This window comes from Podarcis filfolensis, assembly GCF_964270895.1.
Source record: "Podarcis filfolensis genome assembly, chromosome: 6".
In the NCBI taxonomy this organism is placed as follows: Eukaryota; Metazoa; Chordata; class Lepidosauria; order Squamata; family Lacertidae; genus Podarcis; species Podarcis filfolensis.
In genome coordinates this window covers 93,685,859-93,746,806 of record NC_139609.1, presented here as the reverse complement: position 1 = coordinate 93,746,806, position 60,948 = coordinate 93,685,859, and the positions used below count along the sequence as shown (strand labels likewise).

Below are 60,948 nucleotides of genomic sequence, written 5' to 3'. Positions count from 1 at the left end.
CTTAGCACGTTTCTCCCTTGCGTCCTGAGTTCGAGTGTCTCCAAAGCCCATGACACCTTTGGTAAAGGCTGTTCTCCAACTGAAGCGCTCGCAGGCCAGTGTTTCCCAGTTGTCAGTGTTTATACTACATTTTTTAAGATTTGCCTTGAGACAGACTTTAAACCTCTTTTGTTGACCACCAGTATTACGCTTTCCATATCCTAAAGACACCACCGTCTCTGCTGGCCTTCATTCCTAAGGAAACCAAGTGCTGAAACCCCTGGAATCTCTCGCTGCTTGGAGACTGGGGTGGCACGTAACAGTATCTTCAATGCACGACGCCTGTGTCTGAGCAGGGATGCTGAGGCAGAATAAAAAGGCAAACTGTTCCCTGATGGCGGGAGCAAGAGAGTCTCCACCATCACATTCCTGGAGCATTCGAGCCGAGCTTTTGCGGACCTCGGGGAAATCAGAGCAAACAGCTGCCTCCTACATGGAGGCGTTGGCAGTCATGAGCCGTTCCCTTTGCCCTTTCTCACCGCCGCACTCCAGGACTGGCGCGAGGGCACACGGGGAGCCCCGTCCAGTTCGGCACTTGCCTCTTCCCTTGTCATGTCGACCCACATGGACTACAACTCCTGCCCTAGAGATTGCCCCACCATGGATAGCCTGGAAAGGCAGCTGATTTGCCCCATCTGTTTGGAGATGTTTACCAAGCCGGTGGTCATCCTGCCCTGCCAGCACAACCTGTGCAGGAAATGCGCCAACGACATCTTTCAGGTGAGCCGTGAACATGCCTGGGTTTGCAGCTTGGCTTGGTTTTCATTTTAGGGCTAAGCGCATAAGTGTTCAAAGAGAGAAGTTGGCACCAGGGATATGGAATCGCTAGCAAAATGCCCGTTGTCATTGCAGGTGGCATGAGCTTTGGGGAAGGGCCTGTGTCTTGCAAGATCACTGGGTGAATCTGTGTGGACTGACGGACACATGCTATAAGCGACCCCTGTATGGTGGCGAGGGGAAACGCCTGGTTCGCTGTTTGGATTTTAAAAAAATAATTATGGAGTTACAAGAGGGCTGGGGAAGCTTTTGCCGACTGAGGGTTGCTTTTCCTTCTGGGGGGGCCACAGGCTAGACACAGGGCAAAGGTGGGCAGAACAAATAATGCCAATTTTACCTTTGTTAGTTACTTTTACCTGCACATCCCTCTGTATCCTACAGCAAGACTAGTAACAGGTACATCGGAGGACAAGGACACATTGAGCGCAGGCAAAAACACTCAAGGAGGGTGTCAAAGTGTTGAGGGGTGTGGCCTGGGAGTAATGGGCGTGGCCTGTGGAAGAAGGGGTGTGGCCTAGGGAGAGCTCGGGGTCCCAGTAATAATAATAATAATAATAATAATAATAATAATAATAATAATAATAATAATTTTATTATTTGTACCCCCGCCCATCTGTCTGGGTTTCCCCAGCTACTCTGGGCGGCTTCCAACAAAGATTAAAAAACATTAAAATGTCACACATTAAAAACTTCCCTGAACAGGGCTGCCTCCAGATGTCTTTTAAATGTTAGGTAGTTGTTTATTGCCTTGTCATCTGCTGGGAGGGCGTTCCACAGGGCGGGTGCCACTACCGAGAAGGCCCTCTGCCTGGTTCCCTGTAGCTTTGCTTCTTGCAATGAGGGAACCGCCAGAAGGCCCTTGGAGCTGGACCTCAGCATCCGGGCAGAACAATGCGGGTGGAGACGGTAGTGAGGCCTGAAGGGCTGCATTTGGCCCCCACCCCTGAGGTTCCCCACCCCTGTGCTATAAGATGGCTAAGGACATGGTACCTATTTATAGAACGGAATGGTTTGCAAAAAGCAGAGAGGGAGAAATACTTATCCATAGCTCTAGAACTGGGGGGGGGGGGTCAGCTGATGAAACTGAATGTACTTCAGCCACAGTATCCGCTGCCTCGTGGGACATATTCGGGAGAAGAAAAGGCTAAAGAGTTAACCCTGCACAAATTTGGTGTGGAGTCCCTAAGACTGTTGGGTGGCGCCTTGTACACCTCCTTCAGCCAAGCTGGTGCCAAACGTCTTGCTCTGCTTTCCTTAGGACCCCATCAGTGAGGCCGAGAGGGTGGTCTTGTCATCTGGGCAGCGCAAGACCTCCAGCCACACTGCCCAGGCTTGCCCCCCACCCCCCCCAGAGGTATCCTTGGTTGCTGCTAATGCACCAAAAACAATGCTGGAGGCAGCAGTTACGAGTTCCCAATCTATTCAGCCACAGCAGGTGCTGTCATTCTCCAGCAGTTGGACTTCACCCCCAGAGGTGCACTACCTTGTCTCTCGAGATAGACAGATGACGACGACTTCAGCTGCCATTCTCCACCCAGTGTGTGTGATTTCCTTGTCGGAATCCAGTCATTTGTTTAAAACCAAATGTCAGCGCCAAACACTAGAAAATTCAGTTGCCGATATAAAACACCACATGGGACAAATCGAGAAACATTTGCTTAAGGTGTGTTTTCATCCTGGTGTAATGCAGTGCTAGCACTGTGCAACTGCCGCAGGCCTTGTAGTCGCAAAGAGCACATGATTGTTTGAACTGGCCCAAAATCAAAAATAAGAACCGCTGTTTTATCAGAAGGGGATTCCCCAAGGAATCTTTCCCCCTTGGAACTTTATAGAGTGCTGCAAAGCATAAGGACCTGCGGCTTGCATCCAACTAAATTTTACTCAAGAGCTGAGCCACTGAAATGAGTGTATTTAAGGTACTTCATTCATTCCAGTGGCTCTGAGAAGGCTTAGCATTCTCACCCTATGTCTTCCACTGTGGGCCCCTCCCTACAGATGGGGATTTTTTTTGGGGGGGGGAGGGTTGTGAGTGCATTCTGCAACATGTCGCTGACACAAGAATAGCCCATTAGTGGTGGATTTATAATGGACTGTCCACAAATCATTCTGCTTTGCTACTTGTTCTGTGATGCTTGCCCCAAAGTTATTGCATTATTGCCATCTGGAAGGGCACAATGAAAATGTGCCAACCCCTTGCCCCACGAAACACTTGTTTATTTATTCTATTTATATACCCAGGGCAGTGTACAGCATTAAATACATAATTTACATAGCATAATAATAAAAGACAATAAAACCGCTGGAGAGAGAAAAAATCATAGTAACAGTCCTGTCCCCCTTTTCAAAAGGCTGTGGATTGCTTAATGGCTGAAGGTCTAGATAAATAGGAATGTTTTTGTCTGGTGCCTAAAGACATTTAATGATGGTGCCAGGCAAGTCTCTCTGGGGAGAGCACTGGACAAGTGGGGAGTCACCACGGAAAAGGCCCGTCCTCGTGTTGTCACCCTCCAAACCACAAGGTCTGGGTCGGCTTGTATGGGAGAGGTGGTCCTTAAGTTATTGAGGTCCTGAGTCGTGTATGGTATAAAGTTATAGGATTGCAGCAGGAAGTTAATGGGGCTTGCACCGATTGGAAAGGAAGTGGCATGTCCCACCTGCAACTTTTGCAAATACAGAGAGTATTGAAAGCAGGGTAACTGCCCTGATACCATCATGAATGCACAGCTGAAAGGACGTTTGGAGGGGTCCTTTATTTTGGCTGCAGCTACAGGCATGTCATTGTCATGATATCCTGTATCGCAGATCCAGTCTTCAGGGGAGAGCAGCTCTGTTTATGCAGCCGAAACAACAGCCATGTACAATAGGGAGGTGTGGGTTCATTTGGGGGAACTGGATGCTAGATCAGGTGGGTCATTCACCTGATCCGGCAGGCTCTTCTGAACTTGCAGTTAAGACTACCCAAAGGAGGAGCAGAAATGACCAAAGGATGAGTTGGGCAAGTAACCTCATCATCATCCCAGGGCCGCTGCTGTTGCCAGTGATGACTCATTCCTGCAACACTCCCCTTGGGCACGTCACATGGGGAGCAACACTGTTCAAGCCAAATAGCAGAGGAGGGGGGCCACCTGTGGCATCTGAGTCAACAGAAGAGGCACAGGACAGGGACGGAGGAAGCCCCTAGGACACCTGGGGCGAAGTGCCCAGAGGCAGGGCACTCGGTGCCCATATGGACAGAATGGGGCGCTCGGCGTTCCATGCCATCCCTATGGGCAGCGTGGCGCACCCCATCTCTAAGGGCGCTGTGCGCTCCGTGTTGTCCCATGCCATCCCTATGGGTGCCACATGCCACGGGGCATGCGGTGCCCATAGGGATGAGACACAGCGCCCATAGGGACAAGACGTGGCACTGGTGCACGGTGCCCATACGGGATGGGGTGTGCAGCAGGGCCTCAGAGAGCCAGTGTGGTGTAGTGGCTAAGAGCGTGGACTCGTAATCTGGTGAACCGGGTTCGCTTCCCCGCTCCTCCACATGCAGCTGCTGGGTGACCTTGGGCTAGTCACACTTCTTTGAAGTCTCTCAGCCCCACTCACCTCACAGAGTGTTTGTTGCGGGGGAGGAAGGGAAAGGAGATTGTGAGCTGTTTTGAGACTCCTTTGGGTAGTGATAAAGCGGGATATCAAATCCAAACTACTACTACTACTATTCTTCTTCTTCTTCTTCTTCTTCTTCTTCTTCTTCTTCTTCTTCTTCTTCTTCTTCTTCTTCTTCGCAGCCGCCCTACAGCTGGGGGTGGGGAGGCAGTGGGCGGACAGCGCGGAGCCTGCGGGAGCCGAGACATGTGGCTCATGTGCCCTGCAGGCCCCACTGTGACGAGTGCCACCCGCCATTTTGTCACCCCCTTCAGGGTGACACTCGGGGCGGACCGCACCCCCCTTCATATGTCCCTTGCACAGGATAAAGGTAAAGGGACCCCTGAGTTGTGACTGACTGGGGTTGCGGCGCTCATCTCACTTTATTGGCCGAAGCAGCTGGCGTACAGCTTCCGGGTCATGTGGCCAGCATGACTAAGCCGCTTCTGGCGAACCATAGCAGCGCATGGAAATGCCGTTTACCTTTCCACTGGAGCGGTACCTATTTATCTACTTGCACTTTGACGTGCTTTCGAACTGCTAGGTTGGCAGGAGCAGGGACCGGGCAACAGGAGCTCACCCCGTGACAGGGATTTGAACCACCAACCTTCTGATCGGCAAGTCCTAGGCTCTGTGGTTTAACCCACAGTCCCACCCGTGTCCCTCTTCCACAGGATACTGTGCCCTAAATGGGGAGGTGCCTCCAAACTCTCTGCAATGGACAGCAGTGTTCTCGTACTGAGATGCCAGCGCCCCAGCCCTACTGGTACGCAATGGACAGATGGACCAGGAACCCAACGCACTATCTCTCTGTTCTACACAGGGATTGCCAGCTCAGAAGTGGCCCTTATCCTGCTTCTGACCCTGCAGCTGTTGTGGGACTGGGTGCAAACATAGCGTGGTACTAATCCAAACTGTGCACGTGCAGATTCATCATCATCATCATTATTCCATTAAGAGGAAAGCATGAGGAAAAACCCAGTGCAGAAGTGCTTAGAGGTAATGATATTGAAAAGAATGATTGCTGACCTATAGTTATCACATTGCCTGGAATCAATCCAGGGCACTTGGATAGCAGCCGAGTTTAAACAATGCTGCTGTCAGCATAAAAAATGCTTTGCCTTTAAGGCTTCAACTAAATGACTTGCTTATGAAGCACAGAATTGTAGGGTTGGAAAGGGACCTTAAGAGTCATCTAGTCCAACCCCCTACAACATGCTGCTCTGAGGGTGCATTTCAGGGGGAGATGATGATGATGATGATGATGATGATGATGATGATAATAATAGAATTATTTATACCCCGCCCATCTGGCTGGGTTTCCCCAGCCACTCTGGGCGGCTTCCAACACAATATTAAAATACAGTAATGCACCAAACATTAAAAGCTTCCCTAAACAGGGCTGCCTTCAGATGTCTTCTAAAAGTCAGATAGTTGTTTATTTCCTTGACATCTAGTGGGAGGGCGTTCCACAGGGCGGGTGCCACTACCGAGAAGGCCCTCTGCCTGGTTCCCTGTAACTTGGCTTCTTGCAGTGAGGGAACCGCCAGAAGGCCCTCGGCACTGGACTTCAGTGTCTGGGCAGAACGATGGGGGTGGACACGCTCCTTCAGGTATACTGGGCCTTTGAGGCTGTTTAGGGCTTTAAAGGTCAGCACCAACACTTTGAATTGTGCTCGGAAACATACTGGAAACCATTGTAGGTCTTTCAAGATTGGTGTTATGTGGTCTCGGCGGCCGCTCCCAGTCACCAGTCTAGCTGCCGCATTCTGGATTAGTTGTTACCTTCAAAGGTAGCCCCACGTAGAGCGCATTGCAGTAATCCAAACGGGAGATAACCAGAGCATGCACCACTCTGGTGAGACAGTCCGGGGGCAGGTAGGGTCTCATCCCGCATACCAGATGGAGCTGGTAAACAGCTGCCCTGGACACAGAATTGACCTGTGCCTCCATGGACAGCTGTGAGTCCAAAATGACTCCCAGGCTGCACACCTGGTCCTTCAGGGGCACAGTTACCCCATTCAGGACCAGATCAGTGTTTGCCAACACTTCAGCAAGCCCAAGAGGCTCAGTGGCTTAGACCACAGCGCCACCCATGTCCCTGACAATGGAGCCTTTGGATCCATTGGGTGGAGAACAGAAAGGGTCTCTTTGTGTAAAAATTAGCCTACTGTACAAAGGTAAAATGTATCTTACTCTGCTCACTTTGGCTTTGACCCTGCTCAAAGCATCTGGCATGTGCCCGCTCCCCAAAAAACTTGCCTAAAAGGGAATGCAACCCCCAGGCTGAAGAAGGTCCCCCACCCCTGATCTAGGCCAGTGTTCTCTACTCTGGCTCGTAGTAACCATTTGGGGCATCCATTCGGTTCCTAAGTTGGGTGGTGTGCTTATAGGGGGCTGCCTCTAGAGGTATAAATGACCATCAGTCTTTGAAAAGCTGGTATCGAGTCCACCCACTTGGTTGTATTAATTTAGCTGAATAGCTATAAGGGAAATTTGAACGAATGTGCAATTAATCATTATTGCTTTTGAATGTTATTGTGCTGTTATCTTCCTTAGCTGGTTGTGCAAATTGCTATTCTGAATAACGCTTTTTATAGGGTAGGGCCGTACGACAAGGCTGTATATTGTCTCCCTGCTTATTTAACTTATATGCAGAATTCATCATGCGAAAGGCTGGGCTGGATGATTCCCAAGCCGGAATTAAGATCGCCGGAAGAAATATCAACAACCTCAGATATGCAGATGACACAACCTTGATGGCAGAAAGTGAGGAGGAATTAAAGAACCTTTTATTGAGGGTGAAAGAGGAGAGCGCAAAATATGGTCTGAAGCTCAACATCAAAAAAACTAAGATCATGGCCACTGGTCCCATCACCTCCTGGCAAATAGAAGGGGAAGAAATGGAGGCAGTGAGAGATTTTACTTTCTTGGGCTCCATGATCACTGCAGATGGTGACAACAGCAACTATAGGGTAGGGCTACCAGCGCTGGGACGAGTTTGTGGAAATAAGGGGGCAGTGGCTTCCCCAAATTTGGGAACCCACTGGGCTAGGGTCTCAGGCGTCTTTTCCTCGCCATCTGATCCTTTTAACCAGAGATGTCCTAAGTCGGACCTGGGATGGTCCGCATGCAAAGTGCCTGCTCTGCGGAACTGAGCTGCGATCCCTTCCCAGAGAGCAATTAGCTATTAGCCGAAGCAATTAGCATTTCTCCTCTGCCTGCAGGTGTTTAACACTGTTGCTGTGTGCATTGTTGTTATTTGTTAGCTGGCTCCTTGAGTTCTTCTTACGCTGCTTTAGGTGCGGTGTCATGCTATTTGCTCTGTGGCACTGGTATGATTATTCTAATTAATCATTTTAGGTGGGGTTTTTGTTAGCCTCCGCTGGAGAGAGAAAGCAGGTTGGAAATCTTAGCATCAGTCAACGAAAACAAACTCTTGAGCATGAAGGCCATGCCTCTATCTAGCTCTGCACTTGCTGCGGCCTTCTCCAAGCCAAAGGCATCCTGATGTCTTGGACTACAATTCCCATCAGCCCATGCTGGCTGGGGCAGATGGGAGATGTAGTCCTGCACATCTAGATGGCCCCAGGTTGGCAAAGACTAGTCTTTGTTGTTGTAGTTTAGTTGTTTAGTCGTGTCCGACTCTTCGTGACCCCCTGGACGAGAGCACGCCAGGCACTCCTGTCTTCCACTGCCTCCCGCAGTTTGGTCAGACTCATGCTGGTAGCTTCGAGAAAACTGTCCCACCATCTCGTCCTCTGTCGTCCCCTTCTCCTTGCGCCCTCCATCTTTCCCAACATCAGGGTCTTTTCCAGGCAGTCTTCTCTTCTCATGAGGGGGCCAAAGTATTGGAGCCTCAGCTTCAGGATCTGTCCTTCCAGTGAGCACTCAGGGCTGATTTCCTTCAGAATGGAGAGGTTTGATCTTCTTGCAATCTCAAGACTAGTGTACTGTGATTTAATTTCAGGGGGGCTGAAGCATTTGGGTGGGAAGATACCAAATCCTGACATTTTCCCCCAAGACATTTGCTTGCTTTGCAGGGCTTAGATTCCTTCCTCAGGCTACGTCCAGACAGATTTGGATAACTAGGGGATTGCGACTGTTCTAATTTCCAGCTCCTTCCGTTCTCCTGAGAGATGCCTGACACCTGCCTTCACACGATTAAATGTCTTGCGTTTTGCTCTTGGCTTCTGGCCTTTGGTTTCTTGTAAAAATATCATCAGTCCTTCTTGAGCAGCCCACGTAACTTGTCTGCTTCCTGGCAGCCTCTCTGGAGGTTTCCACGATGACTTTCATTATAACACCTGTTCTGAGCCGAAGTTGTGATATATTTCAATAGCTGTGTTTTTGAAGACTCACTGGGACAATTTAGTCACCTTTTATGAAGCTCAACATGGCCTCAGTCAGAATAAAGGCAACTCAATAAAATAATAGTAATAGTAATAATAATAATAATAATAATAATAATAATAATAATAATAATAATAATTTGTACTCCGCCCATCTGTCTCGGTTTCCCCAGCCACTCTGGGCAGCTTCCAACAAACATTAAAAATACATTGAAATGTCGCACATTAAAAACCTCCCTGAACAGGGCTGCCTTAAGATGTCTTCTGAATGTCAGGTAGTTGTTTATCGCTTTGACATCTGATGGGAGGGCGTTCCACAGGGCGGGCGCCACCACCAAGAAGGCCCTCTGCCTGGTTCCCTGTAGCTTTGCTTCTCGCAGGGAGGGAACCACCAGAAGGCCCTTGCGCTGGATCTCAGTGTCCGGGCAGAACGATGGGGATGGAGACGCTGCTTCAGGTATACTGGACTGAGGCCGTTTAGGGCTTTAAAGGTCAACACCAGCACTTTGAATTGTGCTTGGAAACGTACTGGGAGCCAATGCAGTGGCTTATTATTGTTCTAGAATGATTAGAGATGAATTTAAAGATCGGTCCAAATACAAAAATGTAAATTTGGTCCCTTGTAAACTCTGGCTCATTTATATTTCACTTTCTCAACCCTCCCCATTGCCTGAGAGGGACATCATGCCTGGATTACCCGAATGTTTTAAAACTGCGATTGACAACATATATATAATTATGAGGTTTTTTGTGGGGGAAGTGGGCTGTATGCTGGGACCCTTCTAACCCCTGGATCCAGCAAGTGTTAAAATAGAAGCAAGGATTCAAATTCCTGGTGAGGTGATAGCTTAGTGAATGGGCCATTAAGGAAACAAAGGTAGTGGATCTGTGTCAGATGAGAAATGGGTAGGCACCCCTCCCTCAAATGGCTGATAGTTAGACAGACACAGGCCAGAGTGGAGAGAGGAGTGATGCCAGCTAGATGCTAGGAGTGGAAAAGCAGCAGGTTGAGAAGCCAGAGAGATATCTCTGCCTGATTTCTGTCTGAATACAGTCGTACCTTGGTTCTCGAACGGAATCCGTTCCAGAAGTCCGTTCAAATTCCAAAAACGTTCGAAAACCAAGGCGTGGCTTTCGATTGGCTGTAGGAGCTTCCTGCACTCAATTGGAAGCAGCGTAAGCCGCGTCGGGCGTTCGGCTTCCAAAAAACGTTTGCAAACCAGAACACTCACTGCTGGTGAGTGTTGCAGCATTCGGGAGCCAAAACATTCGAGTTGCAAGGCGTTCGAGAACCAAGGTACAACTGTACAAGGCTGCATCTATGGGCGAAATCAACACCCTTTTTGGGGTGTTAATGCTGTGAACCCCTCCATCACAGGCTCAGGCTGTAGATAGGTGGAAAGAAACCTAATAATAATAATAATAATAATAATAATAATAATAATAAACCAGCACGGGTGGCGCTGTGGTCTAAACCACAGAGCCTAGGGCTTGCTGATCAGAAGGTCGGCAGTTCGAATCCCCACGATGGGGTGAGCTCCCGTTGCTCGGTCCCTGCTCCTGCCAACCTAGCAGTTTGAAAGCACATCAAAGTGCAAGTAGATAAATAGGTACCACTACAGTGGGAAGGTGAATGACGTTTCTGTGCGCTGCTCTGGTTCGCCAGAAGCAGCTTAGTCATGCTGGCCACATGACCCGGAAGCTGGACGCCGGTTCCCTTGGCCAATAAAGCGAGATGAGCGCCGCAACCCCAGAGTCGTTAACGACTGGACCTAACGGTCAGGGGTTCCTTTACCTTAAACCAAGTATCATAAATAATAATAATAATAATAATAATAATAATAATTTTTATTTATATCCCGCCCTCCCCAGCTGAAGCTGGGCTCAGGGCGGCTAACAACAATCAAAATAATCCAACATTCTAAAAACATTCATTATAAAATTAATTAAAATCAAATTGATGGCAACTATTAAGCAAAATTCTGTGCAGATTGCCAGAGGAGGGGGTCAGGCTGCGCCCCGACCAAAGGCCTGGTGGAACAGCTCTGTCTTGCAGGCCCTGTGGAAAGATGTCAGGTCCCGCAGGGCCCTAGTCTCTTGTGACAGAGCGTTCCACCAGATTGGAGCCGCGGCCGAGAAAGCCCTGGCTCTAGTTGAGGCCAGCCTAACCTCTCTGTGGCCTGGGATCTTCAGGATGTTTTTATTTGCAGACCGTAAATTTCTCTGTGGGACATACCAGGAGAGGCGGTCCCGTAGGTACAAGGGTCCTAGGCCGTATAGGGCTTTAAAGGTTAAAACCAGCACCTTAAACCTGATCCTGTACTCCTCCGGGAGCCAGTGCAGCTGGTATAGTACCGGACACTACATTCTCTGATGTGCTTTGTTTCCAAAAGGAAACAGGAACGCTAGGTAAGCGCCTGGAATCCTGCAATAATACACACACACACACACACACACACACACACACACACACACACACAGGTTTTTTTTTAAAGATATTTATTGAAGTTTTACAAAAACATAAGTTTACAAAATGAAAAAAGGTCATATAAAAAGAAAAAGATACAAAAAAAGAACATAGAAAAATACATGAAAAAGAATAAAGAAGAATAAAAATACAAAATACAAAAGACTTTGAACTTTGAAACTTTGAACTCATTAGCTTATTTCCTTGGCTTCCTCACACCTCCCCTTTTTGTATTCCCATTTAAATAATCAAAGCAGCAAATCCTTACCCTCTTTCGTTTATCTTAACTCTATATCTTAACATATTATAACTCTATATTTTCATCCATTATCAATTCATTTTTGCATATTCTTATTAACTTTGTTGCTAATGCCACTTATTTTCAATCCAACATCATTTTAACATTCATTAATTTTACAGTATTTCTGAAGATAGTCTTCAAATTTCTTCCAGTCTTCACATGGGTTTGGGACGTGTCCCTGCCTCCAAAACATCTCTTCTGTGTGTTTCAGTCTCGAGGAACGACCTTGGGCTCTGCAGGGAGGTTTCGCTGCCCGTCCTGCCGCCATGAAGTGGTCCTTGACAGACATGGCATCTACGGACTGCAAAGGAACCTTCTGGTTGAAAACATCATTGATATTTATAAGCAAGCATCAGCCAGGGGGCCAGAGAGGTATGTGATACCCAACAGTCATTGTGTATGTTTGTGGGTGCGTGTGTGTGGGAGCGTCTTGCACACCCCAAAATGTGGGCAAATGTGGACTTGTAAAAGGATAAAAGAGCATTGGGAAATGATTCATAATGAATTGAAAACGTTGTTTAAAAGTACTTTACTAAAAAAAACAAGAGTCCTTTCAGTTGGGGATAATTTAGATTGAAATTCCCAGGTGTCAAAAACGATGATTTATGTATGCTACAACTGCGGTCCGCGTTTCGTTAGCCCCCAAATGGAAAACGAGCGAAGTCTCAACCAAAGAAGAATGGCAACTTAAGTTGACGAAATATGCTCAACTCGCAGACTTAACATATAGAGTAAGAGAACAAGAAGAACATACGTTTAAAGAAGATTGGAAAACGTTTATTGAATGTATGGGAAATAATTGTGTACAGCTGAAAACGTTGGCAGAACGAAGATGAATTAAACAAGTATAAACAAGTTTTGATGGATGTAATAATGGGATGCTGCTTGGTATGGTTTTTTATAAAATATGCAGCGATTTAGGATATGTAAAATGAACCATGGAAAGAGAAGATGGGAAGTCATTGATATGTTAAGGATTTAAAATGAGTGTTTTAAATTGTAAAACAGAAAATTTAACTATATATTGTGGGCAAATATTTCATCCCCCCCCCGATATTTCATAGATTCATATAATTGTAAGGTTTGGAAAGGACCCCAGGGATCTTCTAGTCCTACCCCCTGCAATGCAGGAATCTCCAGCGGTGTAGCGTGGGTTGTCAGCACCCGGGGCAAGGCAAGTAATTTGCGCCCCCTAACCCCTAACCTGCCGCCGCTGCCAGCTTCTTCTTGCTGCTGCCTGGTCTGGTCTGGTGTGGTTCTCTCCCGCGCTCAGCGCTGCGCTGTGCGGCCGCTGCACTGTCCCTCCCCCAGATAGTCCCTTGCCCTCGCTCCGCACCGCACGCCTGGCACCCACCCCCTCCACAGTGGGCGGCGACCCGGCGGCTCGGATCGGATTCGCACAGCCAGCACTGCAGTGAGAGAGAGTGAGTGAGCCAGGTAGGGGCAGAGAGCTGTGAGTGCGAGCGCGCGCCCCCCAGATGTTGCGCCCGGTGCGGCCGGCCCCCCCTGCACCCCCCACGCTACGCCACTGGGAATCTCAACTAAAGCATCCATGACGGATGGCTATCCATCCTCTGTTTAAAAGCCCCCAAGGAAGGACAGTTCACAACCTTCCGAGTCAGTTTGTTCCACTGTCAAATGCCTCTTACCTTTGGAAAGTTCTTGCTAATGTTTCATCGGAGTCGCCTGTTTTGTAATTTGAACCCATCAGTTTGAGCATCAGAGAACAAGTTGGCCCCATCTTGTGTGTGAAAAGCCTTTGAGATATTTGAAGATGGCAACATAATTTTTTTTTGAAATGATTGAATTGGCAAAAATGGCGGCAACAATTAGAATGCAATCTGATCAAAATCTCAAACAGGAATGGAAATGTGTAGAGGAATACATGACCCAAAGATGCTCCAACAAGAATTTATTGATATGTCATAGACTGATTTCACAAAGTTAAGTTAAGCAGATATATAAGATTGAATGTTTAATTATTAAGATACAAAATTACAATCTCAATAATGAAGTTACAAAATAATCACAAGGAAGTCACGCACGGGTGGAGGGAAGACGCAGGGCAAGAAATAAGAAATGGATAAATGTTGGTACATAATGAAATGTGAAAATGTGAATTTACGAATATAATGTATATGTATCATTATTTAAAGATTTCATTTATGTATTGCAACATTAAAAATAAATAAATAAATAAATAAATAAATAAATAAATAAATAGGGGGGGGGGAATAAAATAAAAAAGAGATATTTAAAGATGGCTCTCATATCACACCTCAGTCTTCTCTTACCCAAACTAAACACACCCAGCTCTTTCGTTTTTTATAAATATTTATTAGAATTTTCAATTTTATACAAACAAAAAAGAAAAAGAAAAAAAATATTAAAAACAAATCAATTTCAATATCAATTTTCAATAACATATTTCCTTGACTTCCTCATACCTCCCCTTCTTGTTTTCTAGTTCAAATTGTTTATCCAGCAAATCCTAATCTCTTAACATTCCATTTAACTAACACCTTATTTTCCAATCAACTTCTTAAATTTTGTAACTTGAACAATATTTATACCAATTCTTTTTACCATAACAGCTAGAGACCACATAAATTCAATCCAGCATCTTTCAAAGTTCATTAATTTTGCAATATTTCTGTAAATAGTCCTTAAATTTCTTCCAATCTTCTTCTGCCGACTCTTCTCCCTGGTCGCGGATTCTGCCAGTCATTTCTGCCAGTCCCATACAGTCAATCAACTTCATCTGCCATTCTTCCAGAGTGGGTAGATCTTGCGTCTTCCAGTGCTTTGCTATAAGTATTCTTGCTGCTGTTGTGGCATACATAAAAAAAGTTCTATCCTTCTTTGGCACCAAATGGCCGACTATGCCCAAGAGAAAAGCCTCTGGTTTCTTCAAGAAGGTATACTTAAATACCTTTTTCATTTCATTATAAATCATCTCCCAGAAAGCCTTAATCTTTGGGCACGTCCACCAAAGGTGAAAGAATGTACCTTCAACCTCCTTACATTTCCAACATTTATTATCAGGCAAATGATACATTTTTGCGAGCTTGACTGGTGTCATGTACCACCTGTATATCATTTTCATAATATTCTCTCTTAGGGCATTACATGCCGTAAATTTCATACCGGTGGTCCACAACTGTTCCCAGTCAGCAAACATAATGTTATGTCCAACATCTTGTGCCCATTTAATCATAGCTGACTTAACCGTTTCATCCTGTGTATTCCATTTCAGCAGCAAGTTATACATTTTTGACATGATCTTAGTTTTGGGTTCTAGCACTTCTGTTTCTAATTTAGATTTTTCCACCTGGAAGCCAATTTCTTGTCCAAATTATAAGCCTCCATTATCTGAAAATAATGAAGCCAGTCCTGCACTTTATTTTTTAGTTTCTCAAAGCTCTGCAATTTCAGTCTGTCTCCTTCTTGTTCCAAAATTTCCCAATATTTTGGCCATTTGGCCTCCATATTGAGCTTTTTCTGGGCTTTCGCTTCCATTGGTGACAACCACCTTGGGGTCTTATTTTCCAATAAATCCTTGTATCTAATCCAAAGATCTCCTAACAATATGATTTTTAAATGCTTTATGTGCTTTAACCTTGTCATACCACAAATATGCATGCCATCCAAAAACGTTGTTAAAACCTTCTAGGTCCAAAATGTCTGTGTTTTCAAGAAGCAGCCAGCTCTTTCAACCTCTAGGCACTTATTTGATTAGTCACCTACATCCAATGATCCTGAGTAGCAGAGACTTGACTGGAGAAAACAGAAAGCATGGGAAGAAATTTAGAGAGGGAGAGAGAGCACTCAGTGATTTTTTAAAATAACTTTTTCAAAAATTAACTTTTTCAAATTCTTTTGAACAACCATCCGAATAAATCTCTCATATCCGTTGACTTCCCACCCACCTTTCCATGTTGTTCTTTCCTTATAAAGCTGCTATACTACTTAAATTTTACCCTTTATATACGTTAATTATAAATGATTAAAGTGCAATTCTCATCTACTGCTGTTCTTCAAATCCTGCATACATTTTAAACGCCTGCGTAACATTTTTTTTTAAAAAATCAGGGTCGTGAAATGTTTCAGCTGGCCACTAGAGGTCTCTGTATGCCACAGAAAAAGAGATTTTAATCAACATTTCAGACCCCTTTCCCCCTCCCTTCATGTAGCTGGTGAATTTTGCTATAGGAGGAAAGTAAAAGGACGCCCAGGTGACCAAGGGCAGCCTTGTAGCAGGATGAGACCAAAGGCCTATCAGATGGAGCATCGTTTGTTGCTCACAGTGGACAACCAGACAACCAAATGGGGAACCCACAAGCAAGATAGGAGGGCAATGGGCCACTTTTGCTGCTGGCCCAGCGACTGGTAATTCAGAGGCATGCTGCCTCTGACCATGGACAGAGAGCATATAGCTGTGGTGAGACTAGTAGCCACAAAGAGGGCCTTTAAATCCCCTTTAAAGCCACCACAGTTGAGAGCAGTCAGTTTCCTGCCGTGTGAATAAGAGATCCCTTCGTTTTTGCTGGTTCCGAATCTCCTGCCAGCCAGAAAGGAGACTGAGGGTGTTGAAGGGGGCAGAAATTGAGCCCCACTCCCACCCAAACTGAAATGGAAAGAGTTTAGCCTACACTCGAGTAGGACCCTGGCAGAGACACATGCCCGACTGGCATGTTCTCTCGCTCCTGGTCGATCGTTCGGGAACTTCATAAGCTTTCTTCAGCCCGAACATCACAGTGACCGATGCCAACAGACACCAGCACACTTAGCGTCCAGGTCTGTTTTTCACTGTAGCCACAATATGTAATAATAATAATAATAATAATAATAATAATAATAATAATAATAATTTATTATTTATACCCCGCCCATCTGGCTGGGTTTCCCCAGCCACTATCGGCTGCTTCCAACTGAATATTAAAAACAATACAGCATCAGACATTAAAAACTTCCCTAAACAGGGCCGCCTTCAGTTGTCTTTTAAAATTAAAATAGTTGTTTATTGCCTTGACATTTGCTGGGAGGGCGTTCCACAGGGCAGGCACCACCACCGAGAAGGCCCTCTGCCTGGTTCCCTGCAAGCTCACTTCTGGCAGTGAGGGAACTGCCAGAAGGCCCTCAACGCTGGACCTCAGCCTCCAGGCAGAACGATGGAGGTGGAGACGCTCCTTCAGGTATACTGGACCGAGGCCATTTAGGGCTTTAAAGGTCAGCACCAACACTTTGAATTGTGCTCAGAATGAAGCCAATGAAGATCTTTCAGGACCGGTGTTATATGGTCTCGGTGGCCACTCCCAGTCACCAGTCTAGCTGCTGCATTCTGGATTAATTGCAGTTTCCAAGTCACCTTCAAAGGTAGCCCCACGTAGAGCACATTGCAGTAGTCCAAGCCAGAGATAACTAGAGCATGCACCACTCTGGCAAGACGGTCTGCGGGCAGGTAGCGTCTCAGCCTGAGTACCAGATGGAGCTGGTAGACAGCTGCCCTGGATACAGAATTAACCCACACCTCCATGGACATCTGTGAGTCCAAAATGACTCCCAGGCTGTGCAGCTGGTCCTTCAGGGGCACAGTTGCCCCATTCAGGACCAGGGAGTCCCCCACACCTGCCCCCCTGTCCCCCAAGAACAGCACTTCTGTCTTGTCAGGATTCAACCTCAATTGAAAGCACCCCCCCAAAAAAAAAGAATCACGAGAACTGAGGTTTCCTGCTCACAAAGCTACAAATCCCAGCGCCCTTAGCAAACTACAGTTCCCAGGATTCCTTGCTGGGGAGCGTACTTAAATGTTTAGCGTGCAACTCTGGCTGGTCTCTCCTGGCTGGTGGCTATTTTCCTTGGCTTATGTCCCTTGTCTCTGTCTCTCCTTACCTTATAAGCTCATTTCCCTCTTTTGTTCCCCCCCAAGACCCCCTTTAAAAACCGAACACCCGATTTGCGAAGAGCATGAAGAAGAAAGGATCAACATCTATTGCGTGACCTGCGGGGTCCCCACCTGCTCCCTCTGCAAGGTCTTCGGGGAGCACAAGGACTGCGAAGTGGCGCCTCTCTCTGACATCTACATGCAACAAAAGGTTGGCTTCTCACTGATGGCTCAGATTTCCCAGGGTGCCTCCACTGTTTCCATTTCTGTTCCATGACGTTGGCAGGAGGACCTGTCCTTTAGCTGGAGAGGCTGCTAGGCGGTGCTGGGTTTACCTATAAGCTGAACAAGCTATAGCTTAGGGCAGGGCCTCACTCTCTTGGTGAACCCCCCAAAAAATTTAAAGGGAAAAAAACTGGATGTGCATTTCCAAAATATAAGATAAAAAGGAAATAAAATAAAACCTACATGCAGCAACAGTGTTTTGTAATGGGCCCCACCTGCTAGCCTGCTCACTAAAATATCCCTGGTTTGCTCATTTCTATATATAGGGTGCCTACATTCTGCTATTTATAATTATTAGTGGCTTGCACCCTATATTTACACCTATTATGATTTCATGTTATAGCAAGTTTCTAGACACTAGACTATGAATCTTTGTAAATTGTGTTTCCAAAGGAACTTTTGTCATTGCCAAATGCCAATCTGTTTGCATTATTTAGTTTGTTATGCATGAAAAATCATTTTAAGTTAGAGCTTAATAATTATTTCACTATTAATATACTTCTTCTTAATTGTATTTCAGTTCAACAATTACTTTGATAGAATACATATTTTGTTATTTGCAAATGGCTTGAGATACCTATTCGGTCCATAAATTACCATATAGCATATATTCAGCACACAAAAACAGCAACAATTTGTTGTTGACAAAGGACAGCTGGACATATAAAGGGCCCCATTACCTTCAGTAGCATAGGGCCTCATCAAACCTAAATCCGGCCCTGCTACTAGGGCACAGGTGTGGCATCCTGCAGCCTGGGGCGGGGGGCAACATGCCTCATTTTATCACACCCCCAACACCTCCCCAAACTGTCCCATTCTTCCAGCTCATCAGAGCTCCTTCCTTCCTCTCTATTTCCTCCTCCGTTCAGGAGGAGAGGGCTATTGTAAAGTGCTTTCCCTTCTTCCTACGTAGTTTCAGAACAATGAGAAGGAACAATACATACATACATACATACATACATACATACATACATACATAATCCATCAAACCTCAGACGCTTTATTTGAGAAAAACAAATTGATGGATTATGTATGTATGTATGTATGTATGTATGTATGTATGTATGTATGGGATGCGGGTGGCGCTGTGGTTTAAACCACTGAGCCTCTTGGGCTTGCTGATCAGAAGGTCAGTGGTTCAAATCCCTGCGGTGGGGTGAGCTCCCATTGCTCGGTCCCTGCTCCTGCCAACCTAGCAGTTCAAAAGCACACCAGTGCAAGTAGATAAATAGGTACTGCTCCAGCAGGAAGGTAAACAGCATTTCCATGCGCTGCTCTGGTTTCGGTGTCCTGTTGCGCCAGAAGCGGCTTAGTCATGCTGGCCACATGACCTAGAAAAACTGTCTGCGGACAAACGCCAGCTCCCTCGGCCTGTAAAGCAAGATGAGCGCCGCAACCCCAGAGTCATCTGCGACTGGACTTAACTGTCAGGGGTCCTTTACCTTTATGTATGTATGTATGTATGTATGTATGTATGTATGTATGTATAATGTTTGTTTTGCCCCTCAGCTCTTTGAAGGGGACAAACTGATAGACTTTTGTGTAGCAAGCTGAAATCTTTAAAAATTAATTTCTTTTTAAAACCCAGTTTGGAAAACCTTTAAAGCACACCTGTAACCGTGAAGCTACTGGGGATGGTTAGAATGCTTACTTTTGGCTACAAGGAATAGATTAGGGGACACACACACACACACACACACACACACACACACACACAATCCTCTTCCTTCCGCAACCTTGCTTTTGGACAAATTCCTGGAGAGGAAAATACACCCATGGAGGAGGGGGAAACTGGAGAACTATAGGTCATAGAATCCTAGAACTGTAGAGTTGGAAGGTACCCTGAGGATCATCTAGTCCAACCCCCTGCGTTGCAGAAATATCCAGCTATCCCATGCAGGGATTAAACCGGAAACCTTGGTGTTATCAGCATCGCGCTCTAACCAATGGAGCCATCTTGTCCATTGCTTCAGGCAGTAGAATGTCTTGGGCCACCCCAGGGTGAATCTCACCCTGTGGTAATCTGGCCATCTGTATTATCCAGCCCAAATGGTAAGGAACATTTTGTCACAGATCACAACCATGCCTGTGGTAAAACAGCCATCTGTGTGAGGATAGACTTGCCCCCTGTATCATCAACCACCACCACCATATTTTAAAGCCACCTCTGTAATTTATGTAGCAAGGTGGCGTCCAGGCATAAGATCGAGCACATTAAAATTCCATTTAAAAATCAATAAAGCAACAGACAGGGAATTGCTGAGCCAGAAGAGGATTTAAGATCTAGTAAATGCTTGTGCGAGAAAAAGTGTTTTTAACTGCCATTGAAAACATGTTGCCAAAGATGCTTGGTGCATTTGCACCAGTGTGTGTGTGTGTGACTGTTCCATAATATACTTCTTTGGCGATCACTCGCAGCCGAGTAAGATTGTCTTCCATAAACACGGTTTTAACAGTGAGTCCGTAAGTGACTGTGGAGGCCAATTCTGGATCCACACGTCCTTCCACGGTGGGGACACTGGTTGGCCATCATGATTCTTATTTATCTGGGAGCTGCAGTTAAATGGGAAAGCGCTAAATGTTCTGACAGACACATTGCATAGCCTTCTTTCTGTTTCACAATGTGCTCTATGTTTTGGAGTCCTTCGCTGGCAAACCCTGGAGGAATAGCATCTGGCTACTAGCCATGAAGGCTGTGCTTGCCCTCCCCTGTTGGAGGCAAGATGTCTTGGAATGCCCACTCCAGAGGAATCGGTGGTGGGGAGAGGGATGCTACACTCAGATCCTGCTTGTGGGCTTGCCCATGGGGCATCTGGTGTTAGAATTCCTGCTCCATGATTGCAGTCATGGGATTGTTGTCTATCACATGACGTTATGTGTTTTGACTCCACAGAGTGGGAAGTGATGGAGACAGGATGTTTGTGTTACTGTGTTCCGTGAAGTGGGACTATTGTCCTTTGTTTTTTCTCTCTTTGCTGTCTGATGCTAGAGAGTGAGGGAGCCATGTTGCAGTGCTCTGTGTGTGTTTATATGTAAATAAAGTAGATTAGCCAAAATGCTGAGTTGCTGAGGTCTGTCACGAAGTGTGCCGGTGTTGGTTGGCATCGGTCGCTGTGATGTTCGGGCTGAAGAAAGCTTATGAAGCTCCCGAACAATCGACCAGGAGCAAGAGAACATGCCAGTTGGGCATGTGTTTCTGCCAGGGTCCTACTCGAGTGTAGGCTGAACTCCTGACATCTGGTTGGGCAAGTTGAGAACAGGATGTTGGACAGGGTGGACCATTGGTCTGATCCAGATGCAGGGCTCTTCTGATGCACCAAGACCTCCCCCACCAAGTGGGACCTGCTAGATCTTACAGCACAGGTGACATCGCAAACCACCCTGAGAAAGTTGGTCATTGGATGGTGCGGTCAATCAATAACCAAATGCCTTTGGGGTCTGCATGAATGAAGAGTGTCTCCTTGAAGCCATTTCCTTCTCCATTGCGTGTTACTGGCTGTGCAGCATTTTGTGTTTTGGGTGGCCTGAAGTGCAAGGCATGGAGAGTGATCCTGTGCTCATAAGGAGGATCCCTTCTGTATCTCACTTTGAAATGGACTTGTTTGGGTTGGATGTGGCCGTCTGAAACACTGCCTGCTTCCGGGAGCATTAGGGGAGCAGACTGAGCAGCAGGGCTGTCTTAAGCATATGCGGCGCTGGGGTGCAAAGATCTGCCGGGTGTGCTCCCCCTGGTTGCCCAGTCCCAAGCATGCAGGAGGGCAGAACCGGCTGGCCGCCTCAGTGTCTTGCTGGCTCGGTTGCCCCTGAACTCATGGTGCAGAGCCGCCTGCAGAAGAGCCCACCATGGCGCTCCGACTGATGTGCGTGCTCTTCCCTGGACTCAACTCTCGGGCCCCGGTCTCTCGCCCTGGTGCCCTGAGAGCCCGGTGCCCGGGTGCCCTGCACCCCTAGTGCCTACGGGTAAGACGGCCCTGCTGAGCAGTGTCATTGGCAAATAATCCAATTTGGGTCCTCTCCCTTCCAGGCAGAGCTGACTGGTGGGATTGGTGCCCTTGTGGCTGCGAACGACAGGATCCAAGCCTACGTTGGGGATTTGCAAGGCTCCTGCAGGAACGTTGAGGTAGGACTCCTCAACATTTCGTTCTTTTTTATTTTTGCAATCTCTCCACTTATCTGTGTCAGGTCACAGTGTTCAAAGGACCATTTCCTTTGGTGTCTATGTCACAGTGCTTTCCACATCAGAATGATTGTTGAGATCAGGGGTGGTTTGGTTTATTTAAAAAGTCAATTTCAGTGGAGATGAACGATTTTTTGTTTTGTTTTGTTAATTTGCTCTAAGACTTCAGTAAAAAGTTTCCCTGACAACTAAGCCAGAGGATTTGTCTGATGGAAGTGTACAAACTGGGTGTTCAGATAAGGACTCACCATTTAAGAACTTTTGCTAAGATGGTTGCATTGCGTTAAGATCTATGTCATTAAATACTGTGGGGAGGGGGAGTTAGCTTTGCAATTTCCCCTCCCTCATATCACCTTCTCAACTGACTGTAGGTAAATGCCTTTCTGTCAAAAACCAAGGAAATTAAGCAGAATAGATTCGGGGGAGAAGGTGGGTGAGATTCATATACTTAAAAAAAACAAAAACAATTGCTGGTGCTAATGGATTTTTTATGTATGAAAAAAAAGCAAAGAACAACAAGCTTTTTTCCTGGAGGAAATCTGTCATCGTTTTAAAAGTATCTCACCTATTTCTGCAGGGAGTTTGTTTTTTTTAAAGTCAGTTTTGGAGAGGAGATGAATAAATATTGTTAATTTGCTCAAATGTGATAAATGTAAAAAATGTTGCCCTCATTATAGTTTTTTGCCTTAGAGAAGCTGTGGAGAAATTAACAGTATCAACATTTATTAGACAGGTTGACCTCAGCCTTTATCCAAGTCATAAGCAATTTTGAATTTTTTTCTGTGTATGTATATGACTGTATACATGTGTATATATCTCTAGGTGGGACGCGGGTGGCGCTGTGGTCTAAACCACTGAGCCTCTTGGGCTTCCTGATCAGAAGGTCAGCGGTTCGAATCCCCGTGACGGGGTGAGCTCCCATTGCTCTGTCCCAGCTCCTGCCAACCTGGCAGTTCGAAAGCACGTCAAAGTGCAAGTAGATAAATAGGTACCACTGCGGCGGGAAGGTAAACGGCATTTCCATGCGCTCTGATTTCCGTCACGGTGTCCCGTTGCAACAGCAGTGGTTTAGTCATGCTGGCCACACGACCCAGAAAGCTGTCTGTGGACAAACGCCAGCTCCCTCGGCCTGAAAGCAAGATGAGCGCTGCACCCCAAAGTCGCCTTTGACTAGACTTAACAGCCTAGGGGTCCTTTACCTTTTTATATATCTATATATTGGAGCAGATTTGGTGAGGGCATGGGGTGTGCATAGGGAGAGGAGAAAGGGGTAAAGTTCCATTGCACATGGAGAATTCCTTATGGTGATGGATTGAATGAGTTGGATATGAATATATATAGCCCAGTTTTTTAGTTATTAGAAGTAAAACAGTCAGTTCCCTGCTGTTTGTACAATCAAGGTTTCCAGTGGTTCCTGAGTGAGGCTGATAATTTTGATCGATATTCCTTTTTGTGCCCTCAAGTTCAGACATAACAACAGACCGTGGCTGGCAGTTAGGAGAATGAGGTTTTTCTTCCTGCTCCTCCTCCTCCTCGAGGGGCATAAACTAAACAAATTTCAGTTTTGAACTAGCCATGTTTTCCCTATACGTATGTTCCAACAAAGGGACGTGGGTGGTGCTGTGGGTTAAACCACAGAGCCTAGGACTTGCCGATCAGAAGGTCGACGGTTCGAATCCCCGTGACAGGGTGAGCTCCCGTTGCTCGGTCCCTGCTCCTGCCAACCTAGCAGTTCGAAAGCACGTCAAAGTGCAAGTAGATAAATAGGTACCGCTCCGGCGGGAAGGGAAACAGCGTTTCCGTGCGCTTCTCTGGTTCGCCAGAAGTGGCTTAGTCATGCTGGCCACATGATCCAGAAGCTGTGCGCCGGCTTCCTCGGCCCATAAAGTGAGATGAGCGCCGCAGCCCCAGAGTTGGCCACGACTGGACCTAATGGTCAGGGGTCCCTTTACCCTTTACCTTTATGTTCCAACAAACTGGCGTTAGAACAAATTACCATTCCTTGAGTCTGGACATCCTCTAGAGCAGGGGTGTCCAAAGTTTGAACATGCTTGCTCTAGAGTTTCCATAACATTCTCAGAAACTGTGGTTAGTTCAAACCTGAGAGCGGGAGCTTTGGATCTCAAGCCCATAGGAAGAGGCGGGAGGAAGTGCGGAAGACATGAACCTGTTCTCAGAACGACAAACCACCTTTTGTTAAGTCTGACATGGACCGTTTTAGTACTAAGAGACCAATTTCAGTTTAAGCTTTCTACCCCTCCCCCCCGTTTTTTGAGCAGCACAACTGCAAAGCCCAGAAGCAGGCCCTGTGTGAGAAGTTTGACCGCATGTGCGCCATTTTGGAAGAGAGGCGGAAGATCATGTTGCAGAGGATCACCTACGAGCAGGAGGAAAAGATCCAGCACCTGAAATCCATCTGCAAAACATGTGGCGACCATATTGACTCTTCTTCCAAACTGGTGGACACAGCCTTGCAGTCCATGGAGGAGCCGCAGATGGCTGTATTTGTGCAGGTTAAGTAACCGGAAACCGCTCTGCTTCCACACTCCACCCAACAAACAACGCAGTAGACTCAGGTGGAATCTTCACACATATAAAAAAAATTCTGAAAATGTGTTTTTTTATAAAAAAAATACATTGAATTTTCTATAAGGCTCACCGTCGCCATCTAGTGTCACATTGTATATTGCACTTAAAAAACACTTGAAACGTTTTATTTGCAGCTGTATAGCTGAGTCCTCAGAGTGGTTCAGGTCTTCCTGGGCTGTTTCACTTCTGACTACAAGTGTTTGAATGCTGTCCCATAAAACAGCTCCCTGTTGAAAGAAATGTAGCATGTAAGGAGGCAACCATTTCCCTGAAAAACTGGGTTTCTATGTGCAGGAAGAGTCTCTCTCTCTCTCTCTCTTGGTAGGCAAGCATTCAAACAAGTCCTAGGACAGGGGTCAGCAAACTTTTTCAGCAGGGGGCCTGTCCACTGTCCCTCAGACCTTGTGGGGGGCCGGACTATATTTTGAAAAAAAAAAAGAAATGAACGAATTCCTATGCCCCACAAGTAACCCAGAGATGCATTTTAAATAAAAGCACACATTCTACTCATGTAAAAACACCAGGCAGCCCCCACAAATAAGCCAGAGATGCATTTTAAATAAGAGGACACATTCTGCTCATGTAAAAACACGCTGATTCCCGGACCATCCGCGGGCCGGATTTAGAAGGCGATCGGGCCAGATCCAGTCTCAGGGCCTTAGTTTGCCTACCCATGATGTAAGGCAACCATCTCCCTGAAAAACTGGTTTTTTATGTGCAGGAAGAGTCTCTCTCTCTTTTGGTAAGCAAGCATTCAAACATGTCCTAGCAATATACGAAACTGCCTTACATCGAGCCAGACCATTGGTCCATCCAGTTCAGTATTGTTTACACTCCTTGGCAGCATCTCTCCAGTGTCTGAGACAGGGGACATTCAGGTGACGTTTTGTTAATGTGGATGGCATTGCCATGTTGCCGGGTGTATCTGGACTTTTGGATCCATTCCAGTATTAAGATTCTAATAAGTTCTGAGAGGGACCTGTGAAGCTCAAGGCGATGGGAACAGCTCATCAGTATCACCCCAGATTTGGCTGCTGGAGCAGTTTTCCACTGCAAGTTCAGTGAACCTGATTTAAAGAAACCCTAACATTGTATTTAGGGACATTGTATTTAGGGACCCGGGTGGCGCCGTGGGTTAAACCACAGAGCCTAGGACTTGCCGGTCAGAAGGTCAGCGGTTCGAATCCCCGTGACGGGGTGAGCGCCCGTTACTCGGTCCCAGCTCCTGCCAACCTAGCAGTTTGAAAGCACATCAAAGTGCAAGTAGATAAATAGGTACTGCTCCGGCGGGAAGGGAAACGGTGTTTCCGTGCACTGCTCTGGTTCACCAGAAGCGGCTTAAGTCATGCTGGCCACATGACCCGGAAGCTGTACGCCGGCTCCCTCGGCCAATAAAGCGAGATGAGCACCACAACCCCAGAGTCGGCCACGACTGGACCTAATGGTCAGGGGTCTCTTTACCTTTACCTAACATTGTATTTAAGTAGCCCAAGGAAGCTGAATTGGGGGACCTGTACACATTACACAAACTAAACCCATATTTGCAAGTTTTGCACGATTTGTTGGGGTTCCCTCCTGGTAGGAAGGCGCAAACAGCTATGGAGGGGAGTGATGCTGTCCCTAGGTGACAAGCTAAAATCTTGCTCAGACCTTAGGAAAAAGCCATAGCGCAGTGGTAGAACACACCCTTTGTCCAAATGCTCTTCAGTTCCCAGCTCCCTTCAATGCCATCCAGCACAGCCAATGGCTCAGAGATTATTTCACTGGATTGATTTCTTTCACCGATTTCATAGCCTGCCCTCCTTCCTCCCGAAGGGAGCTCAGGGTGACTCACAAGATGTTGCGTGTGGGTGTGGGGAAGAATCTGAGAACATTTCTTAGATTTGGAATCACAACCAGCTTCTAAAGCAGCAGCAATTAATATAGATAGCCTAGTTTTCCTTTGCAAAGGGAAAAGCAAGTCTCCCTAGGCTGGAGAGAGTTTGTTGTGAGGGTGGGGGAGAGAGCCTCACAGGTCTCCCCTCTGCCTGATGTAGACAATACAGAGCTAAATGGAGCAATGGTATGACTTGGGGGTGAGGCAACAGTATGAGCCTATAGCTACAAAGGTAATGATGGGACCCTGGCTCTGTAACAGAGCTTTTCTGCAGGTAGTTACAGGAGTCCAGTCCAGTGCCGGATTTATGTATAAGCTAAACAAGCTATAGCTTAGGGCCCCACTCTCTTGGGGGCCCCAATTTTTTTTTAAAAAAATCATTTTTATTAAGTTTTCCATTTTCACAATCCAATCAAGTCACATTAAATATTCCAAATTATACATATACATATCAAATAATCCAAATATTCTGCCAAATTATAATTTTTTTGTTGGGATTTCCCATGCTTCAAGTTCGGGGGGGGGGCTCTGGTCATCTCATATCTCTACTGCTTTTGATAGTCATTTCTAATAGTTCCTTTAAATCTTCCTGTTGTTAACCTTCCCTCTTTCACGGCCTGTGAGCTGTTTCCACAAGCGAGTTGAAGTAAAATGATGCGTTTTTAGGGCCCCCCCAAAAATTAAAGGGAAAAAAACCCTGGATGTACATTTCCAAAATACAGTGGTACCTTGGTTGACAAACTTAATCCATTCTGGAAGTCCGTTCTTAAACCAAATTGTTCTTTAACCAAGGCGTGCTTTCCCATAGCAGCGGGGGACTCGATTTACAAATGGAACAGACTCAACAGGAAGTGGAACATGTTCTGCTTCCAAGGCAAAGTTTGCAAACCAAAACACCTACTTCCGGGTTTGCAGCGTTCTTAATCCAAGTTGTTCATAAACCAAGCTGTTCTTAAACCAAGGTAGCACTGTATAAGATAAAAAACAAATAAAATAAAACCTACATACAGCAACAGTGTTTGTGTGTTGCATAGGCTCCTATGATGTAATTAATGGGCTTCGCCTGCTAGCCTGCTCCCTAAAATATCACTGGTTTGCTCCTTTCTATATATAGGGTGCCTACATTTTGCATGGACTGGTTGCACGGCAACATGTGCAAATGGCTTTAGATACCTATTAGGTCCATAATTTACCATATAGCATATATTCAACACAGAAAACAGTGACAATTTGTTGTTGACAAAGGACAGCTGGACATATAAAGGGCCCCATTCCCTTCAGTAGCTTAGGGCCTCATCAAACCTAAATCCGGCCCTGGTCCAGTCCCTGGAGTCTCTGGGAAAAGTTCTGTGCTTGCAAACCCAGATTGCTGCTGGTGGTTAGTGCAGACCAGGGGTTCTCAAAGGGTGGGGTGCAGGAGAAGATGACGAGTGTAACAGGAAGATTCAAGGACAATGAAATAAACATTGAAACATTTCAGTGTAGCGTATTCAGACAACGGCCAGTTAAGATGCGTCTGATTAATGCGCGATCACGCACGCACACTGAACCCAGAAGTGACCCCGAAATGTGATGGAAAGGACAGAACAGAATGGAATGCTTTATGTGGACCCCATGCATGCACGCAGGGGTCCAGAACATAACCCCTCACGAAAAGACGATTGCTTGTAGTGTAGTATAGTATCAAAACAATTTTGTTTGGATATAAAACCAGAAACAGTATTGGTGCATCTCTTTCCAAGAGCATTCTCTTGCAGTTCTCCACGACATATCACTATCAATGGGGATTTTCAACTCTGGCAAATACGTAAGATCAAAAAAGAGAAAGGCTTCTTTGTATTGATGAGGAGATGAAAGTTTGTCTCAAATTAGGCCTAATATAAACGAGATTATGTGGCAAAAGCAAGCGCATGCCCCTCACTGTGTGTGTACATGTACCGCTACTTAAGTTACATATGTAGGAGGCTCGTTTATAATTATATTTTGGGAAGGATGAGCGTTCATATGCAGTTGCATCCTTTTCTCCTTTATAATGTGGTCCCATGATCATTTTATAAAGTAGTTGTGTTCTGTGTTATATAAACCAAGGAGTTGTTTCTTTTTGTTTTCCAATGTATTTCTTATCAATAAGAATTTCGGTGGGGCAATAGCAAAATCCTGAAAGTGTGGCCCAGGGGGAAAAGTCTGAGAACCACTGGTGTGCTGATCTTGATGAACCCAGAGGTCTGCTTCAGCAAGCCAGGCACCTCTATACGTTCATGTCCTCACTGGCCACCTTCTGAGATTTTGCCAGGTATTATTAGCTATTGAGGGACGCGGGTGGCACTGTGGTCTAAACCACAGAGCTTAGGACTTGCTGATCAGAAGGTCGGCGGTTCGAATCCCCGCGATGATGTGAGCTCCCGTTGCTCGGTCCCTGCTCCTGCCAACCTAGCAGTTCGAAAGCATGTCAAAGTAGATAAATAGGTACCACTCCAGTGGGAAGGTAAACAGTGTTTCCGTGCGCTGCTCTGGTTCGCCAGAAGCGGCTTAGTCATGACCCACATGACCCCGAAGCTGTACACCGGCTCCCTCGGCCAGTAAAGCAAGATGAGCACCGCAACCCCAGAGTCGGTCACAACTGGACCTAATGGTCAGGGGTCCCTTTACCTTTACCTTTGTTAGCTATTGCAGTCAAGTGCTTTCTCACACAGAGTTGGCTCACGGACGTAGAAATGAGGGATGGCTCTCCTCTTACTTTGTCATCTGCTCTTAACAAATCCCGATTCTTTCCACTTGTGTCCTTTCTCCTCCCACATCAGAACGCCAAAGTTCTCATCCAGAAGTAAGTATCATTCCTTGCCTTATTGCCTCTGCATATCTACCTTCTCCCTTCCTCCCCTCTCGAGTTTTCGGGTTTGAAAAGATGGAAGCTCTCCACCCTGGACCTGTGATTGCTTTCCCTCCTGCAGGATTTCTGAGATGTCCCAGAGCTGCAAACCTGAGAAGCTGGAGTCAGGCTATGACAACATGGATCACTACACAGTCGACTTCAATGCAGAAGAACGACTTCTCTACCAGCTGGATTTTATCAAAGGTGGGGAGGGAAGCAGCCCTAGGTGCACCCATTCAAGTTATTGAAGGATTTGAACCAGGATTTGATTGATTGATTGATTTCACAATTTTTTTATTATTAGCTCACTCTTCATTAAAAACAACCCTGTACATTTATTTTTACTTACTTAGTTCATAAAATTTACACACCACTTCATTATAACAAAATAATAATAATAAAAGAGGTTTACAAAAAAAGAATAAAACAATAAACTTAGCAGTAAACATGGTTTTAAAAAAGCTGTTTAAAACATTCCAAAATAATTAAGACTGATAAGCTAAAAACAGATTAAAACATTTGTAAACATTCTACATATCTGGGTAAACAAAAGTGTTTTTAGCAGGTGCAGAAAAGAGTACAGTGGTACCTTGGTTCTTGAACTTAATCCGTTCCAGGAGTTGGTTTGACTCCCGAAACTATTCAACAACCAAGGCGTGGCTTCCGATTGGCTGCAGGAACTCAAGCAGAAGCCATGTCGGAGGTTCGGCTTCTGAAAAATGTTCACAAACCAGAACACTTACTTCTGGGTTTGTGGCATTCAGGAGCTGATTTGTTCGGCAATTAAGCCGTTCGGGAACCAAGGTTTGACTGTACAGTGAAGCCCCATGTCAATAGGCAGGAAGTTCCAAAGTGAATATGAATACTCAATATGCAATAAAACCCAAGTGCATGAAACCAGAAGTAGGGATGGATCAAGAGTTCCTCTTCTGGAGTCCAACGTCCACTCTGGGATTTTGATGGAGCCTGTGGATCCAGATATCTAAGTCTGCACAGCAAGTCAAAAGCAGTCTTCAGATTGCAGTGGCTAATTTTGTGCCTTCCAGAGGATGTTGAACAACAGCTCCTGCCACCATGGCCAATAGTCAGTGACGATGGCAGTTGCAGTCCAAGAGTGTTTGGGGTGTAGAGCATTGGGAGCAAACTTCCCAAGCCTCCAGAGCATTCCCCGGTGGCTAGCTCTGGCTGCAAATCTTCTTCAGTCCAGAGCGGCCGGTAATAAGCAACCCTTCTCTCCTGAAAAGAGCACGCCAGTCTTCTGGTATATCATAGCAGACGAAAAACTCAATTGTAGTTCTAAAACTACTTTATTTACAGTCTTACACATATCATAGCAGACGAAAAACTCAATTGTAGTTCTAAAACTACTTTATTTACAGTCTTACACATTCTGGAGCCCCGTTCGCATCCTGAGTAAAACGTAAGATGCGACAGCGCGTCTGCGCATGCGCAGGCCGCGTTTTGCCACTTCCGCGCATGCACGTGATGTCATTTTGAGCCTCTGCGCATGTGCGAGTAGCGAAACCCAGAAGTAACGTGCTCCATTACTTCTGGGTCGCCATGGAGCGTAACTTGAAAACGCTCAACCTGAAGCACATCTAACCCGAGGTATGACTGTATACAGAGACTCCATCAGTACATCTGTGCTCTCTGAACACCAGTACAGAACTGCGACACACACAGAAGTGAAACCAACTCCCAATAGTACTCAGAAGGAAGAGATAACACAGACTTCCTTTCTCACACACTCTCAGACACGCACATGATGTATACAAATCAAAGTAGCACTCGCTGGAGCAGCTCGGATAGGTAAAAATCCCAACAGGAGTATTTCTGTGCAACCACTGTGGTCCACCAGTGCCTTAACCTTCATGCTGCCTTTTTTTTAAAAAAAACCCTTTCTAGTTGAAGAAGAGTCTGAGCCAATGGCGGAGGAAGATGGCGCCTCTGCCGAGGCTGAAGATGCTTTGTCAGAGTACGGGGCAGCAGCTGGAGAGGGGCGAGAGGATCCTGAGGACTTCTTCACTCCTGGAAAGGAAGAGCAGGCTCAAGGAAGAGCCCCAACGACAAACGAGACGCTGAGCAGTGGGGTGAAAGCTACGCCACAGGCTGGGACAGAAGGCCTGGCTGGCAAAGAGAACAATTTATGGGGTGGCCAGCAGGTGAGATCCAGGTCTAGGTTCCTTAACTGTGAAGTGGGGCTGCTCTCGGGAGGCAAGAAGGGTGACTTGGGAGGTTCAGATTCTTTTGTCGCCTTGGGCTGTGGACTTGACCTGCAACATTTCTGCTTTTCTCCTAAAAGGTTAGGATTGATAGAAAGGCTAGCTAGTTTTGTGGGAATGTTAAAGATAGTAGAAAAGGACATATTGAATAAGTATTATCCTTCCTTCACTCACACTAGTGAAGTGATGTAGCAGAGCAGATTCCTCTCACTATATCTGGAAGCTAGTTTGCAGGATCGCTTGACTCTCTTGTTGTTGTTGTTGTTTAGTCGTTTAGTCGTGTCCGACTCTTCATGACCCCATGGACCAGAGCACGCCAGGCACTCCTGTCTTCCACTGCCTCCCGCAGTTTGGTCAAACTCATGCTGGTCGCTTCGAGAACACTATCCAACCATCTCATCCTCCGTCGTCCCCTTCTCCTTGTGCCCTCCATCTTTCCCAACATCAGGGTCTTTTCCAGGGAGTCTTCTCTTCTCATGAGGTGGCCAAAGTATTGGAGCCTCAGCTTCAGGATCTGTCCTTCCAGTGAGCACTCAGGGCTGATTTCCTTCAGAATGGATAGGTTTGATCTTCTTGCAGTCCATTTCCCTTTTGATCCCTCTTAAAAGAATAAAGACGCAAGAGTCTTTCTGAGCAAAGTAACAGAAAGTTTACTCACATTTCAGTTCACAGTTTGATCCCTGAAAGGCAGGCTTTACTTAGCGGTTGCACAACAAAGTGTGAGTTCATCTCATATGGAAACTGAAATCATGTGCTGCTGTCTGAGAGCCAGCAGACAGCAAAATTTACATGAAGACAACACTGGAACAAGACAACTTCAAGACTGAGAAAATACATGACTCGGCTCTTTTGTGGAGTCAGCCAGAGCCATGTCCATCTCCCAGGTCACATGCAGGGGGAGGATGCTCCAGACCAGCGGAACAGGAAGTTACCCTGACTGGATGTCCCTCCGCCTGTGCCCACTCTAAGGAAATAAGGAATGTTGCATTTGAGTATACCAATGGATTACATCCCACAAGTTTTCCATGGCATTTTGTTATGACATCTCAAGGTAGGGATAATGAACCAGTGCACCCCAGGTGTGGTCAAGTTATAGGTCCCACAACCTCTGACCATTAGCCATGTAGACTGGCACTGATGGGGGTCCATCAACATTTGGAAGGACATATGTCCCCTATCCCTGTTCTTAAGTCATGCAGAGGCTCATGTCACTAGACTCTCCTCTAATTCCCCATGCCCCTAAAGTGAAGCAAGGACTGCTCCTTTACCGAATGAGCACACCCTGTCTTTCAGAAGCTTCAAAAAGCTTCTGGGTCCTTCCCTTACAGGGAAAGACCATTGTTCAGTGGCACAGCATCTACTTTGCACGCAGAAGGTCCAGGTTCAATTCCTGGCACCATCAGGTAGGACTGAGAAAGACCCTCTCTGCAATCCTGGAGGACCACTCATTGCGGACAAGACAAAACTAGATGGACCAGGGTTCATAGGAGCTAAGGAGCATAGGAGGGCCTTCAGCTGTGCTCCACCTTCTGAAACCAAAGCAAGATCCAATTTCCACTTTGAGGTGGTGGACCTGCAGCAAACGGCCTCTGTTCCTATCTGGAAAAAATGCTGGAGACCTCCTTACACAGAAGGAGCTTGAGTTAAGTTGCCCTCCACCCTTCCCTCATCTTCCCATGGTGTCAATCCATTGCATTCCATGTCTTTGCAGTACTGTCCCTTAAGGCAGGTGTGGGAAATTTCAGGCCTGGGGGTCCAATGTGGCCCTATAGTCCTCTCTGTTTGGCCCTCAGGACTCTTCCCAGGCCTCACCCCTCAATGACTCTGCTTCACATCCTGAGCACTTTTGCCTAGATGGAGGATAGGGGTAGGGGTATGTGGATGTGTGAGTGTGCATAGAAACCAAACAAACAAAAATAAACTTTTTTACTCCACCCACTTTTCCTCTGGCCCCTTCCACCACTGCCACACGGCCCTTAGAACATTGGCCAGAAAGCAACATGACCCTCAAGCAAAAAATGGTTCCCCCTTGCCCGTCTTACTCATTTGAAAGGAAGCAGAACAGCATGACCAAATAAAAGAGGCAAATGATGGCATATACAGGCAATTATCACAACAATTCATTTTGTTTCCCTTTGAGTTTTTAAAATAAGATGGCAAATGAGTAAAAATCGAGCTTGTTTAATGAGCTGTGTAATAGTTTTTAAAGGTGTTGCAGAGTTTTTGAACTCAAGAGTTGGGCAGAAGCTTAGGTTCCATTGTAGCCTTTCACCTTCTCCTGATTTTTTCTTTCTTTCAATGTCAGCTGGATGCGGAGCTCCATCTGACCGGCTCCAGTCCCCCAGCAACCTTGCCAGAATGCGATTTACAGGGTAATGTTCTCAGCCAAGACATGGGACAGCCCAAAGTGGAGGTAGCTTCTGGTGAAGCCTTCAGCACCATGGACAGTTCAGCAGAGACGGAGGAGAGCAGAGGCCTGGGCAGTGGTAGGGAATGCGAAGCTGGTCATGCCCATCTTCTGAACGGCATGCCACCTGCCACCAGCCAGGTCAGTGGCAACACAAAGCTAGACTTATTTGTGTTGGTTGTCATGTTACCCAACTTTCTCTGCTCATTTTGTGGGGAAGTCGTAAGCATTCTCAACTGGCAAGGCTGTGCTTTGGTGGGAGGAGTCTAATATGTAGCCAGGCTTAGAACTGTTGGTTCCTGTTCAACTGTGGACCTTTCACCATTCATCCTCATTGGATGTCCCCAGATATACCAGAATGAGAGAGAGAAGCTTTCCTCTTTCTATATACGCACCAGTCCTAAGTCTCTTCCACCTGCCTCTCCTCATCTCCCCCACCCTTTGTCTTTCTTTTAAAGTAAAATAAGCACCAAGATAAAAGGGACGTGGGTGGCTCTGTGGGTTAAACCACAGAGCCTAGGACTTGCTGATCAGAAGGTTGGTGGTTCGAATCCCCATGACGGGGTGAGCTCCCGTTGCTCGGTCCCTGCTCCTGCCAACCAAGCAGTTTGAAAGCACGTCAAAGTGCAAGTAGATAAATAGGTACCGCTCCGGCGGGAAGGTAAACGGCGTTTCTGTGCTCTGCTCTGGTTCGCCAGAAGCGGCTTAGTCATGCTGGCCACATGACCCGGAAGCTGTACGCCGGCTCCCTCGGCCAATAAAGTGAGATGAGTGCCACAACCCCAGAGTCGGCCACGACTGGACCTAATGGTCAGGGGTCCATTTACCTTTAAGCACCAAGATGCTTCAGTCTTTTCTCCGATGGGAATACAAAGTTATTAGGAACATGGCAGCTGTTGCATTACAGAGTATAAAAAAGAAATAAACAAAGATGCATACAGTAACTGTTTCCTGAGTTTAATCTTCAGCCTATCCCATGATCGGGCCTTTGGAAAATCTCGCTGTGGATTTTGACCTCACCCCTTCTAAATTTTGTGCCACCTTTAGGCTCCATTCCATTGCAAAATAGTTAAGTCCTGCTTTAGCAGCCAGCACAGAGCAGGTGCAGCTGTGGCAGTAAAGGTAAAGGGGCCCCTGACCATTAGGTCCAGTAGTGGCGCTCTGGGGTTGTGGCGCTCATCTCGCTTTATTGGCCGAGGGAGCCGGCGTACAGCTTCCAGGTCATGTGGCCAGCATGACTAAGCCACTGCTGGTGAACCAGAGCAGCGCACGGAAATGCCATTTACCTTCCCACAAGAGCGGTACCTATTTATCTACTTGCACTTTTGACGTGCTTTCGAACTGCTAGGTTGGGAGGAGCAGGGACAGAGCAATGGGAGCTCACCCCATTGCGGGGATTCAAACTGCTGACCTTCTGATCTGCAAGTCCTAGGCTCTGTGGTTCAACCCACAGCGCCACCTGCGTCCCCAAGCTGTGGCAGTGGGAAGGGTTAAATCAGCCTTTTTGAGTCCATGGCTCCCTTGACCAACTACATTCTTTCTGTGGCCCCTGTGGGGCTCAGGAACCCAGTTATGTCACCCCTTGCCTGCAGAGCTGGCAGCCCCTTACCCTTTTTCAAACACTCTCCTTTGTGGAGTTTTCCCTCAGCGCCTTCTCCTTTCCCCTTTCCTTGGGAGTCCTCTGAACAGCTGCAGCTGCTGCCCCCGGCCTCTGAGCTGCCCCCACTGCCCCACAGAGAGGTGCCTCCTCACACTGCCCCACAGGGGCCTGGGAAGCACCCCCTGGCCAGCCCCAAATGCACTTTTCATCTGCAGAGCTTGTATCCAGGGCTGTTGCAACAAACAGCTGTATAAGCCTTTGGGAGGCAGAGATGTAAGTGGGAGGGAAGGGAAGGGCAGAGAGTCAGGGGCCAGTGTTGCCCGCAGCACCCCTGACCACCATTCAAGGCACCCCAAGGTGCCACGGTACACTGTTTGAAAACCACTGGGTTAAATCATCAAGCCACGGTTTGGCTGCCGCAAAGTGAGTGCAAAGTGGCCTTGCTTCTGAGAACAGCTCTCTCTTCTCTCTTCCTCCAGCAGGCATTGTTGAAGTGGGGCATTTATTTGGCTGTTTTATTTTAGCAACAGGGAGCAGGTGTCCTAGAACGGTGCCCATAATTGCATGCAGGGCGGGAGCCCTTCTGCTCCTCCAGACCCTTTTGAGAGTTAAACCTTGATGCCTCTCGCAGCGATGATTAAACTCATCCCTCCCTTCGCTTGCTTCAAAGTGCTGCCTGGGCCGCCTGGCCTTGCAATGGACTCTTGGCGAGTCTATTCTTAGCTTCTCTTGTTCTGTCCTTCCTCGCTTAACAATACCTCAAGTATGAGCCACACGTTTCATCTGCGAGAGCTTTCACTGAGGTAGGAGCTGGGGCTAAGAGGGAAGCTCAGTTTCTGGAAGTGTTTGCACCTGGGTTGATGGGCCCAGAGGATGGTGCCGGGTGTCGTTTGAAACATGTTACCTGCATGACATGTATTCCAAGAGTGGAAAGAATACTGTTGCCTTCAGCTCCTGTTTGTGGGTTCCCACAGGCATCTGGTTGGCTGCTGTGTGAAATGGATGCTGGACTAGATTCGGCTTTTGGCCTGATCCAGCAGCCAGGCTCTTCTTTCCAAGCGCAATTCAAAGTGTTGGTGCTGACCTTAAAGCCCTAAACTGCCTCGGCCCAGAATATCTGAAGGAGCGTCTCCACCCCCATCGTTCAGCCCGGACACAGAGGTCCAGTGCCAAGGGCCTTCTGGCAGTTCCCTCACTGTGAGAAGTGAGGTTATAGGAACCAGGCAGAGGGCCTTCTCAGTAGTGGCACCCACCTTGTGGAACGCCCTCCCATCAGATGTCAAGGAAATAACTATCTGACTCTTAGAAGACATCTGAAGGCAGCCCTGTTTAGGGAAGTTTTTAATGACTGATGTTTTATTGCCTTTTTAATATTCTGTTGGGAGCCTCCCAGAGTGGCTTGGGGAACCCAGCCAGATGGGTGGGGTATGTATAAACAAACAAACAAACAAATAAATAAATAAATAAATAAAATTTCTTCTTGGTTTCTATGTACTCTGCATGCATTGGTTGCCTCTATGTTCCTAGAAGTGCACACTCCAAAACTCTCTTCCTCCATCCTTGTCCTTTGAAGCTGCTTTTAACTCCCTGAATACCCCTCTTTTTCCCAGGCTCCTGAATCCAGTCCCACCGTGGAGAGATGGAGAAGCGAGGAGATTACTGAACCTCTCCTCAGCAGCTTCTTCAACCCCACTACCCTTTGGCTACACGATTAAGGAGAGTTAGTGCAGAGGTGAGGACGGAACCGGAGGACATCTCACTCCATGCTGGCAGTTTCCATGCTTTCTGCCGTGCAGTCGCTAAAATACAGGAAGGGAGCTTGGAAGGGAGGTCATCAGATTGGACTCTCCTCCAGCAACACAAACGCAACAGAGAAAATAAAAAAATTCCTTCCAGTAGAACCTTAGAGACCAACTAAGTTTGTTATTGGTATGAGCTTTCTTGTGCCTGTATCTGAAGAAGTGTGCATGCACACGAAAGCTCATACCAATAACAAACTTAGTTGGTCTCTAAGGTGCTACTGGAAGGAATTTTTTTATTTTGTTTTGACTACAGCAGACCAACCTGGCTACCTACCTGTAACTAGAGCAACAGAGAAAGGGAGACATACCTGAACAAGAATGGCTGTTTCTGAAGCCTTAAGTCAGGGGTGGGCAGAAGGTCAACTGGGATCTGCTGGCTGAACGTCTAAGTGATTTGAAGTCGATCCACAAGGGTTTCTGATGTCCAGTTGTTTAACAGTGGCAACAATAAAAAAGGACTCTGGGGGAAAAGGACTCTGAGAGCAGTTCATTTCTGGCCCTAAGAACAAATTATTTATTGCATCATTTATATTCCACCTTTTCCTCCAGTGAGCTCTAGGTGGTGTGCATGGTTCTCTCCCCCCCCCCCATTCCCAACAATAGCCCTGTGAGGTAGGTTAGGCTGAGAGACACTGACTGGCCAAGGTCCCTCAGCAAGGCTCATGGCTGAGTGGAGATTTGAACCCTGATTTCCCAGGTCCTAGTCCAGCACCCTGACCACCACACCGTTCTTGGGCTCAAAATTCTCCTGCAGTTTCTGCCATCAAAACTTGGCTTAGATTGGTGCATCTCTGGGTTTGAGCGAAAGCAACGTCAGTGCCCAAAGCTTGAAGTCTTCCCACCGTAAGATCACAACGTCCATGATTCAGTGTCTCTGAATGTTGCCGTGAGAATGCAGGGCAGTATCAGGGGACGCCTTTCTGCCTGGCATTCTGAGACCTCGCTGCTGCCATCTCTGCAGAATGTGTGTAATATCTGGAGGATTGTGAATTGATGGATGTGTCAGTGGAAGGAGTGAAGGAATCTGGAGCAGGGTTTTGGAAACCTCAGCTTTGGGGACCAAATGTGGCCCTCCAGGGCTTCTTTGGCCCCTGAGGCTCTTCATGGGCCATGCTTCATCCCATTACTCTGCCTTCTCCTCAAGTGATTTTGCCTATGATAATGACATTTGTTTGTTGGGGTGGAAGGTGGAGAGATGCAGGGGAATGTAGAAACATCTGGCTTTTGCATGGCTGGAATGTCGCTTCCTGCATGAGGTAAGAGGCGTATCTCTTGCTATGCCTGTTTTCACCTCTGGTCCTTCCCTGCACTCACATGTGGCCCCTGGAAGGTTCTCCATAAGGGAATGTGGCCCTCGAAAAATGTTCCCCACCCCTGTTCTGGATAGTGAATAAAGCTATTGCAGATGGATCCATTTTGGAGTGACCAGAATCCAGACTAGGGTCTGAGCCAGAGCACAGATGCTTAAAACCCACTGCCTGACCCTCTCTCCACCTTGAAGTTTTCCATATATCATCACAAGATGCTCCCTTGCATCCTGATACATGTTCTCCTGGTGTTTGATCTCCTGGTGTTTTCTTAACCATCAGGTCCAACTGCACTCTTCAAGAGAATCTGTCGCTCAGCACACCGGTTGGCCTAACCCACTCCATGATCAGCAAGGAGGGAGACGCGCCAGTGCAGAGCTCAAGCAAGTGAGCCAGACCACGTACTCAAAAGGACAGCACCCCCTTGGCACTCCCCAGCTTTCCCATTTCCTCTCCTTTGACTGTCACCCCCCACACCACATTCTCCCAATTCTCTTCCACTTTGGTGCTTTCCAAAGAGGAGTATTAAATTCAGGATGGTGCAAAGTGCGTCCCCACCGGTAGAATTTGTTTAGAACATGTGATTTGCAGAGGTCAAAGACCCCGTCTGTGTTTGACCCCAGCTCTAGAAGGAAGCAGCCTTATTTAAAAATAAAGTTTATTCCGGACACTTCAGTGTACACCCTCCGGTTGGGTGGTTGCTTTAGTAATCCATTGGAGACTGAGAGATAACATCTGTACATGACTAAAGCAGCCAGGTCACATTTGGATCAGGAGGTATGAACTTCTGGGTATCGGCTAGAGAAGCCGCAATGTGTTCGGCACTCTGAACAGACACACACACACACACACACACACACACACACACACACATGTTTTGCCGTGATCACATCCTCATGATCCCAAAGCTGTAGAAAAGATACAAGACATGCTTATAGCACCTCCCCCCCCCAAGAACACTCAATAAGCTGTACATTTTTGGCAGGATTTAATCACAGGCTTGACGATGGACAGTTTAAGGACCTCTGCTTCTAGCTGAGTTTTAGCAAAGGAAAGATTTTCCCCACCCCACCCCTACTGTATCTGAAATAAAGAAATGACCTCCTTCCTTATCAGGAAAGAGTAGGAGACTAGTTTTCCCCTGACTCTTGCCCAAAATCTGCTTGCAGAACCGCTGTGGCTTTTCAGTTCTTAAAAAATTCTGTATGAGCCTCTGCAGGTTTCCTGCCTTTGGAACAAGCACTTCAAATTTTGTGTTGTACCTGCGAATGCAATGCTAGAAAAAACTGCACGACATTCTAGGAGAGCATTTTCACTCATGTTTGAAGCCTGATAGCCTTGCTCAACTCATACCCCCCACTCCTTCTGCCATCTCAAATTTGGAACGCCTTTTGCCCAGAAACTGCCCTTTCCCCCCTTATGCCCCTCTGTCAAAGAGGGCTGGCGTGTATTGACAGCACGATAGAAAGTATATTAACAGTGTGAATTAGAAACTTTCTGGGAGTTGTAGCAAAAGACATCGTCCTCTTTTGTTGCTGGGCAGAAAGATCCAATATAACACACACACATACAGGTGTAGGAAAAATTGACAGAGCAGACCCAAGATTAAGGGATATCACATCATTCCCCCCCAAAAAAGAACACCGAACTGCACAATTGAAAGAATAAATGTTAAGCTTTACAGTTATGCCCAGTCCCTCCATTCAATCCCTGTTCACTTGCCAATATTATGCAGCAATATTTTGTTACTCCGAGCTTTCTGAGCCAGTCTCTCTTCGCGGGACATCTCTAGGAACTCCCGGAGGAGGTGAAAGGTCAAGTCTAGGGAGTTTGGGCGGCCATCGCGTCTTTTGCTGGAGGCGGCAGACCGCTCAGCTCTCTGCTGCTGATGTCGGGACCCCGATCTGGCCTCTGGTGGTTTGCAGGACCCGGGAGATCTTTGGTCTTGGAAGAGTCCCTCTTCTGAACCAGCCGGGGGTTTTGGGGGGTTGTCCTCCCACTCTGAGCGGCTAAGCCACTGCTCCCAGCTCAGGCTGCTTATGGGGAGCAGATGGGACACGGCTGGCCTGGGCCACTCTGAAGGGAGGCAGGATTTCAGGGGGAGAAACAGGAGGAGGAGGCAAAAGGCAGCCGAGACCATCTGTGCCATCATCAAACGTCCTTTGTCTAGGAGAGATAGATAGATAGATAGATAATTTATTACGGTCAAAGACCAGCTCACATAACACAACAAAAACAGTGTTCATAAAGATAAAATATACAATTGGAGCAGATCGCAGCAATAGCTCATGAGTTAAAATTGAGATACAGTGGTACCTCGGGTTAAGTACTTAATTTGTTCCAGAGGTCTGTTCTTAACCTGAAACTGTTCTTAACCTGAAGCACCACTTTAGCTAATGGGGCTTCCTGCTGCTGCCATGCCGTCGGAGCACAATTTCTGTTCTTATCCTGAAGCAAAGTTCTTAACCCGAGGTACTATTTCTGGGTTAGCGGAGTCTGTAACCTGAAGCGTATGTAACCTGAAGCATATGTAACCCGAGGTACCACTGTATATATATACACCCATACAACTGAGATTTGGGCTACCATAAAAAATTGACCCTGAGGCACCCCAAAGGGCAACTTCAGCATTTCCCTAGTAAGCTATTTTATTCTAGAGGATGATCTGTGCCTACAAATCTGGGCGCAGAATCTGGCTACCAGCCAGGTCTTCGTATGATCTTTGCCTAAGAGGAGAGAATTCAGTTTAGACTTGTCTGAAAGATCGGTGATCTAGGAGAGAATGCAGCATTTGAGTTAACTCTGGGCTCGGCAGGAATGGATTTACTTCAAAGCACCTCCCCGCCCCCACACTCCAAAGAGCCCCAAAGGGGCTAACAATGTAAACAGCATCAAAACAAGAATGAAAAACAAGCTAGCTGCTTAAACACTGGAGAACTGTGAACATGCACGGGTTTCCACTAGCATAATGAGACTTTTCTCCCTCTCTCTTCATCCATGCCCCCCCAATTGGTTCAGGAGGTTGGGGGAAACCCCAGCACATCATGTGAGGAGAGGGGAGAATCATTCCACCCAGCCAGCTGAAAATCTTGCACTGGTGGAACGAGGGTCATAGTGCTACAATTATTTCCTCCCTAGGTCTTTTTCTGGGGTCTGGGGGTGAGTGGCCGTAGATTGGCTGTAAGCAGCACAATCAAGCAGTACATAAATTGAAATCAATTAATAAGATAGCAGATCTGTCTGAGAACTTTGAGGGTTGCTGCCAGCCTGAGTAAGCAATATTGAGCTAGTTGGACGTGCTTTAAAGCATCATCAGAGTCACACACACACACACACACACACACACACACACACACACACTATAGTGAAGGGGCTGTCTGTCTTTTAAACCAAGTGAATAGTTGATTAATTGCAAGGGTGGTTTGGTAACAGAGGACAGGCTGTCTTTCAGAGATGTTTCTCCACGTTGCAGAGAACCATAGTATCACAGAATTATAGAGTGGTGAGGGAATCAAAGAATCATCTAGTCCAACCCCATACAGTGCAGGAATTTCCACATCTTCCTGTCAAGGAAGCCCAGCCTTCACCCAAACACAGTTTAAAGACTCCTACAACTAGCTCAGGGCACTTTGCATTCAACTCAATTCATTTCTGCCACCTGATAATGTTTCAGGAACACCTCAGGAAGCAGCCTTAAAACCGGTCAGTCTAAACTCAGTCTATTGCCTGCAGCTCTCCAGGGTGTCAGGTTAGGAACAGGTCGCTCCTGTCACCTGCTATATCTGATTCTTCTAACTTCAGGTGCCAGGGGCTAAATTTCAGCTTACCCAGGTGCAGTTAGAAATGTCTCCATTCTGAAAGCTTGGAGAGCCACTGTCAGTCAGTGCTGGCAGTACTAAGCTAGATTGAACCAAAGATCTGATTCAGTAGAAGGCATCTTCCTGTTGCTATTTGTCTGAGGTGGAGGAGGTGGTGCGTCTTGTTGATAACAGAACATATTTTGCATGTACAGAGTCCTGTCTTAAATCCCTAGCACTGACGCATTTCCTAAAGGGTAAATCATTTTGTGTGTTCACAGAATCTTTGAGGTGGAAGGGACCAGAGGGTCATCTAGTCCAACCCCCTGCAGTGAAGGAATCTCAGCTAAAATTTCTCTGGCAGATGGCCATCCAATCTCTGCTTAAAAACCTCCCAGGAAGGAGAGTTCATCACCTTCCAAAGGCTGTTGAACAGCTCTTACCACCAGAAAGTTCTTCCTGATGCTTAGTCTCCAGAGCAGGAGAAAACAAGCTTGCTCCATCTTCCAGGTGACAGCCCTTCAGATACCTGAAGATGGCCATCATAACACCTCTCAGAACACACCTGGAATGGCAAGGCATTGCACTACGACCTGCTGCCTCATGGGAACCATCAAATTAGCTGTTTTCTCTTATTTCCCCCGATATAGAATCTATGCCTAGGACAGCTGCATAGCAAACATTCAACAAGTGTCATTTGTATCATGCTACCCTGTGTACCTATGGTGGGCTAAGCCACGCTATTGAATTTAGTTAATGTGTGTCTGCACAGGACAAAGAACCATTGCTGCATTTACTCCATGCCACAGCAGATTTAAAGGTTATGCTGGCATTAAATGGATCTAAAAGCACTACTTATATTGAGAGAGTTGTACTGTGCCCAGAAAAGCACCAGAACACTTTAAAAAAAAAACAAAAGAATGTGGGGGGGGGGTCATCAAAACTTTATTACCCCCAGCCAAAGAGCCATCCCTGTGCTGCAGATGGCCATGTACAAGAAAGATTTGAGCAACACAATGTGGCTGGCTTAAGTAAATAAGCCAAGCTGCACACTGCAAAAGGAAAAGCATGGAACCCCCCGGGGATTAAAGGAAATAGATGAAAAACCAATGTGACTTGGAATAATAACACTTTCCTAACACCCTGTATTCGTACCTTGGCCATGAAGCTTGTGTTAATTCACCCTGATTTATTGGGAACCAAACATTGTTGGCTCCTCTAGAAAAGATCGCCCACATCCAAAATCCTGTCTTAGTCTCTGCTTATAAGGAGATCCCTGCTGAATCATATTATGGGTCTAGCACCTGATTTCTAATGGTGTGAACCAAATTCCTTGAGGGAAGTCCGTGTCATTTGCCTGCCCTGAGTCTGCCTTCCAGAGTTATACTGCTACAGACCATGGAGGCTTCAGTCTATTTAGCTATAAAAACTACTACCTGCCAAAACATTTTCCTCTTCCATGAATGGTGTAATCCCTCTTCAAACCCACCTACATGAAAATTAGGAGGTCCTGCTGTGGATCAGAGGAACGAATGAGTTAAATAGGCTTAATTGGTTTTAAACTTGTCATTTATATTGCCCTAACCTGCCCTGGGACCTTACAGTGAAGGGTGGAATGATGATGATAATAATATTAGATCGGAAAGAATAACAAGAATAGCAGCAGCCTTTCAAGTGCTGGTGAGGGCATAATCTTCCTTCCTCAAGATGTAGAAAGTGATATCCAAGTTTTTAATATTTCATTAATAAATATTTAACAAATAAGCACATGTTTGCACTCCTGGGAGCTCTTTGCTCCTGTCCCTGTTCTGTGGAGGTAAACACAGAAACGCCACTTCATAGCTGATCTTTCACCTCCGTCTCCCCTGGTGAAGAGGTTGCACCTACAATCTTTCTGCACCTGTAGCTTCCCGGTTCCTTGGATTAATTACAAAGACGCTTCTTTTCTTCACCCCCTGTCCCATCCCTCACCTGAAAACCTGCTCACTTGCCTCTTTGCTTCAGAATTATAACCCCGCACCGTAGGACCCCCCCCTTGGCATGTAATCACGCCCAACTCCTCGCTCCAGATGCTACATCCCAGGTGCGCTAGCAGGGTCTGTCTGAAAGGAGGGCTTGGTCCTTGCAACTCACCTTGCGCAGCCTTCAAGAGGTTTCGGTCTTTTGCCCTACAACTCTTGCCTGGCGCTGCTGACACCCCCAATCTTTATCAGACTCCTGTCTGCAAGAAGCCAGCAGACCTATTTATAGTGGGGGAGACTCCTTCCCCCCTCCCGGCTCCCTCCACCCCCTCCTTCCCCAGCAGGAGCGGGAGAGAGAGAGAGAGGGATGGGGTGGGGGCTCCCTGGCACCGGGAACTGTGACGTAGTCTTCTCCAGCCCCGGGAAGGGAAGAGGAACGAGAGAGCGGAGTCCTTTTCTAAAGAGATTGCATTAGACATGTACACATATAAAATTGCTGGGGTTGAATTAGCGCAAATACGGCAAGGCAGGCGCGGGCGCTGTCCGAGGTGCTGAAATCGCCGGCGCTGGCTGGACGCAACGGGGCTGAAGTTGGTTCATAATTTCGGGTTCCTTATCAAATACAGAGTTGAATGAACGGAATGCGAAGGGTCTCAGTTCCTTCTTCTATGCTTTCCAGTTACCCGGACTGGGGACGTGGGGATGGGGAGAAGGAGGGTGGTGGGTGAATGAAAGTCCTGTTGCAGCTTTGGGGGTTCAGTCTGCACGATGTCATGAGTCCTTCCTAGTTCAAATAACAAAGGAACGTAAGAATGAATTGCTGGGTCAGGCCAATGGCTCATATAGTTCAGCAGCCTGTTCTCACACTGGCCAACCAGATGCCTGGGGAGAAACTAGGGGGCAGAACATGAGCATGAGCCCTCTCACCTCCTGTGGTTTCCAGCAACTCGTATTCCAACATATTGCTGCCTCCAACTATGGAAGCAGAGCTCAGCCATTGTAGCTAGTAGCCCTCAATTTGTTGTTCTTGTTTAGTCGTTTAGCCGTGTCCAACTCTTCGTGACCCCTTGGACCAGAGCACGCCAGGCACTCCTGTCTTCCACTGCCTCCTGCAGTTTGGTCAAACTCATGCTGGGAGCTTCAAGAACACTGTCCCACCATCTCATCCTCTGTCGTCCCCTTCTCCTTGTGCCCTCCATCTTTCCCAACATCAGGGTCTTTTCCAGGGAGTCTTCTCTTCTCATGAGGTGGCCAAAGTATTGGAGCCTCAGCTTCAGGATCTGTCCTTCCAGTGAGCACTCAGAGCTGATTTCCTTAAGAATGGAGCAGTTTGATCTTCTTGCAGTCCATGGGACTCTCAAGAGTCTCCTCCAGCACCATAACTCAAAAGCATCAATTCTTTGGCGATCAGCCTTCTTTATGGTCCAGCTCTCACTTCCATGCATCACTACTGGGAAAACCATAGCTTTAACTATATGGACCTTTGTTGGCAAGGTGATGTCTCTGCTTTCAATAGCCTCCATGAATTTGTCCAATCCTTTTGGGTTCCTATATCTGTGGGGGTAGAAGCTATGAGAAGAAACTTGACAAACTAGTCCCTTTGTCTAGGCCAGGGGTAGTCAACCTTTTTATACCTACCACCCACTAATGCATCTTTCTTGATGGTAAAATTTTATTACCATCGATGGAAGGAGGATTCAGCTTGTGCCATAGGAACCCCCCCCCCGCCCACCTAGAATCCTGAAACGCCCACTAGTGGGCGGTAGGGACCAGGTTGACAACCCCTGGCCTAGGCAAGGGTTGCGGCCGGCTAATTATGCACCATGATTAGCATAACCAAAGAAGTTGCTCTGTGCCACAGAATGAATGGGTGGGTCTTCCCCTCCCCCTCCCCTAAATATTAGAGGAAAGAACAATAGGAGAGTAGTGCGAGTGAGTGAGCTGGAAGCTGGCTGGGAGCTGGACACAGAGACATGATCGCTCTGAGCTGGAGCCAAACTTGTGATGAATGAAGAAGCACAATTGATGGGGGTGTTAATCCTGTGAGACATCTTATGCTCAGGTTGTATGTAGGTGCAAATAAAACCATATATCCCAAAGACACCACAGTTGCCACGAACCTTCCTTCCAAGGAAGCCAAACCTGGGTAAACACCTGGAACCACTGGATTCTCTCACTGCTCAGAAATTGGGGTGGTGTTCTGTAGCAGTTTGGGCTTGGTTAGTAGCAACAGCAACTCCTGCAGAGTCTTAAAGCTTGGGTTTCTTGGATTTACAAAGTCCTATTCCTTGTTTTGGGACGCGGGTGGCGCTGTGGGTTAAACCACAGAGCCTAGGACTTGCCAATCAGAAGGTTGGCGGTTCAAATCCCTGAGATGGGGTGAGCTCCCATTGCTTGGTCCCTGCTCCTGCCAACCTAGCAGTTCAAAAGCACGTCAAAGTGCATGTAGATAAATAGGTACTGCTCTGGTGGGAAGGTAAACGGCATTCCGTGTGCTGCTCTGGTTTGCCAGAAGTGGCTTAGTCATGGTGGCCACATGACCCGGAAGCTGTATGCCAGCTCCCTTGGCCAGTAAAGCGAGATGAGCGCCCCAACCCCAGAGTTGGTTACGACTGGACCTAATGGTCAGGGGTCCCTTTACCTTTTCTTCCTTGTTTAGGAGGGAGCAGTTGGGGAATGAAGTGTGAGTATTTTATGGATCCCCCCCCATATTCAAAGCTCAGCTCCTTCAAGACCTGAGAGGTATATTTGACAATATTTCCTCATCTCTTTTATTCTCACAACATCCTTGTAAGTCACAGGGGATCATTACCCCTATTTTACAGATGATGAATTGAGGCTGATGTAGAAGCTATCCTGTATGTCTATGGTTCTCTTGTGCTTCCAAACCAATTGTCCATTTTATTTTGCTCCAGCATAATGGGGAAACTCCGTTTAGATATTTTGAGCAGCCAGTACACTTGCACAGCCTTTATTAGGATCTGCTTTGTAGCTATGAAGGTTCCCCCCACCCTTCCGTTTATTTGCTGCTTCCAGTAAAACATAAAGGATGCCTCATCCCTGCATTGCATTGAAAATCCTCATAAATTCAGTTCCGCCTCCCTCATTTTAAAAAGCACTATGTTTTCTGCATAGGTGCAATTACTTCTGCAAGGCCTTCTTTCCTTAAGTAGACTCTTTTGTACTTCTTAAGAATGTTGGTTTGATCCAGCCAGAGTACATGAGCACTGATCTAACCAAAGCTAATAATTGGGTAGCACTGACTGGAATAGGGCACATTTAAGCATGTACTCACTTTCCCCCACTGAAATCCACAGATGTTAAATTCACCTAACTTGGCCTTTATTAGGCACTCGCAACATAACCCAAACCCAAGGTATGGGTTTGGTAGAGTGTGACCTTTCCTAAGCTGAACTGCAGCTCAGAAGGGGATACACTGGTCTAAGTCCCTTACCTTGGCTCAGCTGGGGCTCAGTTTTGTCGTTGTTTAGTCGTTTCGTCATTTAGCCGTGTCCGACTCTTCGTGACCCCCTGGACCAGAGCATGGCAGCACTCCTGTCTTCCACTGCCTCCTGCACTTTGGTCAAACTCATGCTGGTAGCTTCGAGAACACTGTCCAACCATCTCATCCTCTGTCGTCCCCTTCTCCTTGTGCCCTCCATCTTTCCCAACATCAGGGTCTTTTCCAGGGAGTCTTCTCTTCTCCTGAGGTGGCCAAAGTATTGGAGCCTCAGCTTCAGGATCTGTCCTTCCAGTGAGCACTCAGGGCTGATTTCCTTCAGAATGGATAGGTTTGATCTTCTTGCAGTCCATGGGACTCTCAAGAGTCTCCTCCAGCACCATAATTCAAAAGCATCAATTCTTTGGTGATCAGCTTTCTTTATGGCAGAATTTAAGCTGGCATAATTTACCCTGGGGTAAGTCCCCCAAGTGAGCTATTCTGAATCCCTTTCAGTTCAGTGACGTGACCCAGTAATGCAGGAGGAAAGGACTGACAAAAAGATTGCATAAATCAAACTCCTCCTGAACGGTGTTTGGAATAGGAGTAACTTATGTTAGGGTAAATTTGGCCGGAATAAGTTACACTGGTTTTCTATAGGTCGGATTGGTCTTTTAGACACTTTCTCCCATTGTTTACTGTGCTACTATTTTGTTTCTGTTTTTAATTCTCTTCATTTGCTTAGATAACCGCTTCTCATAGGGTGTAGCGTCCCACATTGGTGTGGCAGAAGCGGTCAGTAAGTGTGGCAGGAAAATTCCAGGACAATCAGAGAAACATTTAAACATTTGTATAGAATTATATAGTATCTTTTTTTATTTTATTTGCAGAATATGGATAGATACCTTTTGAAAATGAGGGCAAGAGCATCGAGTGAGGACAATCCTAGCTGTGATCCAGAATCTCCGTTCAAACTGAGTGCTGGAGAAGACTTGTTGATAATTAAATTTTGGGAATGACTTATGTTCTTATGTGGCTGCATCGTTTTATACTTTCTGTATGCACCATATTATAAAGCAGTTGTGTTCTATGCTATAAATCAAGCACCATTAGGAGTTGTTGTTTTTTCATTCTCCAATGTTTTTCTTACCAACAAGAAATCTGGTGCGGTGTGAGCAAATTTTTATTCTGAAAGTGTGGCGCAGAGAAAAAAAAGTTTGAGAACCACTGGCTTGGATGAAAACTGATCTTCCAGAGTTGACCTCCTTTGGCTCCACAGCCATCTCATGAATGAAAAACCCAAACTTTGATATTCCCATGCCAGCTAAAAGAGTTAGGAACATGTTCCAACTTCTGAAGAAGTCAGGAAAGCAGTCAGTCTCACTTTGCACCTGTGCATATGGGGTGAAGCTTACTGAACCCCTCAAACTTACCTGCTTCTGGTAAAACCCTGAATGTGTTCCTGACGGGAATCACAAATTTGCTCCCAGGCTCTGGACTTTCCCATCATGCAGTGGGGATTCTAGTTTCAAAGAAATGTCAAGAAGCCCAGAGCTTGGCGGCAAAATGATCCCTTTTTTCATCATCATCATCGTCATAATAATAATAATAATAATAATAATAATAATAATAATAATAATATATTTTATACCCTGCCCATCTGGCTGGGTTTCCCCAGCCACCCTGGGCGGTTTCCAACAAACACTAAAATACAATAACCTATTAAATATTTTGCACCTTCCCTAAACAGGGCTGCCTTCAGATGTCTTCTAAAAGTCTGGTAGTGAGAGCCAGTGTGGTGTAGTGGTTAAGAGCGGTAGTCTCATAATCTGGGGAACTGGGTTCGTGTCTCCGCTCCTCCACATGCAGCTGCTGGGTGACCTTGGGCCAGTCACACTTCTTTGAAGTCTCTCAGCCCCACTCACCTCACAGAGTGTTTTTTGTGGGGGAGGAAGGGAAAGGAGATTGTTAGCCGCTTTGAGACTCCTTAAAGGGAGTGAAAGGCGGGATATCAAATCCAAACTCTTCTTCTACTCTTCTTCTTCTAGTTGTTGTTCTATTTGACATCTGGTGGGAGGGCGTTCCACAGGGCGGGCGCCACTACTGAGAAGGCCCTCTGCCTGGTTCCCTGTAACTTGGCTTCTCGCAGCGAGGGAACCGCCAGAAGGCCCTCGGCGCTGGACCTCAATGTCTGGGCAGAACAATGGGGGTGGAGACACTCCTTCAGGTATACTGGACCGAGGCCGTTTAGGGCTCACCACCGTTGATTTTATTGCTTTACTGTGCATAGCACTTGACACAGTGCTTCCTCCATACCAGCCAAATGTAGAGAGAAGGCAAGGTTTTTTTGAGAACATGGGGGGCCAAAAAGACAAGACAGTTGGACAACTCACTGCTCAGCTAACATGTGCACTATTTATCCAAGGTTACATTGACTTAGGTTGGAGGGAGCAAACCTGGGTAATTTAGATGTTTCAGATAACTGGCATTCAGATAATGGGACTGTCTCTACTGTCATTTTTAAAATATTCTAATTGGCAATTTATAGGGACCTTTGTGTGAAGGGTTGGACTTTGATAGCTTCCTCTCATAACTAGATTATTTTTCCAGGCTACCATTTCATGCATTAAAAATAAGGAATATTTCTCTAGGTGCTTTGTGCGTGATTCATTTCGTGATCTCATGCAGTTTAAGACACCACTTAAGAAGCCCAGATAGTACTCTTGAAAGCAATTTTCTTCCCTTAGTTGAGTACGGAGGAAGCATGCTTTTCTTTGTCTAATCACAAATAAGTGGACCCCCCAAGTATTAACGTAAATTGGAGCTGTAGTTTACTTCACACACTCATCTATGGGGTTTCTTCTCTTTTTTATGGCATCATTCAGCATTTAGGACGGGAATGAGTTATCTATTGTGAGGCTGAGAGTTTAACATTCCATTCACAAGGCATGTAAATTTCTCAAAAGAACAGATAATTCGTGGAACTTTGCCTGCATGCAAACTACTTCCTCCCATCTTTTCCATGATGGATCTTTAAGGTGAGCCACTGAGAGACACAATGGTATCCTGGTTGGTTGGTTGGTTGCCTTTAAGTCCCCTCCCCATCAACGAGTGAGTGGACACTGTGAGTCTACAGCACACTGAAGAGACCTCCCTGGGGTGCAAGACTGGGCAGTGTTCATGGAGGTCCTGGGCTGCCTAGACAACAAGACCCCCTCTCTCAGCCTGGCTGATGGGGTCCAAAGAAAAGCAGAGCAAGACGTTTGGCACCAGCTTGGCTGCAAGAGTTGCTGGAAGGAGGCAAACAAGATGCTATCTAACCATCTTAGGGACTCCATTCTAGATTTGTGTCATGTTTGCTCCTTAGCCCTTTCTTCTCCCAAAGCTATCCCTCAAGGCAGCGGAAGTCTAGGATCAGTGTTTTCCTTCTCCTGGAGGGCTACCAGGAGTATACCCCGCAGAGGACCTTAAGGTCCATAAATAGCAACACCCTAGAGGTCCCGGGCCCTAAGGAAGTTAGATTAGCCTCAACCAGAGCCAGGGCCTTCTCAACACTGGCTCCGGCCTGGTGGAACGCTCTGTCTCATGAGACCAGGGCCCTGTGGGATCTGATTTCTTTCCGCAAGGCCTGTAATACAGAGTTGTTCCATCTGGCCTTTGGCTTGGAATCAACTTGATCCCCTGCTCCTCTTTCCTTTTTCCTTTCTCCTCCTGTGATGGAACTCCTATTTGGGGACTTCCCTGGCTTTTTTCTGGCCCACGTAGGACCAGTCTGGATAGCTGGCCTTGGTGAAGATTTGACGTTTTCACCCCCCAAAAGTTTTTGATTTAAGTTTCTACTGAAATGAAGCTGCATTTTAATGTTGTACTTAATCTTGTTTTTAAGTTGTATTTTAATCCATTGTTTTTATACCTGGTGTTAGCCGCCCTGAGCCCGGTCTTGGCTGGGGAGGGCGGGGTATAAATGAAATTTATTATTATTATTATTACCTTCCCAGGACGATGAGTCCCATCTGCTCCTCACTTCCCTCTTCTACCCCTCCACTAACAACAACAACAACACTCCCGTGCACCAGAATCCATCCCTGCAGCTACCAATAATTAAACCTCAATCTATGGCTGCTGCTGCGGTAAGTGGTGCTCGGAAATTGCCTGGTAAGCAAGCTACAATTACTTCCTTCTTCCAGCCTATTGCCCCCCCTCGCCGCATGCATTCTCAGGTGGATTCTGCCGTGCTGGTCCCGCAAGGCCCAGCATGACTTGAAGGGGTGACCAGGAGATTACTTACTTTCTTGTCCTGGAATGTAGCTGGCATTAAACCTAAGCTGATGGATCCATCCTTTGTCGCCTACATAAAAGGCAGTTGTATTCTTTTGCTGCAAGAGACCTGGGCTTGTGAGAGCTTCTCCTTATCAGGGTATAAGGGCTTCTACCTGAATGCACAACAGAATTCACTATCACCTGGTAGACCACAAGGTGGGTTGGCTACCTTAGTTTCTCTGGCCTTAAATCTGCAGGTGGAACAAATCGACATCCAGTCGTCATCCATGCTGGGTGTAAAGCTACAAACAGCGGAGGAAGTGTTCGTGGTGATTAATGTTTATTTGCACCCAACCTATAAGAAAAACCTGGGGGACCAAAGATGGAGGGGAATTCAACTGACTCTTGAAACTCTCCTAGAGAAATATCCGGAAGCCACCTTCCTAGTTGCAGGAGATTTCAACGGCCGATTGTCTCACTCTGATAAATCATTATTTGCTAAATATAATACATATCCCTCACCACCCATTTTAACCTCAGACCTTTTACCCAGGAACTTTAAAGACAGTGTTGCTACATACGCAGGTTTTAAATGTAGACAAACTTTGATGGCTCTTAATTTTCACCTTCTAAACGGAGCTCTCAGTTCTGATTACCCTGCCGAATTTACTTTCTGGTCAGGCTCCCGAGCCTCTACCACAGACTTTATTTGGACATCAGTAGACTTAATTCCCAAAATTTCCAACTTTAGGGTGGTAACGAGGCTGGAAAGTGACCATTTTCCATTAGAACTCTCTCTGACCCTGGATGGAGAATTGGCTACCTATTCCTGTGTGCCTATTACAAATAACCAGCTTCAGATGAGGCCCACTGCCTTAAAATGGACCGACAATATGGCTCAACGGATAAATGAACTCCTGTGGTCTGACCAACTACAAGAGACAAGGGACTCCCTTATCCAGGCAGTTGAGCCACTGCCAATATATGACAATTTAGTAGAACTGCTAAAACCTTCGTTGGCTAAGGCCCCGGTAATGAATAGTAACCATTTCTCTCATAAAAAGTGGTTTGACGAGGAATGTAAACACTTCAAGAACAACCTATATAATGAATTCTTGGCATATAGGGCATCAAATGACCCCGCACCTAGCAGTCACCTTATGAACCTCAAGAGAAGATATAAAGCACTATTAAAGGAAAAGAAGCTTGCGGCAGAAAGAAATGATTGGAAGAACCTTCCTTAGAAATGTCACCTTTTGGCTTTCTTCTGAAACCAGAGCCTCTTTTGAAGCCCTCCTTAACACTGAATGAGTGACCACTTTTACCGTTCTGGGCTCTGTTGTGATCGGACACTGGGACAAAGGAGACTGAAGCATCTCATTCAGAGACAAAGAGCAGAAGCTGCCAATTGCTAGTAATCAAAGCCTTCATCTTTTTGTAAGATGGAGTCTCATGAAACTTCATCATTTCTAATGATGTGCAATGATAACTCTTGCCATTGTGTGGGAAAGCACAACCCAGCAGTAGGTTTGTGGCTCCCTCCCCTTTGATTACTTTTCTTGTGGATTTGGAACGGGGAGGCTGCATTACATGATGGGATACAGCATCTATATTATAAGTTTACGGCATTGTGGGCAGGGGCGGAGGAAGGGGTGTGTGGTGGGGGTGGGATGCCCCGGGTGTCACCACGGAGGTGGGTGACAAAATGGCGGGTGGCGGCACTCACCACTGGGCCTGCAGCATGCCCGAGCCACGTGTCTCTCGTGGGAGTGACGTGGTGGCTTGGGTCCCCGCAGTCTCCACACTGCCCCAAACGGTCCACCCGCTGCCTCCCCCTCAGTTGTAGGGTGACTGAGGGGGAGGAGGCAGGCAGACTCCTCGGAGTCCCTATGGAGCACCCTGCCCCGTGGGTGGGTGGCCGCACCCCCGCAGGGGACTGGCCCTGCCCTGGGCGCAGGACATGTGCGCTGCCCCAGGCGCCCGATCGGCTTGCTCCGCCGCTGATTGTGGGGCATTTGATGTTGCAAATGGCAGCGGAGAAATGGGAAGTTTATCAGGATATGCAAACAGAGCGTGACATCATCTATGGGCTCAACCACACTTCCGCTTGTACTGTGATATCTAGGCCCAGCTCTGAGAGATTTTTTGTTGTTGTTCCTGCATTCCCCAGGAAAACCTGCTGTTTACTGCTGAAGTGGAACAGACGTCTATCTGCAGAAACCCCAACTGATGCTTGTTCTGATTCAACAGTAAGCATCGGGTTTTCCTGGGGAAAGCAGAGGGACGAAAGAAAAACCTCTCAGACCTGCGCCTAGAATCACGGGACAAGCGGAAGTGTGCCTGAGCCCATTTCACTAATTCACACAACTCATTTCCAAGCTCATATTTGTTTGCATTGCAGGCAACAAAGACAGACAGATAAATATGCTTTGCTTCAATGATTGGGGGCAGCAACACTTTTGAATACGAGCTGCTGGAAACTGCAGTGGGGGGAGACAGCTCTTGGGCCCAATCCTGCTTGTAGGTTTCCCACAGGCATCTGGTTGGCCACTGTGAGAACAGGATGCTGGACCAGATGGGCCTGATCTAGAAGACTCTTCTTCTATCCATATGTCCTTAAATGGCACTGTGGCGTTTGCCCTCCTATACTGGGTTCATAAGGAAAGGGTTAACTAACTGTAAAATGACTAACCCATGAGAACCCAGGGAGGAGAGTTAACTGTGTATAAGGTTTAAGCACAGAGGTTTTTTAGCTAGTTAGAGTTGTTGAGAAGACAGTCTGGCGTTAGGAGAGAAAGAGAAGATAAGTCTGTGGGTTGGGCTAGTCTGGTGTGAGAGAGGGAGATAACTGGGAGGGATGGCTAACACCCCAGAGGACAGGATCACACTTCAAAACAACCTTGACAGATTAGAGAACTGGGCAAAAACAAACAAGATGAATTTTAACAGGGAGAAATGTAAAGTATTGCGCTTGGGCAAAAAAAATGAGAGGCACAAATACAAGATGGGTGACACCTGGCTTGAGAGCAGTACATGTGAAAAGGATCTAGGAGTCTTGGTTGACCACAAACTTGACATGAGCCAACAGTGTGACGCGGCAGCTAAAAAAGCCAATGCAATTCTGGGCTGCATCAATAGGAGTATAGCATCTAGATCAAGGGAAGTAATAGTGCCACTGTATTCTGCTCTGGTCAGACCTCACCTGAAGTACTGTGTCCAGTTCTGGGCACCACAGTTCAAGAAGGACACTGACAAACTGGAACGTGTCCAGAGGAGGGCAACCAAAATGGTCAAAGGCCTGGAAACGATGCCTTATGAGGAACAGCTAAGGGAGCTGGGCATGTTTAGCCTGGAGAAGAGGAGGTTAAGGGGTGATATGATAGCCATGTTCAAATATATAAAAGGATGTCACATAGAGGAGGGAGAAAGGTTGTTTTCTGCTGCTCCAGAGAAGCGGACACGGAGCAATGGATCCAAACTACAAGAAAGAAGATTCCACCTAAACATTAGGAAGAACTTCCTGACAGTAAGAGCTGTTCGACAGTGGAATTTGCTGCCAAGGAGTGTGGTGGAGTCTCCTTCTTTGGAGGTCTTTAAGCAGAGGCTTGACAACCATATGTCAGGAGTGCTCTGATGGTGTTTCCTGCTTGGCAGGGGGTTGGACTCAATGGCCCTTGTGGTCTCTTCCAACTCTATGATTCTATGATTCTATGATAATTTGTTAAGAGGAGTCAGTCAAACAGTTGAGATAATCAGTCAGAAGGTATTAGGAAGGTATAGGCAGGTAAAGAAACTAAAGTTAAGATACTGACAGAAATATTATCTGAGAAACCATAATCTTGTTAATGTTTGTAAAATAAACTTGTTTTTTGGGGTTCACTTTTAACAAACGACTGGACTCAGTGTTTTACCAGAGAGTAACTGGTTGGTGGCAGCAGGGAAGCGAGCACAGTGGTGGCACAGGGATCAGTAGACTGTTAAATGTCTGGGGACCCTGTGTGATCGCCACAGGAACCATCTATGTATGGGACACTTTGCAGCAGCTTCTGCCAACCTGGGCAGCTTCAGGAATTTTGGACCACAACACCCACCCATCCCAGCAGGACTAGGCAATGCTCAAGGATGATAGGAGTTGTAGTTCACAACATCTGGGCAGTCACTGACACCCAGACCCTGCTCTAGAAGATCTTACGGACTGTGGGCAAACAGAGATTCAGCAACAGATGGAAGGGCAAAGGGGCAGTCTATGGAGACCCTCTTTGGGGAAGCCAGATCGACTAAACCAGGCATCTCCAAACTTGGCCCTCCAGATGTTTGGGGACTACAACTCCCATCATCCCTAGCTAACAGGACCAGTGGTCAGGGATGATAGGAATTGTAGTCCCAAACATCTGGAGGGCCGAGTTTGAGGATGCCTGGACTAAACTGTCAGTTTGGGACCAGTAGCTTCCGTTCCCGGTGAACCCAGAAGGCTCACCGAATTCTGTGCAAGGAGGGTGGGAGGAAATGACATTCATCCTGCATTTTTGCACCGTTGCTCTCCTTTCCCTTCCTTTCACAGCAGTCTCAGTCCATTTCCTCCCTATTGTGCGTGGGAGAAATTTCAGCAATTGCAGACGTATTATATTAAATCTGAAAGCATATATTGCCAAGGGATATATTAGGAGGCCTTTGATCCTGCAGAAGACTACAAGCGGTAAAGATCTTGGCACCTTCACAGAGCCTCACTGAAGCCAAAGGAAATTTGATTGCTGGACCGGGATGTTCATTTGTTCATTGATTGGGAGCTGGGGGTGAGGTGGGGGGAGCGAGGTAGAAAAATTCATACTTTGAAGGAGTTCCGTTGACTCATGCAATCCAACCCTCTTTTCATTAATAAAACACTTGTGATATCTCAAGTAGTGTCTAATGAATTAGGAGACGAGTTGTTTATATAACATGGAGAACATAAGAAAAGCTCTGCAAGATCAGATCACTGCCAGCCTCCCAGTGGCCGGCCAAAGGTCTATGGGAAACCCATAATGTCAGGGCCTGGACAGAGGAGGAATGGGGAAGACTGTCTCCCCAGCCTGACCCTTCCAGAGAAGAGGAAGACAGTATAGATTTACAACAGATTTATAGATTTACATCTGAAGGCAGCCCTGTTTAAGGAAGTTTTCTGTTTGATGTTTTATCGTGTTTTTAATATTCTGTTGGGAGCCGCCTAGAGTGGCTGGGGAAACCCATCCAGGTGGGCGGGGTATAAATAAATAAATATGTATATACCTGAAGGAGCATTTTCCACCCCCATTGTTCTGCCTGGACACTGAAGTCCAGTGCCGAGGGCCTTCTGGTGGTTCCCTCACTGAGAGAAGCTACAGGGAAACAGGCAGAGGGCCTTCTCGGTAGTGGCGCCCGCCCTGTGGAACGCCCTCCCAGCAGATGTCAAAGAGATAAACAACTACCTGACATTTAGAAGACATCTGAAGGCAGCCCTTTTCAGGGAAGTTTTTAATGTGTGACATTTTGATGTATTTTTAATCTTTGTTGGAAGCCGCCCAGAGTGGCTGGGGAAACCCAGCCAGATGGGCGGGGTATAAATAAATAAACAAACAAATAAATAAATAAATAAATAAATAAATATAATAATTTGCTCTATAGGACGCACCTGACCATAGGACACACCTTGTTTTAGAGGGGGAGAACAAGGGGGAAAAAATTCTCTTCCTCTCTGTGCAGCGCCCTTTCAGCGAAGCGGCAGGAGAAACAGAGCCCCTTCCATTTCTCCTCCCGCTTCGCTGAAGGGGCGCTGCACAGAGAGGGAAAGCTGCGCAGCACCTCTCCAGCGAAGCAAAGCCAGGAGAGTGAGAGGGATCGGTGCGCACCAACCCCTCTCGCTCTCCAGGCTTCAGCGAAAGCAATGCAAAGCCTCCGGAGCATGGCGGGAGCACTCCCACTGCGCTTCAGAGGCTTCGCGTTGCTATCGCTGAAGCCATGGAGCCTGCATTCGCTCCATAGGACGCACACACATTTCCCCTTAATTTTTGGAGGGGAAAAAGTGCGTCTTATAGAGCGAAAAATACTATTATTATTATTATTATTATTATTATTATTATTATTGGCTTGCCAGAGGTCACAGGTCAGAGGCAGATGAGGGGGGAAGCTGGGAAATAGGGGGAGAGGAGGAAGAGGAGGAAGAGGAGGAAGAGGCAGAGCAGCTGGCTAACATGCTATCACTAGAAAGCATTCCAGACCCCCCTCTCCTAGAACCTGGCAAGCACTGAAAGTAGGAGAGCAAAGGGCTCAGAGACAGATGGCCCTAAACGGCAACTGTAAGGTGGGTGGTACTGTTGATGGATGAGGAAGTAGGAGAGAAGGTGGGTGGAGAGTTACTCAGAGCAACACCATTGCTCCAAGAGGCTGCATGTCTAAGCCTCTCTCTGTGAATATTAAATAAACAACATTGGTAAGAACTTCGGGTGGGTGGGTTGGGGTTGGATCCTCTGACACTTGACACATAAGCAGCACATGAGGACCATGCCACTCCCTGCCAGTGACTGGTACCCAGAGATATCCATGCTGCCTCCTGGAGTCTTCATTAACCGGGCCTCTCCATGTTGCAGTGTGCTTGTCTTAGGTTAAGGATGCACTATCAGAAACAGAGAGCCGAAAGAAGTGCCTAAGCATTCCGGATCCATGGACCACCTATTACAAAAGTTTGCAAAGCTGTGGGCTTTGCAAAATGGCAGCTTGCATTATTCGACCCACCTTGCCCCAAATCCAAATAAAGCTTCAGCCGAAGGCATTTTACCCCGAGAGGAACTGACTTTGGGGCTCCAGAACTGAAGTCTATAGAGATGTGGGCATGCAATGCTGCCTCGTTCTGAGTCTGCCCTTTGGGTGATCTACCCCAGTGGTACCTAAAGCTGCAGATACTGTTGGATGACCACTGATGTCAATTCTGACCATTGGATCTGCTGGCTGGGGCTGTTGGGAGCTGGAATCTACTGACATCTGGAGGGCACCATGTTCAGCTTGTTAGAATTCCTGCTCCGTGATTGCATTCATGGGATTTTTGTCTATCACATGATGGTATGTGTTTTGACTCCACAGAGTGGGAAGTGACGGAGACAGGATGTTTCTGTTCCTGTGTTCCGTGAAGTGGGACTATTGTCCTTTGTTCTTTTTCTCTTTGCTGTCTGATGCTAGAGAGAGAGGGAGCCATGTTGCAGTGCTCTGTGTGTGTTTATGTGTAAATAAAGTAGATTAGCCAAAATGCTGAGTTGCTGAGGTCTGTCGTGCGAAATGTGTAAACTCTGCAGGTCCCTAAGTGTGCCGGTGTCTGTTGGCATCGGTCACTGTGATGTTAGGGCTGAAGAAAGCTTTTGAAGTTCCTGAACGAAAGACCAGGAGGGAGAGAACATGCCAGTCAGGCATGTATCTCTGCCAGGGTCCTACTCGACTGTAGGCTGAACTCCTGACACAGCTATCCCTGATTCTAGCTAACTATGGCCAACTGTGACTGGACAGGCAGCAGCTGTCTGGAAGGGGGCATGTCTCTGCCCTCCAAGTCCCTTTGTCACTAGAGAGGCCAAGGATGTAGGAAAATTGAGACATGTTTGCAGCACAGATGAGTTTTCCACTTGGATATGTGAATGGCTTTGTATTCAAGCAGTATCAGGAAACTGTGAATAACAGGGAATAAAAGTTCAATTTGCAGAGGTACCTGTGAAAGGCTGAGCTGGATGAATCCCAAAGTGGAATTAAGATTGCCGGAAGAAATATCAACAACCTCAGATACACAGATGACACAACCTTGATGGCAGAAAGTGAGGAGGAATTAAAGAACCTTTTAATGAGGGTGAAAGAGGAGAGCGCAAAATATGGTCTGAAGCTCAACATCAAAAAAACGAAGATCATGGCCACTGGTCCCATCACCTCCTGGCAAATAGAAGGGGAAGAAATGGAGGCAGTGAGAGATTTTACTTTCTTGGGCTCCATGATCACTGCAGATGGTGACAGCAGCCACAAAATTAAAAGACGCCTGCTTCTTGGGAGAAAAGCGATGACAAACCTAGACAGCATCTTAAAAAGCAGAGACATCACCTTGCTGACAAATGTCTATATACCGTAGTTAAAGCTATGGTTTTCCCAGTAGTGATGTATGGAAGTAAGAGCTGCACCATAAAGAAGGCTGATCGCCAAAGAATTGATGCTTTTGAATTATGGTGCTGGAGGAGACTCTTGAGAATCCCATGGACTGCAAGAAGATCAAACTGCTCCATTCTTAAGGAAATCAGCCCTGAGTGCTCACTGAAAGGACAGATCCTGAAGCTGAGGCTCTAATACTTTGGCCACCTCATGAGAAGAGAAGACTCCCTGGAAAAGACCCTGATGTTGGGAAAGATGGAGGGCACAAGGAGAAGGGGACGACAGAGGACGAGATGGTTGGACAGTGTTCTCGAAGCTACCAGTACCACCAGAAGCGGTGTGGGAAGCAGCTGTCCAAGGTCAGCTGCCCTAGTAAAGGTAAAGGGACCCCTGACCATTAGGTCCAGTCATGGCCAACTCTGGGGTTGTGGCACACATCTCGGTTTATTGGCCGAGGGAGCCGGTGTACAGCTTCCGGGTCGTGTGGCCAGCATGACTAAGCCGCTTCTGGTGAACCGGAGCAGCGCATGGAAACGCAGTTTACCTTCCCGCAGGAGTGGTACCTATTTATCTACTTGCACTTTGTGCTTTCGAACTGCTTGGTTGGAAGGAGCAGGGACTGAGCAACAGGAGCTCACCCTGTCGCGGGGATTCGAACCGCCGACCTTCTGATCGGCAAGTCCTAGGCTCTGTGGTTTGACCCACAGCCCCACCCACCCACCCACAGCGCCAGTAACATGCATCTAAGACCGCAGGAGCCTGTTTCCTAGAATT

At 46.8% G+C, this 60,948-nt stretch overlaps 1 protein-coding gene across 1 annotated transcript; it reads left to right on the top strand.

The window, feature by feature from the left end:
* Nucleotides 1-337: 337 nt before the first annotated feature.
* On the top strand, nucleotides 338-39,007 carry LOC310764541 (tripartite motif-containing protein 54-like). Its single transcript, XM_083618730.1, has 11 exons — nucleotides 338-759; nucleotides 11,778-11,938; nucleotides 17,496-17,661; nucleotides 21,760-21,855; nucleotides 24,192-24,425; nucleotides 29,179-29,201; nucleotides 29,329-29,453; nucleotides 31,155-31,411; nucleotides 33,777-34,019; nucleotides 37,089-37,210; nucleotides 38,870-39,007. The coding sequence occupies exons 1-10, from the start codon at nucleotides 592-594 to the stop codon at nucleotides 37,191-37,193; spliced, it is 1,578 nt and encodes a 525-aa protein (XP_083474856.1). The 5' UTR covers nucleotides 338-591; the 3' UTR covers nucleotides 37,194-37,210; nucleotides 38,870-39,007.
* Nucleotides 39,008-60,948: the final 21,941 nt, after the last annotated feature.

Excerpts from the sequence above, each read along its gene's own strand:
- LOC310764541 (XM_083618730.1), top strand. The coding sequence starts at position 592 with ATGTCGACCCACATGGACTACAACTCCTGCCCTAGAGATTGCCCCACC. Across the intron at positions 29,202-29,328 it reads GCCAAAGTTCTCATCCAGAA|GATTTCTGAGATGTCCCAGA; the intron begins GTAAGTATCATT and ends TCCCTCCTGCAG. Across the intron at positions 34,020-37,088 it reads TGCCACCTGCCACCAGCCAG|GCTCCTGAATCCAGTCCCAC; the intron begins GTCAGTGGCAAC and ends TCTTTTTCCCAG.